The sequence below is a fragment of the Sesamum indicum genome, linkage group LG4 (assembly GCF_026168435.1).
Source record: "Sesamum indicum cultivar Baizhima isolate 11 linkage group LG4, ASM2616843v1, whole genome shotgun sequence".
In the NCBI taxonomy this organism is placed as follows: Eukaryota; Viridiplantae; Streptophyta; class Magnoliopsida; order Lamiales; family Pedaliaceae; genus Sesamum; species Sesamum indicum.
Window position 1 is genome coordinate 18221131 of NC_142660.1, and position 72089 is coordinate 18293219.

At 32.6% G+C, this 72089-nt stretch overlaps 6 protein-coding genes across 9 annotated transcripts in view; 4 read left to right on the top strand and 2 right to left on the bottom strand.

Moving 5' to 3' along the window:
- Positions 1 to 12406: 12406 nt before the first annotated feature.
- VTE5 (phytol kinase 1 VTE5) lies at positions 12407 to 15765 on the bottom strand. The gene is made up of 6 exons (XM_011096179.3): positions 15392 to 15765; positions 13441 to 13508; positions 13206 to 13337; positions 13006 to 13121; positions 12821 to 12935; positions 12407 to 12707 (listed from the first exon to the last, which is right to left on the bottom strand). The coding sequence occupies exons 1-6, from the start codon at positions 15698 to 15700 to the stop codon at positions 12521 to 12523; spliced, it is 927 nt and encodes a 308-aa protein (XP_011094481.1). The 5' UTR covers positions 15701 to 15765; the 3' UTR covers positions 12407 to 12520.
- A 12039-nt stretch (positions 15766 to 27804) lies between these two features.
- On the top strand, positions 27805 to 33575 carry PHF1 (phosphate transporter traffic facilitator1). 2 transcript variants are annotated; one of them, XM_088880168.1, is made up of 10 exons: positions 27808 to 28081; positions 28368 to 28465; positions 29599 to 29731; positions 29814 to 29905; positions 31189 to 31288; positions 31384 to 31456; positions 31557 to 31677; positions 32530 to 32649; positions 32907 to 32977; positions 33075 to 33575. In XM_088880168.1, exons 1-10 carry the CDS (start codon positions 27920 to 27922, stop codon positions 33263 to 33265), a joined length of 1161 nt encoding a protein of 386 aa, XP_088736294.1. In that variant the 5' UTR covers positions 27808 to 27919; the 3' UTR covers positions 33266 to 33575. The 2 variants fall into 2 exon arrangements, with proteins under 2 accessions (XP_088736293.1, XP_088736294.1); XM_088880167.1 differs by lacking the exon at positions 32530 to 32649 and having other exon boundaries at positions 27805 to 28081.
- A 6026-nt stretch (positions 33576 to 39601) lies between these two features.
- SEX4 (dual specificity protein phosphatase (DsPTP1) family protein) lies at positions 39602 to 45206 on the top strand. The gene is made up of 14 exons (XM_011096176.3): positions 39602 to 39768; positions 39890 to 39959; positions 40087 to 40137; positions 40687 to 40786; positions 41004 to 41080; positions 41170 to 41246; positions 41400 to 41480; positions 41575 to 41707; positions 42391 to 42450; positions 42837 to 42893; positions 43202 to 43297; positions 43870 to 43929; positions 44264 to 44371; positions 44932 to 45206. The coding sequence occupies exons 1-14, from the start codon at positions 39743 to 39745 to the stop codon at positions 45061 to 45063; spliced, it is 1128 nt and encodes a 375-aa protein (XP_011094478.1). The 5' UTR covers positions 39602 to 39742; the 3' UTR covers positions 45064 to 45206.
- Positions 45207 to 46414: 1208 nt separating this feature from the next.
- LOC105174167 (TLDc domain protein) lies at positions 46415 to 47818 on the bottom strand. The gene is made up of 2 exons (XM_011096175.3): positions 47469 to 47818; positions 46415 to 47267 (listed from the first exon to the last, which is right to left on the bottom strand). The coding sequence occupies exons 1-2, from the start codon at positions 47659 to 47661 to the stop codon at positions 46744 to 46746; spliced, it is 717 nt and encodes a 238-aa protein (XP_011094477.1). The 5' UTR covers positions 47662 to 47818; the 3' UTR covers positions 46415 to 46743.
- A 2534-nt stretch (positions 47819 to 50352) lies between these two features.
- On the top strand, positions 50353 to 55628 carry LOC105174166 (DNA binding protein). 3 transcript variants are annotated; one of them, XM_011096171.3, is made up of 5 exons: positions 50353 to 50464; positions 51662 to 51831; positions 52805 to 53978; positions 54966 to 55087; positions 55186 to 55628. In XM_011096171.3, exons 2-5 carry the CDS (start codon positions 51698 to 51700, stop codon positions 55292 to 55294), a joined length of 1539 nt encoding a protein of 512 aa, XP_011094473.1. In that variant the 5' UTR covers positions 50353 to 50464; positions 51662 to 51697; the 3' UTR covers positions 55295 to 55628. The 3 variants fall into 3 exon arrangements, with proteins under 3 accessions (XP_011094473.1, XP_020553646.1, XP_011094474.1); XM_020697987.2 differs by lacking the exon at positions 50353 to 50464 and adding an exon at positions 50499 to 50875; XM_011096172.3 differs by lacking the exon at positions 50353 to 50464 and adding an exon at positions 50898 to 51450.
- A 16221-nt stretch (positions 55629 to 71849) lies between these two features.
- Positions 71850 to 72089, top strand: part of LOC105174165 (uncharacterized) — a 306-nt gene continuing 66 nt past the window's right edge. Inside the window, exon 1 of the mRNA XM_011096170.3 lies at positions 71850 to 72089. This exon is cut by the window's right edge and continues 66 nt beyond it. Within this exon, the coding sequence (XP_011094472.1) occupies positions 71850 to 72089 (240 nt within the window).

Here is a 72089-nt window from a genome sequence, read left to right on the forward strand (position 1 = left end):
ATGATGATTTAATCATATATATATATACACACACACTATATTTATTAAGTGTGAGAAGTTTAGAGTAATTACCTTTGAGCCATAAATTATATATTAACCAAAATAGTCTCAAATATATTTATTTTTATACAAAAGGGCCATATTTTTGAATTTTTCTGTAAAAAGTTTCTGTTCACACACATTTAAAATTAACAGGAATTATTTAAGAAAATGCCAGTTATGATTAATTTTATTTTTTTGGGGTTTTATATATAATTAAATAAAAATATAAATATGCACCCATATCGGTATTTTTCGCTCACAAACGGTGGTTATGATCAATATACCAATTTTTTGGTTGTGAATACCATTAAGTTGGATTTCTTTCATTTATCATTTTTTTTATTTTTCTTGAAATGTGATGTGCTGGTATATATATTTTATGTTTTATTTATACCATATTTTAAAATATAAAAAATTATTTATTATATACTTGTAAGGACGACGTACACAACGACTAGTGTATATATATTTATTCTTATGATATTGTAAATAAGCAAATTATCTCCTATGAAAAAAATAATAATTTTTCTCTCTGTATTTTTTAAAAAATACAGCAATTTACCTCCTTATATTTTTTAAAATAAAACAATTTACTTCCTTATATTGTAAAGGAATAATTTGTTTATTTACAATATCATAGAGATAAAATTACATTCAAATCTATATATAAACCTATATGTATGTAGTAGGAAGATTGTGGTGAGGAAGTAGCATGCAATGCCCTAAAATGGCAAAACGAAGGAAATTTCCATTTACACCCCTATTTAATGTCTTCTTTGTCCGCATACCAAAACTCCAAACCTAATGACGCCGTCACATAGAGAGTGATGGGAGAGGGAGGAATTTGGATGAAACAGTTGTCCATTTTTGGAATTTCTCCCACACTCCTTCGCTTCTTATCGACAAAATAGTTTAAACGTCACTTGGGATGTGGGCTTACTCGTACAAGTATAAAATGCTCACGATTACTCTTTTAATTATTAATCGTTGTGGCACATCCTTTCTACTTAAATATAATAAATAATTTTTATATATATTTTAAAATATATTATAAATAAAAAAATATATGAATGAATACATTATATTAAAAAAAAAGAAAAAAAATTAATTTATCAATTAATGTATTATAATTTGTAAAGTTAAATGAGTTAATTATTTTATCGGTTGAAGGGTATTTTTGACTTTACAAAAGATTCATGTATTTTATTTGGATTATTTTGATTCGGCCACAACGAAATTTAAAAATTTGGGTATTTATGAAAACCATTCTATTTATTTAGATATGTAGTTTGTATAAATCCTACAAATAAAATTTATAAATACTAGTCATCCATGATTCAAGTACAATTTTTTTGCATCCAATCAAATCTTTGACCAGGGAACGGGAGAAATCCCAGTGTCGTTAGTCATGGTACCTCACTTTTTACGATCTTCCTTATCATTCTTGTATGATCCAATAACTTAGGCATTGGAGAGTTATAATCGATATTTATCTGGTACTAGTATAGTTGGAATAATTATTTTTTATTAATATAAAATAAATAAATTATATAAATATAATTTAAACAAAAAGTATAATATTAATATTACAAGTCGTGGTTCGACTAAAAAAATAATTTTCTTTTAAAAAATTGTCATGTCGTGGTTTGAAACCACGACTTGCTTTAATTTTTTTTAAATTTATTTAATTAATTTTTTTATAAATTAATTTTTAACAATATATTAAAGTCCAAAAAATCATAGTATTAAAATTATATTAATTTAAAAAATTACAATTAAGTATATAAATATAATAGTGTATATCTTTTTGTACAATAAAATTGTATATCGGGTACAAGAGTTTATTATTAGGGAAAATTCTAGCTCGAATAGGAAAAATCATCAATTTTATTTTTATACGGTGATGGGAATCCATCTATCTTTATTTTAATTTTTTTTATTAATGTTATTGACCTTTTTTCCGAAAAAGTAATATGATAATTGTTTGCTTATTAATTAATTTAATTAGTATTTGATATCTTAATGTACTTCAGTGGGTTATTTTACAATAAGCTCTAAATACAAAGCTAAATCATAGTTATATTTAGTGAAACGAAATGTTCCTCATCTTGTCAAAAATGGTGGACATGAAAGCTCTTTACACTAAGAAATGACTGTTAATTAGTGATATCACTCTACTAATTTTTAAATATAATAATTATTTTTCTAATTAGATAATTTTAAAAGTTAATTATAATTATATATATATATTTTTATAAAAAGGATTCTATGTCATTTTAATATTATTGCGTCGATAATATCTTAAATTAATTTTTTTAATAATTTATTTCTTTTTTAAAATGTGATTTATTAATTTATCATTTTATTTTTATTTATTATAAATTTTAAAATATAAAAATTATTTATTATATGCACACTCTTACTTCGAGAACTAGTATTAAATAAAGAAACCATTTTTTAAATATTAATATATATTCAATTGGTGGCCCTCTTCTTTTGCATCATCATAAATAAACCCTAAATGTATTTATCATATTATAATCATATTAGTTATTAATTAATAATATTTGAACCATATTTTTTTTCCTATTATTACTATTTTTTTTTTAATGGCGGTTATGCTAGTGGACAATTAATAATTTGTGGGTTTTTTTTTTTTTTTTTCAGAAGTCAATGTCAGCTTCAAGTGGGCTATGGTTAGTTAGTTCAGTGAGGTATTGTCACATGAATACAATTATATATATTGCTTTGACTTTCATTTATTTTACATAAATGAATAGGTATGTGATTTGAGTACAAAGTGACCTACTTGTTAACCTATTGCAATTGAGATTAATGTAAATCCTATATATGTGTATAAAGATGGTAAATTATAATGGTTTTTCTTGAAATTTGGCATAATTATAAATATTTTTTATTATTTAAAGAATTATCTATATCTTCTGATTTTAACGACTGATGAATGTGGAAACTATCCCACTCCCGACAACCTCTTTCTTGGTATCCCTCAACTTGGCATTTTCAGGCAGCAAACTATCCCACTCGATCCTCCAACTTTCTCCTCTGCCCATCCGTTGGCTCGTATCGATACCCGAGTCAGGAGTAAAACGTTGGCGCCAGGTCTTGATGAGGCAGCGGAGGAGGGGAGACGTGGCTGCAGACTGGGTTGACACTTATTAGGGGGCCCCGGGAGAAAGATGGCTAGAGGATCTTCCTTCATCCTCTTCGAGGACCTCCCTAAGACTGCAGATGCTGGGCGTTTTCCCTTAGAATCACTAGAAGTAGGAGTCCCTCTGGGAGATCGGGAGGAGGGGTAGCTGTTGATCGCTCACCTAAGTTTCCAAAAGCATGGTTTGTCAATAGCTTGTCGAATATTATTTTTTCTACAAAAAGAAACAAGAAAGTTCACAAAATAGACGGATGGGGAAGTGAAGACCCACCTTAAGTTAGGTGGTGAGATAACACAAGTAGTTCGGGGGCGGATATTCTGGCTGGCTATTAGGGAAGGAACACAAATAGTATAATTCGGAAGGATCCCATGCTCCTCGATTAAACGTTGGACATTAGGGACTTTGAGGGGAGAAGATACCCAATCCCCTACAGCAGGTCATTCGCCTTCTCTACCTCGCCACCAATTGCCTTAGGCTCCTCCCTCTCTTCCTCTCTTAGCGAGGAACCCTTTTCCTCATTCTTCCCAACATCTTCCTCCTCCTCCAGCTCCGAGGTTTCATCCAACAAATGATGCTGAGCAGCGGCAACCCTTCGCAAGCTCCACCTCTAAGCCCTTCCATTGGTAAACGAGCTAGGGGTCGGTCTCCCAAGAGGTGGCCTTAGAGAGATCGACATGGGCCACCCATTTGCCCACAAACCGTACGAATTTGCCTGAGAAAGCTATAAATAAAAGCTCTAGAATAAAGCTTGAAAAGAAGAAAAAAACCAAGAAAAAGATGAAGACACTAGGTGAGAAAAATAAAGAAAAACTTAAAAAAGTAAAGGGAGGCGTAGACGAAATGCGAAGCTTCCAAAATTGAAATTCTCTCTCCAAATCGTGGGGGAAACAAAAGAAGAAGGGAAAGATATGTTGCTGAGGAGGAAGGCGAAGGGATGAGGATGTAGTTACCCATGTTCATGCCAAGTGACCACCCCTCATTGTACAGTTATTATCTATAGAGTGGGTTACTTGCAAGGGCGGTTACCATTAACTGCCCATTAAGAGTGGAGAATAGTGGTCACAAGTCCATGCCCCAAGGCAGGCTAGGCTCTAGCCTTCAGACTACACCTGATAGGGAAGTTACCAAAATTTGAGAGGTTGTCTCCTTTAATGAAGGATACTCTTGCAAAAGACCTTTTTTAAGTAGGGGGAAAAGGTATCCTACCAGAAACCTCTATTCTAAAGTGAGTGGACCTCCTCCTCCTCAGAGTGGGCGGGGAGGTGGGGGGGGAAGACTGAATGATATGATAAAAAATGACTAGCCCAATTCACGGTCTATGCACAAGGACCTAACACAAACTAAAGAAGTCCAACAAAGCAGGAGATTGAAAAAGGATTCCAAAAGCTCCTGTTCAACTAAGGCCCAAGGAGGATGAGGTCCAAAAGTGGATTCTATCGACCTAAGGAGGTACGGGGCCAAATTCCACATTGTCTACTAGGAAGAGGATCACCCAAGTGGTGGCAAATTATTCGTACAAAAGATGATGTGGACACACACATGCAGTACAACATGGACAGGATGAAGCCTCCCGCGTTGCCACCCTCCCGTAGGAAATCGGGATATGACTTGTAGGGTTCCTATCCTACCTTGATCTCCCTTAGCCAGGTTGAACTCCCTTATATCTCTCCAACTAATACCGTATTTTGAGGAGGCCTATCCAGAGCAACCACCTCCCCAATTCCCTGGGGGACAAAACTCCTCACTCACTGGAGACTTCGGCTATAAAAACAGGTTTAAACCCTGAATCAAGGTAACGATTATTCTACTTATTCAAGCACTCATTCTAGTACAAACTTCTATTTCAATTATCTTCACATCATAGATTATTATTTCGTGGCTACGCTTTTCTTTTTTAATTTTATTATTCTAAAATTGTGTACTAATTTGAGGGCCAAGTGTTAATATTTCGTTTGCAAGTTTCCGTTTCAGGCTTGTGAAAGAATTTGGCTTAAGAGATCTTGAGTCCACGGATCTCACAGTCGCTCCCGCATAACTCGGTGACACAATGTTGCCTCCCAATTTGGCCATCACCATTGCATTGGGCGACAAAAGATCACACACTCCATTGGGTGATCGTCGTCGCTGAGATTCAGCTGATGGTTGCCCAAGCGGTCGTCGGCATGACGGTGAAGGGAAGGTGAGTCGGTGGGAAAAATGGAGAGAATTTTAATTTTAAAGAAATAATTAAAATGAAGTAATTTTTCAAAGTTTAAAAATAATAAAATATATTAAAACTTTATTTTAAATACGCATATTGGTCATTTTAATTTAAATATCATTTATAAAAAACAATATTATTTTAAAATATTGATATAATATTTTTTGGTATTTTTATATTCAATTAATATATTCTAGGAATAAATGTAATTTATTGAAATATATTTAACTTTATTATAATTTTATTTAGTTAATAATATATAACTGTATATTCTATTTGTATTTTTATTTATAAAACATTTAATTTTTAAAAATGAATTTTAGTATATTACTTTTTGTATTATGATTTTTCAAGTTTAATTTTTAATTTTTAAATGTTTTTATATTTAAATTAATTCATTCCATACATAATTATAATCTATTGAAATAAATTTGAACTGAATATTAATTTAAATTAATCAAATATATAACTTATTAAAATATAATTAAATTAAATAATAATTTAAAATTAATCACTTTAAAATATTTTTAAATGTCAAAGAAAAGCGAGCAAATGGACATTTGCACAAGTGTAACCCAAAAAAAGAAACAAAAAATCCCCACTCGCACGATATGCACATGTCAAATACTCTCCATTAGTTTACGATAAGAAGGGATTTTTTGCTGTATTTTATCAAATATAGGACGATTTGTACTTATAAAATTAATACAGAAAAATTTCACCCTATTTCACCGAAATACAAAAGGTGTGAGAAGTTAGACGGGGGGGGGGGGAGTTAATAAATAAATTAAGAAATTGAATTAAATAGACAAACGAAAAAACTTGAGACACCAATTCACCCTTTTTTAATTATATCTAATATAGATAAGTACACTCCCCGATGGAGGGTCAATGTAATTTACCTCAAGTGGTGTACTTTAAAATTTTACTTTTGAATTAGGGGGTGCAGTTGTAATTATAATTATAATATGTACTTGTAATTTTACAAAAAATAGAAAATGTTCATGTAATTAAACTCAACCTTAGAGGGTACCGTTGTAATTTACCCTAAAGTTACCATCACTAGACAAGTTTTCCTTTCACAATTATTCTATAAAGGGCAGAAAGTATTTCTGTAATTTACTATTGGTTATAGATTAAAAACTCGATAAATAACTATTATTAATAATGGTTAATCAAAAAACTTTGCTTATCCACTCTGAATTTTTTTTTTTTTTTTTGCCATAACAAATATTTCAGTATTACTGCAAATTACAACGGTCAATAACTGTTGTGTAACTATGATTAATAACTATTTACTACCTTTGGCGGTCAAGAGATACACAACGAACAGTTGCTATGATGATTCTTTCACTACGGGGTGAAAGGCCCAAGGTAGGCTGGTGTTCACTATTATTGGGCCGATTCAGAACCCCTAGACATGCTTTTGTGTTATGGCTGGCGATCCTTGGTATACTCTCTACTATGGATAAGCTTTGGTTGGCTCATCTTAATAGTTCTTTCATATTATATTTTGATGGTGCTGATGAGACCCATGATCATCATTTTTTTCGCTACACTTATTCGCGTGGCTGCTTGAGGGTGATTCGACGCACACTTTGGTTCGATTGGCCAAACCGAGCTTGGGCTACTGACGTCTTATGGGCTGCTCGCAGATGGAGAGGCAAACACTACGTTTCTCCGCCTACCACGCTCTTTTGTCCTCGTTTGTGTACTATATCTAGCATGTTGCGCTTAGGCGATTTGATGGAATACATGTAGATATATGCATTGTGGGTGCGCTGATAGTTCGTGATGTGCAACAGAGGATTCTTAGTGTAAAATTACCTATTGCTATTAGCACTTGTGTGCTTTACTGCTTATGGCGGATTCCTTGGCCTGTCGAGAAAACCGCTTAATGAAAATTACCTTTACTGAAAAAAATTATTCACTAAGGCTATTAATTTTCATTTAAGACAATTAATTATTATTAAATATTAAAATTTGGGATAATTACAGTTTTAGTTCCTATACATTGCCACTAATTCGTTTTCAGTCCCTAAACGTTTTGAAATTCTATTTTAGTTCCCTAAGTCTTAAAAATATTAACAGTTTCGGTCATTCGACCTAATTAGTGACCATTTTACCCTTTAAAACAAAATATATAGTTCAACAATCTATTCCATATGCTCATAATCAGGACTAAAATATTTTCGAAAATAAAAATAAGCCTTTATAAAATCATATCTTATATGACAGCCTTACTTCCAAATATTTTAAGTTCGATTTTACAAACTTTCTTCAATCACACTACAACAATACATAGTTGGCTGTCAATTGTAAAGATTAGAACTTCTCTTCAAAAGACGGAGAGGTGATGTCAATTTAGGCAGTTGATTGTCGGCGAAACCTTAGCATATTTCTAGGTACAGCCAATTATTAATGGATCTGTATCAAATTCAAAGGGGGCTGGACACACATTGGGCTACTTAAAAGACAGCTAATTTAGAAGGTTCAACATCGGCGATTCATATGGGCCTTCATTTTTCTTTCTTTTTTTTTTTTTATTCCCCTTTTAAACTGTGATTAAAAAGTTAGAAGTTTGTTTATAAATTCAGATGCGTAATTTGTTCCAAATTTATTGGAGCAAATTACGTATCATTTTAAAATTTAGCATTAGGATATTGAAACTTTGTAGCAAAGAAAGACGTGAAAATTTACGATTGCAACATTTCGTTGTGGCCGAGAGATTTGAATTGTTTTGGACTTGAGTTGTTGTGAATATGTGTGTACTTCGCATTTTGATGTATATTAATCGTTAGTCTTAAAGACTCATTTTTACAGGTATGAGTTAGGATTTTGGCTTGCAGCTCACTCTTTTCGACTTGAACATTATAGATTTTTTTTAGTGGACCAATGTCCTAAATGACCGTATAAAAAATACATTGACTGAATTAGTCAATTTAAAATAAAAAAAAATTATATTGTTTTGGATCCGTCCATCAAAATGAATAAGACCTAAATTTGGTATGAGTTTATTACGAATTTATCCATCTTGAAAATATATAAAGTTCAAATTTATTATGAAATTTATTTAAAAACCAACCATTAGTCAATTTATTTAAGCTTTCAATTGATAATTTATTCCAAATATTTCCAATGTCAACATGTGTTGTTGGTGATTTTTATTTCTCAAGTTACAATATAGTTTTTGGTCAATTTCAAGATTAATGTATCTCTAAGTTGACTGAACTGTGCCGATTTTCAGTTCTGTATCGACAGATTTTTTTTTAAAATTTAACATTCAGTTCGATTTTAATTGTGGTCACCAAATAACCGAATTAAATACCAAACTTTATATATATAAAAAAAATACCACTTTTTATTGTGAAATTTTGGTATGGACTTTAGTTTTAAAGTCCGATCATTAGCAAACTTTTTTTAAATTTTCGTTGGTAATTTATCTAAAAAAGAATTCGATGTCAACAACAACAAATATATGTATGTTCTTTCTCATATTTGTTCTCAAGTTACAATATATTTTTAATCAATTCTGACTTAATGTATCACTAAATTTATCGAACTTTGTTGAAATCAAATTTATAATAATTTTTTTTTTAAAAAAAAAATTAGTATTCGTTTCAATTTCTATCACCAAAAGCAATTTTTTTAATATATATATAATACCTAATACCTAATTTTTTTTTTTATGGATGGGTAGTCGTTTATTATTTTCAATTCATTGGGGGTGTGCGAATATGCTTGGCCAACAGTGTCTGGTGGCTCGAGTTGAGGGTGCACCTCAGTCAAGGGGTGCACCAGCAGAACTTTGGCTTGAGACATTGTGCCTCGACCGGGTGCACTGGGAGGCGGGAGGGGTCTGGTGCGCTGGGAGGCACTTGGGCTCGAGGCATTGCCTCAAGCTAGTGCAAGGCGCACGCACCCGAGCTGGGGGTGGCGCCCCCCTCCAGCCTCGAGCTGGGGGGGAGGCCCCCTCTTCAGTGCCTCGAGCTGGGGCCTAGTGTTGCGGCTCGAAGCGCCCCCTCGCACCCACCTCAAGCCTTTGGTTCGAGTTCTCAAGTGTTGGGAGGAGGTGTTTATTTTTGCGTCCTCTGGGTTTTGAACCCAAGTCAAAAGGATGGTAAGTAAGAACTCCTATCACTACACCATCAAATATTTCTTAACAATATTTGCTCTCATCCTCTATTAGTAGATGTTATTCATAATTTATTCATCTTTCGCGCCAAATTCTTTCATTCATTTTGAGAAATTCGATGTCATCTTCAAGAGATGAGATTCCCCGTAAACAATTCTTACACTTGGTAATGGAGCCCCCCAAGATTTTGGAGAGAGTGAAGCGGCGCAAAATTTTTTTTTTTAAGGACGTAGCCTCTTGGGGTAATTTTTTCACCATCCATTAGGTTGAAACTTTTGGTAGGTAACTCGATAGTACTACATATTCATAAATGTAGTCACTACACTTATGTTATTTTGTTCTCTTATAATTTGCATTCGTCAGATGTTGCATCAAGGGGTGTTTTTGCTCAACCCTCATAGTTAGATTTTTACCAACTTCGAAAGTGGGGGGCAAAATTTTTCAATTCCAATATTTTCCGTTGCCTCAAGAATTTGATAAGGGGATGTTGCCTCAAAGGATACTTCATGTGCCGGAGCCGGTCTTTTACCAACTTCAAAGGGATGTCAAGTTTTCGGGACGACATTATTGACGAGGATCTCGATGAAAGTTCCAATTAGGGGGTCCAGAGGCAATAACGACTTTTGCCTATATGACAATGACGATTTTTGCCTCTAAGGTCCTCATGAAACTTCAAGGTTCTCTATGTCTAAATTTGTTTTGTTTGTTGGGACGACGACAAGAAAACCAACTTCATTACTCAAAATTTGGAATACAAAGTTTTACGGAAAATCAAAAGGGGATAAGGATATGTCAAGCTACTACTCGAGTTTTCTCCTATTACAAGTGACTAGCCAAAAAAGAATTTTTTCCGCTACGTGAACTTTGAGTTCCTCCTTCATGGCTTGTTGATCTTTTTGAGGTCACGGGATGACTCCTGCGGTCGGATAGTTATCGTCACGAGGAGTTCGCACATTCGGCCCACGGTCAAATTGGCGTCCTTGTGCATAGTGGTTGACATATTACTTTAAGTATCCCGTTGGATCAATTTTTCTATCTCATTCTTCAGGTGATGGCATTCCTCCGTCGTGTGTCCCCTGTCTCGGTGAAAATGACAATATTTGTTAGATTTGAATCTCTTGGGGTTATCTTTCATCTTTGCCGGCCATTGACTGATTAGCCTTTATTGTTCTGCCACCATTAATATCTCTCCCTTGGGAGCATTCAAGGGGGTATAGTGAGCAAACCCCGCCGGAGGTACATGCTTGCGTTCCTCTTTCTTTTTCGGCACTTTTTCTTCTTCCCGACCCTTCCTTTTGCCGCTAAGGGAAGGATCCAAAGCATTAGACTCCTCAATCCGGATGTATTTCTAGGAGCGCACGAATAAGTCTTCCATGGTGCTAGGGGGCTTTCCGGCTATAGACTCTTTGAATCTTCCCGGTTGTAGATTCTGTTGGACAATACTGGCTAACAACTCTTGATTAACATGAGGAACCTCATGCACTGCATCTACGAACTTTTGCATGAAGTCTCTCAGAGTCTCGTCTTCCCTCTGACGAATAGTAAATAGATATGCCGCTGTTTTCGGGACCTTTTTGTTCATGGAGAAGTGGTGCAAAAAGCGTTGAACTAACTGCTCAAGGCTGAAAATAGTTCCAGCGGGCAGTTGGTTAAACCAAGCCAACGCTCGTTTTGAGATTGTAGTGCGGAAAACCTTACAGTAGGCGGCGTTACTCAGATCATACCAATCAATCTTGGCGTAAAATTTGTCTAAGTGTTCTTGTGGGTCTCCCGTTCCATCATACTCCGATAGATTCGACACCTTGAGACCAGTTGGGAGCGCCTCGGCCAGAATGTTGGAGACAAATGGGCTCCGTCTTGAAGGTGCCACAGCCAACGACGAGTAGGAATCCTCGGCTCTACGAGTTGGTGGGGGGGCGGAAGATTCTCGATTATGGAGATTCCGATCTTGAGTTTGTGCAACTTCGGGCCTGGAGATCCGACTGTTTACTTCCTCTCGCCTCTGCTCCTCCTCGGGAGCCGAGGATAGTTCTCGACTTTTGCGAGGGGAAGGAGGGGGCGGGTTCACTGGTTGTTGCGCCACAAATTGGGCCACGGCTTCAACCGCAGCTCGTGTAGACGCGTCTTGTATCAAGGCTAGCAAGGCCTCCTGTGTCAGCTGAATCATCGGTTCTTGGGGTGGAGCATCCGGGGGGAGTACTCCGATTGGGGGTATGGCCGGAGATTTTTGATGCGACGAGGGGACTCCCCCATTGAGGGATGTCTACTGGTGCGTTAGGGGGGTTACCTCATGAGAAACTGACTGTTCACCAGAGGGGTTCTGTTCCATTCCGTTTGCTTGGGCTTCTCGAATTGCGTCTAGATCGTGTACGTCAAGGGCTCGGGACCTGGTATGCATGCTCAACGTCGAGGTAAATGGTTCCCACAGACGGTGCCAATGATGTAGTCGAGGTTTTTTGCTAAAGGATAAAATTGAAATTTTACCACGATGGAATTGCACACCAGGTGAAATGCAATTTCCGCAAAATGTGTAATTTGCAAGAGAATGGGATCTTGTCAATGAATAGTAACTTGGATTAAAAAATTAGTATTTTGGTATTTATGGGGTGTTGAAAATTATATGGTGTGGTGAGGTATATATGTTTAAGGTGTGCCCCATACATGTTAAATTACTCTTTTACCCTCACAAGTTAATATATTTTACCAATGTACATCAACTACCTACAACATAAATGCATCCTAGAGACTCCCGAATGGCAAGTAAAGGATAGGAAAAACCCTTTTCAATCCTCTTTATTGTAAGCGCGTACGGACAGAAGAAATCTCAAGGAACCATCTTTTGTTTGATCTATTAGAATGTTTGAGAGCCAAAAAGATTTTCCATTGCAGGTGAAGAGAAAAAATAGCATAGTTGCATACCGACATTTGTGATATGAAATAAAAGGTATAACAAGTGGGCACTTCTGCAATCTGCTAGTAACCAAAAACCAATAACGAAGTTACCATGCTTGCCAATGGTACAGAGATGTTGTCATCGACTATTCCGGTAGTCGGGAGAGACTCTATGAGGGTTGCCACAAATGAAACCAAAGCAACTCGTTCTAAAGTCTGCATCCACTCCAGTTGAATGTATCCAAGCACCGCAAAATAATAGAGCATACTGTTGTCATTAGAAAAAAGTGACATTTAAAATGTCACATGAGTGATCAAGTTTTTTCTTTTTCCCAGAGTAAAGTTAGCAGGAACAAGAAGGGCTTTAAAATTTGTACGCACCCAATAGAGACCAAGAAACCGAAGAGAAACATTGATATGCTACCAGCCCAACTCTTCTGTGGATTATAAGGTATTTTCACAGAGCCAAATCTTCTCCCCATGATATCAGCAATGCCTACAATTCAGCAAGTTTAAGGATTTCAAGAAAGTACTGGAAAAATAAATCTGAAAGGCAGTACTCTTACCATCCCCACCACACATCATAGCCAATGAAATCATTCCAACAGGGGATTCACGCCAAAAGACGATTGCACATAAAATCAATACAAGCACGTAATAAAGAGGGCCTCTCAGCAATTCCCTGTGAAAGAACCCGCACTATGTATAAGATTCTTTTGTTGCTAAAAGATATATAAATAAGATCAACAAAGATGTTGAGAATTACTCAGGCTTTCCCTCTCTACTAACTGATTTTATGAGCCCTTCATCTGTAGTCAAGGAAAGACCATTCATCACAAGCCTTAAGCAATTCAAGGAAGGCACTACAGAAGCAAAGTAGCGAGCCCCTGTAGAAGCACTAATCTAAGATCAAAATCATCAGATGAAGTTTCTGAGGTGATAAAAATTTAAAAACAAGAGAAAAGGCAAACAGCAAAATCTTTCAACAACACAGCAGATACCTGAAGATTGGCCAGGATGCCAAAAAAAGCAACCCAGACAGTATGTGAACCAGCTTCCGGCTCAAAGTCTATTAGAAAAGTTGGAAAAAGTTAAGTGAGGAAGGCATCAAGCTTTCAGTGAGCTACCCAAGAAAGTACTTGCACAAAATACTTTTAAGATACAGAAAACTAAGAGAATTCTGGATTGGTATAAAGTTATTTCTTTGGGCGCTGCATTGCATTCGGTTCAGAACACCATGGTACGGGCATGAAATTTAATCTGTTCACTATTTTGAGAAATTTATCACCCTCTACCTCTATATTTACCTTAAAAAAGAACAAGATACTTCATTGGGATGAGCATGTATGTTTGTGCATCTAACTTGAAACAAAACTAATACTTACCGAAATCCAGAATAAGGGTTGATGCTCATGTTTCCATGACTAATGAAAAGAGATCTTAAAACAAGAGGTTTTGGAGGTGTTGCATGTGGAAGAACGTTCATATACAACTGACTTTTCAATGACACTTTAGGCAAGTTATTGCTTGCATTTACAATATGCCAATGAACAGCATTTCCAATCAAGGATATTTAGAAGGATCAGAACTTACAAACTTTATCATCCTCCCCAGTCATTCTGATAAGATTTTCCCCAAAAATAATGATTCTATAATATAGATGATGGAGTGTGGAAGTATCCCGATGTGCAAGAATCAAATATGAACTTATCTAAAAGAAACCAAAAACCATCTATTGAGAAATTTATCATTTACTCTAACATCTCTAGAGTCGATTATGGTTTTATTCTCTCATATGTAGATTAGGATTGGCCTAAAAAATCAATCAGAGTCAAAAGACACCACAAAACCGTTAATTAAGAAATTATCATTACTCAAACATGTCTAGAACCAATTATCGTTTAATTATCCCATATGTGGAATAGGATGGCCAACAGAAATCCATATTTCACTTGGCGTGGAACTTTTGCATAAAGCTATTACCTACTTATACAATAATCCAGCAAATATTCCATGATATGCAATTTCTAAAAGCTTAAGATGATGTACAAGGTAAAAGTGCAGTAATTACACATGTTTGTGGCCATACTTTCTTGGCAGATTCAAGTTTCAATACCTGTAAATAAGAGACTAATTCGTCCACTACCCCAACCCCCTCCTCATGACCCCAACTTAAATTCGATTAAGGAAAAGGGGGCAAGAAACAGAACAGCTTTTTGTTCTACTGGGAGATTGCACAAAGAAACAGAGCAAAGATATAGAAATGGGACTAAAGCAAATGAAGAAACCTGGACGGAAATTTATGACTATTATTGGAAAATTCCTTTCCATTGTGTTTGGATGGATGAATTTGAATTTGACGAGTGGATATGGAGAACGTATGTCATATCACTCCCTGTTGTCTGGGAGAATTTGAAATCCTTCAATTTTTCACAAAACATAGTTCTAAATGAGAATAAAAACATTTAAAAGACTATGTAATAGAGTCATCTAGAGGCCCATAAAGGATTTAATGGATTTGTTACTAACAATTTGAAATTCAAACTCCAAATCTATATGTCCAAAGTCTTGCCAGAAACAATAGTGCTATTTGAGGCATATTCTTTTAGGAATGCACAGGCTGCTCTACTATCCTTTCTTTTCAATCTATATTTCCATGGTCAGTATCTGATCGCACTAAGTACACAAGCATCAAAAGGAACTTCTTCTGTATTGTCACCTAGTCGAATGTAGTTTCCCAATATGTGATTTCATGAAAATACCAGATTCCTATAAAACTCTCTCTCTCTCTCTCTCACACACACACACACACAAACTCAGAGACGGACAGACTCTCTCTCACGCAGACACACGCGCGAGCACAAAAACAAAGAGTATTTGATACACCCGAGGAAGAACCGTGCATGTAGAGATACACATAGGTGCGAGTGTGTGTGTGTGAGAGAGAGAGACCTGTTCGATGATATTGCGGCGCGTGAGGTTATCGAAAGTGGAGACAAGAGCGTAAGCGCCGCCGACGACCAAGGCGGTGGCGGCGGCGTCCTGGAGCACAGCGCCACCAACCCCGGCGGCGGCGGAGAGCACGGCGCCTCTGGTGCGGCGTAATCCACTAGGCTTGATCAGAACGTGTTTGGGAAGAGTAGCTGTAAAGAGAGGCAGAGCGGAGGCGGGGGCGGCGACGTGGTGGCTGAGGAAGCGTGCGTGGGATAAGGTGGTCCCAGTGGCTGGTACACCCGGGCTCATGATAGCGCCGTAGCCCATCTCTCTCTCTCTCAGTTGTGTAAATGTCCTAAGGCATGTGTGTGAGCTGAGATTGGATGCTGAGGATTAAATTTTTTATTTTTAAAGCTACAGCCAAATGTAAAATTATTAAAGCATGCTCATGTCTTCCAAAAAAAAATTAAATATATATATATATATACAAAATTTTATGAATAGACTCAAAATATCCCAAAACTAAAAAATATATCTAACTAGTAAAAAAATTTTAGTCCCCATTGATCGAAGCTGGTAATTTGCGATACACTTTATGAATGTGTATAATTTTTTAAATTATCTAAAATAATATTGATGGGTGCAAAAAAACGCACGTATCAAAGAAGCAATGCGTGCCAAAAATATGGTGCTCAATCCACTTAAAGTGGAAATTGGTGCAACAAGCGATAGAGGATACAAATAAGTAAAGTGTTATTGCTTGATTTTGTGTACAATAGAGAGATTGATATAAAAATAATCTTTTAAATACGAAATTACAATGCTTCTTCAACCTAACATAGTAGCAAAAACGGTAAAAAGTATAGCAAGTGGGCTCAAAGAGTGAAACACATATGCATGTGTTAAGGTGTTCTTCTGACCACGTCCTTCTAGTGATGCCCTTCTGATCCTCCTTCCTCTCCTGTTGGGGGAGCTCTCTCTTTGTAGTTAACAAGATTGTTGGAGAATTCACAAATTTAGGGCGATCATGACTCAAAGCTGTTGTATAATATTGATCCCCCTCGAATTTGAGAGGTAGCTGGAGGATCCCCCTTAGATTCGGTGGATTGTTGGAGTCTGTTGTGTATCTGTTGAGGGATTAGACAATTTTGCCTTCTCGAATTTTTAGAGAGGTGGTTGAGGAGCATTTTTCAAGCCTGTTATGGTTTAGAGTACTCCTCTTTAGAGGTTGTTAGTCCTTATTCGATTCTGTGAGGGGGACCTTCAGAGGTTTTGTGTGGCCACCTCCTACTCCTCAGTGGGTTGCATGTGGAGGACCTTTGAGTTTGGCTGGGAGACTTCAAGTCCCTAAGCCTCTATGTGCGCTTGTGAGGCCTCTTGGATCATGGTCCTTTCAGACTTGGACCGGTTGGATTTCTATTGTTTGGGTAAAATTGTTCGAAAATCTGTCAAAAGACTAAAAGTAAGCAATTTCATAAGTTACTGGATCTAAACAAAAATGAACATAGTTATCGAACTAAAATTAAAATTAAGTATACTTACCGAACTAAAATAACACTTTTCCCCACCCCTAATTTTCTAACTAATTTTTCCAGCATAATTGATATTTTTCTGAAAGCAAAACCTCTCACAAACCAATTCCCTTGGGACCAACGTGTTGGTTTTCATTCATTTGTGACATGAAGACGTACAAGTCAAGACACTCCAACTAATAGCATAGACAACAAGTACATCATCACTACTAGTGCTATATCTCATGTGCTTGAAGAGGAAATTTCTGTTGAGAAACCCCATTTCTTTCCTTTTTCTTAGTTCCTTTTTGTTTTTTTCTTCAAAATAATTGCAAAGAAAAGGCAATTTTAGATGGGTTTTTGGTCTTTTGTCTTTTTTTTTTTAACAAAGAAAATGTAAAATGTACTTAGCATCATATTTATTTGGGAAAATTATTTTTTTCATCGTTTAATTTTACCCTCTATTAAATTTAGTTATGCGAGTATGCCCATTAACTAATTAGTTTTGTAAGTTTACAAAATGATGAAATTAAGTCCGGTTTAGGGTTCTTTTTGTGAATTTTTCCGCAACTTTTAAAATTTATGCCGAAAATTGCACGCGTGACGAATTTTTGTTGAATTATCCAGCCACTTATCCAACTATACCCTCCACGTATAATGAGTTCTGGAGGAAAAAAAAAAAGATTTCTTTCCTCCAAAACATATCTTAAATGGCTTTCGAGTCATATCCAATACCACATAATATCAAAATCGCCAAAAATATACACAATTCAGCTGCCCATGTTACCTTTTTCAGAAAAAATACGAATTTTGACCATCGAAGGACTATTTGTTATCATTTTGCAAACTTACAGGACTAACTAGTTAATGGGCATACTTATAGGTCTAGATTTAATAAAAGATAAACTAAAGGACAAAAAAATAACTTTTCCTATTTATTTTTCAAGAATAGATAATAAATATAAATAAATATGTATTTTGTTTAATTTGTGGATTACTTTCTAAAGAGGTAAAAATATTGTAAGGATCCGTTTGTTGGGTAGAAATGATAATTTTTATTTTTTGGGGAAATTTGTGATCTAATTACGATGTATTCTATTTATCTTTTTGATGATCTTACAGTAAAATTTTTATAAATTATTAATATCGTGACCACATAATTTTATTAATTTAAAGAGGTATTAATTAATAAATTAATAATTTATTAATTTAAAGAAATTTTTTTTTCTAATTCAACGAGCTTACATTATTCTTCATTAATAAAACATATACATTGTATTGACTAATTGAATAAAATCTACATTATTTTTCATGAGGAAAATATATACAATGTCTTTGCAACTAATTACGAAAAAGGAATCACTCATAAAGGCAACAACTCTTTGTAATTTTTTCGTGTAGCATGAGACCGTAACACCGAAACTTTTGGATGTAGAAAGAATAGAGATGAAATATAGTTAGATTTAAATTTTAAGAAGCAGCAAACGACAATAGGATCATATTTTACAAAGTTGTCCTAGCTAATTATATTTATAATTTTTCAGAATTATTAATTTAAAATATTGAAGGGATTGTAAATTTATGAGTAAATTACATTGACACCCCTGAGGTTGGGCCAAAATACACAAACAGTCTATTTTTTTGCAAAATTACAACTACACACCATATTCAAATGTAAAACCTACACAAACACTCTATGAAAAATATTAAACTAACGCCCCTTAAAGGATGTAGCTGTAATTTTGTAAAATACAAGGAATATTTGTATAATTTGATCTTCTGAAAAAAGTATTATCTTATTAGTTTGTCAAAATTATTAATTTAGACCTTGGACCCAAGTTGAGATCGAGAAAAATATTATTTTAGAGAAGTTATTAATTTATAGAAATGAAGTTATTAATTTATAGAAATTCTACTGTATCTTAAATTTGAGAAAGAAAAGAAAAACATATTTTTGAAAATTGAGAAGATTGGACAAAAAGTTTGAAAATCTGAATCTTAATATTTCAGGTAAAATGCAGACAGCCCGTCATCGTATGGGGTCATTTGCATTTTGCCTCCCAATTTTTTTTTTTACACTTCTCACCTAATGTTTTAATTTTATTGCACTTTGCATTTTTCGGAGAATCATGGTGGAATATTTCATCCGCGTGTGTGCACAAGCCTAAGCGCGATTTAATTATAAAAATTAAATGCAGATAGCCCCCAAAGTATGGGATCATTTGCACTTTGCCCACCAAACATTTTACAAAACAAAAATAAATAAATTAAAAAATTAGAAAAAATATGGAGAAAAGTACTGAAAAATGGAGAAAATTTTCAGAAAATATTTGCAGATAAACCACTTCACATTACAAGCCAAATATAATGTTGGCATGTATTAAAATACACACATATGCTTGATGGTGACGCCAATAGAAATACACGATTTTTTTCATTTATCTTTTTGGTTTGATTTTTCCTCTTTTTATACAATAGTGGTGTATTTGATTTTGTTGTGAAGTTACACTCTTTCGTGATTATTTTTATTTAGGTTATTGAAGTCCAATCTCTTCATTTGGGTCGGTGAGTTTTTCTTATTTTCTCATCTTTTTTTTTTTTTCAATCTTTGTAATGTTCTATTGATTTATATTTATGTTGAAGTTTTTGTTCGTGAATTGAAGTTTAAAGGTTTTTTATCCGATTTAGAGGTTTCACACACCTGATATTATAGAAAGTTCATGGTTTTTCTATTTGATTTTATCTTGTAATGTGAAGTTCAATATCTGAAAATTATATATTGACTTTTTCTCCATTTTTTAGATTTTTACCAATTTTCTTATTTTTATTTATTTTATTAATATTAAAAAGTTGGGGGTAAACTGCAAATAATTTCATATGTTGGGGGCTATTTGCATTTAAACTTTACAATTTTACCAAATTCAAAATCGTCCTTGGGAGCGTGTACACACGCAGATCGAATATTCCATCACTATTCTCCGAAAAATATAAAGTGCAACAAAATCAAAAAATTGGGTGAAAAATATATATAAAAACAGAAAAAAAAAAGATAGGAGGCAAAGTGCAAATGACCTCATACGTCGGGGGATGTCTGTATTTTACCCTAATTATTTCTGTGATATTCTTATTCTTTTTTCTTGAAAAAATGACAATAAAAACACGATTGCTTTTACTTTCTTTTTTTTTCTGAATTGAATCGATTATAATTATATTTTGAATACTAATTATCAATATTAATTTTGTAAAGTAATCAATAACTTTTATTACAATAGAACAACGACTATTAAAATAGATAAATACTCGAAAAAAAAGATGATGGACCTCAATTTCCAAAATTAAGTTAGATCTCATTCACTATTATTTTTGTTTCTTTAATTACAATTTTGTGTTTTTATTGCATTTTAAGTCTTTTTCTATTAATTTTATACAACATTGATAAGACCATTTTAACCCTCAACTTGAATGCCTTTATCCTCCAATGGGCTGAATTTCAATTTTCAGTGAAGTGGTCTGGCCCAATAGTTTGCCACCTTATCTCTATTTTGTTCTCAGTCAAGCCCAAGCCCAAGCCAGAATGTCAGTGGGTTGGGTTTTTTTATTTTTTATTTTTAAAATAATTTAATTTAATTAAATTTGGAAAAAATAGATAATATTTTTTATGGAATTTTATGGTGATAATATCATAAATATTTCACAAAAAAAAGAAAACATAAACTATAGGTAAGAAATAATTTTTAATTGCAATTATACAAATGCATGGAGCCATAGTCGAATTATAATTATATTTATTCAGATATTTTTACTTGGAAATTCAGATTATAAATATAATTGATCGTAATGAGAATTTATATAAATCACATTAAATTTAAAATGTGACTCATAGCCCTCGATGTTCTTCGCTTTTGATTTTATTAATTAAATCAAGCAAAATAAATTAATAATTACATAAAGGTGCTAATTAATAATAAGTGTTCCCACAATTTGGAATCTGTTAAAAATGGTTACAAGACTAGAATAATATGAATAAATAATTTTTCTTAAAAAATTATTTGTTATTTCAAGAATGATGGCAAATGTCTTGAATGGAGATATGTAATCTTCTCCAGATTAGTGGGAGCAAATTATGCATTATCTTAAAATACGGTATCAAGATTTTGATGATTTGATATCAAGAATGATGCCAAATATCTTAGTTTAATTAGTCAATTTAAAATTATATATATATATATATATATATATGTAATCTCTCCGTGAAAAAGTGAAGAGATATTTTTATATTTTTCTTCAACTTTTTCACAGACGTTTTCTGCGAAGAATTTTGGTAATCCTGAAATATTTTTTTTTTTCTCAGAATTAACTATCACCATCACTTCTCTCATAAATTTTTGAAAGAAAAACATCTTTGTAGCAGCAAAAATCATGGAATTTTCGACATTTTAGATTTTGCAGAAATGGAATTCAAGAATTTTCTTTTGCACAAAAGGGGAAGAGATTTGTTCTTCTATTTTTTTTTATGAAAAAAAAAATCATCTTTTAGGAAGAGAATTTATTTTTCTTTATTATTAATATTTTCTTGAAAATATGAAGGTATTTTGAACAATTTTGATATCTCTTTGCATTACAGAAAATGAGGTTTCTTTTCCCATTATCTTGGTTCTGATTCCCTCAAAACTAAAGTTTATTGGATAAAGTATTTGAAGGAAAGAATTTCCTATAATTATTGGAGTATTAAGGTCTTCGACAAGAACAAAACTAGTTTTGAAACAAATTCATCATTACGAACATGAGCTTCGGAAAGTTTGAAATTAATTTTACGACTTATTGAATTACCAGTTGGAAGTTTTTCTTTGATTTTTTCAAAATATTTGATAGGGATTAACCCTTCTTGGATGCAGTTCATGTCAGCACACGAATCCATTAATTCAACAGCAGTTAATTCGAAATCTTCAATAACTAGATTAATTTTTACGTACAATTTCCGGTAGGCAACTCTAGAGATAGAATTGACGAGGGATTCTTCTTCCTCGGAATTTTTAGATAGAGAGCAAGGACAGAGTCATTGATAGAATTAAACAAAATTCTGAAGCTTCTGATAAAGAACAAATTTCAAATTCAATTTACGCTATCCAACATTTACAATCTTAACCAACTCCCCCTGATCTAAAAAATGAAGAAGTCCAAAACTTCGGGTCCTTTAATGGAAGTTCAATGTATGAGTGGAAATAGATACTTTATCTGAATATCAAATTCTTAGCTTGTGTAAACAAATGGTTACGGTACCAATATTTATAAAGAAAGAGCAAGTCTAACAGACGGTTTGCTGACCTAGTAGAATTACAACTGTGTAATGATTTTACTTTAAAATCCCAATTAAAGAAACAAAATCTTACAACCAGAAAAGAGCTAGAAAACTGGTGTGAACAATTTGAAGTTTAAAAAACGCTCACCTTCTTGAAAAAGAAAACATCATAACGCACGTAGGTGCAAGTATTCAAAGAAAATTCCTTCCTTTAAACCCCCTTCTAGACCTAATTTTGAAGAAAATATTATTAATAATGATGAGAGAAGTCCTAATTCTAATGCAATATCTTTTTTAATATAAACTGTTTATTATTCATTTTATTGGAAATTCCCAAATATATCAAGAAAGAAATGATTTATTCAGTATTCGAGTTTCGTTATCAATGTCATATTGATACCTGTGTAAATTATAAATGAATCAATTAGTACACGAATTTTACCATTAATATAATTTTGGTACCCATTAAATATTTTTTATTTACTTTTGTATTATTTTTTTATATAATGATTATTTTACCCTTAAAAAATAAATAATAAATATACAAAAAGAACAAGGGTAAAATATACTTTGCCCCTGAACTATTCCTGATGTAACACTTATCCCCTTGATTTGACTAAAATGACCCTCATACTTTGAATAATTATATTATTTTTAATATATATCTTAATATTTTGCATATTAAATCATCATCATCAAATTATTTTTTAATATGGGAAGAATTTAAATACAAGTGGAGTATGATTAATATATAGTTGATAAACAACAAATATAATATAACCAACAATTCATATATGCTTTTTAAAAGAAATTGACAAATATATATGTTTCACAAAAGTTAAACATTTTTAAAAATAAATATCTATATTATCATATTTTTAAAGAAAATATATTCGAAAAATCATTTAACTATTCATTTCTATCTAAAAGAATAAATAATTAATAACTTGATTTTATTACAAATTTAATAAAATCTTTTTATGAAATTTCTTATGTATTTTTTGTTGTCATTCATTACTTAACTTTGAGTTTGTAAAATATAATAACATTCAAACTATTTAATTTACTAATTTTCTATTACTTCATTATAATTAAAAGATACTTTTTTCAATTGAAAAAAATTTAATTAAATTTAAAATACAAAATTATTATAAAAAGAAATTCTTTAAACTATATATAATACAAGGGCAAGATTCTCCAAAAATTTAACTATAGGGGTAAGTATTTACCCAAAAAATAATATTTTATTTTATTAAACATGATAATAATATTTTATTAATTTATTATTTTCTACTCACTTTATTTAAATATTTATAAAAGTAAAATTCAAAAGGCATTGCAACGATAGAGAAGTTGAATTTTCATTTTAAATTTTAAAAAATTATAATCCAAAATTGAAACTTTTGAATTTAAATTTAACTTTTGCAATCAAAATTTAATATCTCGATTAAATACAAAAAAAAATTAGCTTTGACGATAGAAAGTTCTATTTTTCAGGACTTGACTATTAACATAAGTTATTTAATAATGAGTTTTTCTACGTATATTGAAAGATAAAAATAGTAAAATGTCTCAAAATAACAAAAATACAATAATCTTCATAACCAAATATGAAAATGAAAGTAAATTTGATGTGGTCGAGGTTTTTACGAAGGGATAAAATTGAAAAATTTATCTACGACACAATTACACACCATGTGAAAACACAATTTCCGAGGGAGGTCCATTTTTCTATATATATTAGTGTATATATAAATATACACTAATATCTATATTATATATAATTGAAGAACAATTTACTCCCCTGTATTTTTAAAATGAAGCAATTTACCTCCTTAGATAGATAGGTGGTAAATTGCTACATTTTTAAAAAATATAGAGAGATAAATCACTATCTTTTTCATATTGGATAATTTGCTCATTTACAATATTATAAAAGGTAAATAGCATTAAACTCTTTTATTAAATTAGTAATAATAGTCCTTAGCAGGCCTTCTCCACAATAGGCCATCCAATTCCTCAAAGTCTTTGGGCTACTGGGCCATTTGGGCCTATACACCTATCAGGTTTGGTATAATTACGTAAATTCTACAATTTAAAAAATTAAATTTAATATTTCTAAGATTTGTTTTCGTCTAACAAATAGGTCCCTCCTTCCGTCAGTCAAAATTCATTGAATTTGTATATTAACAAAAACAGACTAAATAAAAATCGATATTATCCTCATTGACTAATTACAAACTTATTACATGTCAAATAAATCTTATGTAGCTAAACTATCCTTATAATGATGAAAATATACCTACTCACAATTATTAGCACTAAAAAATATATAAGAATAATTTGGTTATAAAAAGATTTTTTTAACTTACAATAAATTAGTAATAAATCCATTAGGAATAAATCTGAAATTTTTATCTGAATTTTTTTGTTAATATCATCAAATTTTATGAATTTTGACTAACACATGAAACTTATTTATTAAATAGAAGCAAACTTCATACATATATATATATATATATATATATATTTTCTGCTTTCTCGTTTCCTATGTAAGATAAGCATATAGACTGGGGCTCTTGTCGAGCTTGCCTACATACCTTCCTAGTTTGGACAGAATCAAGTCATTCGTAGAAGACACTAAAACAAGGATTAATACTACTAGCTACAATCCCCTTAGCAGCCAACCGCTCCTGCTTTCCTAATAGGAAATCAATCGCTGCCATTGTAATTCGGAGTTTCTGCTTTACAACTCAATAACTCAAAAGGGAACATCTAGCTCATAACTCATATGAACTTCTTTGAAAGCTATTGTTCTCCTGAATAGGACTATTGGCAGGGCATCCTTCTTTATGGAAGCAGGCTAGACTTCGCGAGCTAGGCTAGAAAGCTAAATAGATGCGTGTGAAGCCACGAAAACAGATCCACGTGGTGATCATCAGAGCGGGCCTAAAACGTTCATTTTTTTAAATATTATTTTTTAAATCATATAAAATCTATGTATAATATTTTCATATATGATTCTACAAAAAAATATATAATTAGTTAATAACATCAAATTCCCATTATTGATGTAGCATCATTATTTATATAATTTAAGGTTCCACAATGACTATTGACCGTTATTTGTGCAATGGTCACGTTTGTCATAATTAAGAGTAATGACAAATAATTTTGTTAGGATAGATTAGTTAAGTTTTTTTTCTCGATTTTATTTAATTATAATTAATAATAATTATTTATTATGACGTTTAATTCATAATCATTAAAATATAGGTAATAGTAAAAAAAGTTTCTTGTGTTGTTTTATCATTTCACCTAAAATTTTTCACATAGGACATTAATTACCGTCGTTATATTTTTATCTCACGTACGAATATATCTTAAGAATAATTTATATAATTTAAAAATATTTATATATATCTTTATCTCATAGAGGAGATATCTCCCAAAAGAAAAAAGACAAATAGTTATCGTCAAAAAGTTATTATTATAAATATGTTTTAATAATATATTAATAATAACTAAAATTAAAAATATTTTTTTTACTTAAAACTAAAAATTAAAAATAATAGTACAATATGCTCTTCTAAAATTTATCATAATTATAAATACTTTCTCATTGTTTGAAAAATTATAAATACCCTATCAAATACTCCCTTCTAGTAAGGGGTAGTTATTAGAGTATTTATAATTTCAAAGAATAATCGTAAAATTTTTAAATAATAATATATATTTATAATTATGATAAATTTTAAAAAAATTCGTTGTAATCTATACAAAATAAAAACATAAAGATATAGATTGGATATCGTCCCGAAACAAAATAACAAATAATTATTGTCCTAAAAGTTGATTTATCTATATATATATATTTATTTTTTGGATTATCTCTTGTCACGACGAGTATACCAATTTTTTATTTATTTATATATATATATTTTTAAAATTATTTTTATTATTTTTTTTTTTCCAAAGAATTGGAATAATAAGAGAATATTCTTTCCCAACATTGGGTTTAGTCAAAGTCGATAAACCTTTGACCTTTTCAAGTGGGTCCCACACACTCATTGTTCTTGCCGTACATGTTCCCACTTGCAAACATTGTCCACACGGGGAAATATCCTCTACAGCACCCACTTCCCGTTGGCAACTTGCAATCATCACTTTGTGCTGCACAAGGGTTGTACCTTACCTCCGGCTAATTAACATTCCCATACTTGTATTGTATTTTTGTTTTCTTTTAATTACCACTTGGAGATTTTTTGTCCATGGTTTCATTTTGATTAAAATGTCCACTTCTGGAATTAAAATGTTAGGGGCTTAGGCGTTTGTGCCTCTCACCCGAGGGTCACCTCTTGATTTGGCGTCGTGCGTTTGGGTCGGGGCCGACACCTTCCATTAGCAGTCCTAAGGCTCTTTTCGAGTTTTTTGCTAATCAACCTAGCTTTTCGGACTTCCCGCTTAAGCAAACATCCTATCTCTTTCAGTATTTTTATTGTTGTTTGAAGCTCTTTTTTGGAGGTGAATCGAAGCAGATTCTGACCATTTTCAGGAGGTCTTTGTGAAAAAATATTGTTCTTTTAGCTGTAATATGATTACTGTATATATATATTGTAAAAATTAATAACGAAATACTTACAATGTTTGATTTAGATTAAGCTTAACTTTAATAGTTCAAAGATAAAAATCGCAAATTTTAGATACTCAATTTGACTTATTTTCTATAAAAAGCCGAAACGTGTTTATTTTCTACTTTTTGCTGAAAAAAAAGTTAAAAATATATATTTTTTTAAAGAAAACTTTAAGTTATGCTTTTAAATTGCTTAATTTCAGTTGATCTAAATAAAAAATTATAAGCAATTATTACCAACTTCTATAACTTGTTGATAAAATGGTAACTATTAGGTATAATTGCACTGTCCTCTCTTGACATTTGATATAATTACACGTATACCCCATTTAATTTGTGAAATTACATCTACAACAAACAGATCATTCTATTAATCAAAATTAAATTGAATTTGCTAAATTATCAAAAAACTTAGATAAAATTCATATATACCCCTGATTAACTTATTACTCATTTATTGCAGGTCAAGTAAATTTTTTTGACCAAAATACCCTTATAAAGTGTAAAGAGATATATATATACCTCATCACATGGATTAGCATATAAAAATATATAAGGGTAATTTGATCAGAATTTAACTTGAAATAGATCAGTGATAAGTCATTTGGGGGTAAATATAGATTTTCATTCGATAAATTCAGTGAATTTTAACTAACGAAAAATTTATTTATTAAATAAAAATAAATATCACAAATATGAAATATAAATTTTCAAATCACAAAAAAGTTATATATAATTATCTCTTAATATTAATTTAATTTCTCAAATACTTCAATCTTATTTTTTTTTCTTTTCACTTTTTTTGTCTAACAGTTCAAACTTTCACAACGTTTCAACTTTTGCTACGCAAACACTTGAAAATATGAAACTTTGCAAATACTATTCAATGATGAAAGCGGGTTAAAAACTTTCAAATTGGGTACATCTCAGGAACATGGATGGGCTGCGCAGCTGATTATTACCCGAGCGCATATATATGAAAAGTTCCGCAGACGCCGTTTCCAGTTTCAACTTCCATTAACGAACGAATTTGCAATCTCTCGAAACTCTGTATATTGTTTGCCTCAAAATCCCAAACCCTGTTTGCGAATTGGGGGAGAGAAATGGACGGTGGCGATGCTCCGGGACAGGGGACAGTGACTTGTGCTACATGGATACGGCGCCCGGAGAACGAGCATTTGGTGGTGGTCGGAAAATCGAGGCCGTCTTCTCTCGAGATCTTCTCCTACGATCCTATCACCACTTGTCTCTCTGCCTCTCCCAAGGTTAGGTTAATTTGCCTGTTTATTTATTGTAGTAATTTCTCGTTACAAGTGGTGGAAATAGTACTTCTGTTCCCTTGATGGAGTGCTTGTGTTTTGAGCGTTGTAGTAATTTGGGTAGTGTTTCTGAAGGTTGTTCTGTGCTGTTTTTGTTGAATATTGGGTTTTGGAATTTTTGGGGAGTAGAATAATCTTCAGTTTTTTTTTAAACTAATAGTATATTTTGTAATGATGGAAGGAGGAGAGGTTACCAACGCCTTGCTCGTTGTTGTATGTATATTTATTGCAGGCGAAGTATGATTTTGAAGAAGGGGTTAATCCGGTAATCATTGCGGTGCATCCAAGTGGAGACGAATTTGTTTGTTCCACAAGTACTGGTGATTGCAAGTCAGTATTTTGGGTTTTTTCCTTTTAAATAGAAAATTGTTGATACAATCATAAAGCATCTAATCCCGTGATTATGAACCTTATTAGTGATTACTTGTCAACTTTTTTCTTGAAAGTACTGTTTGTTCCTGGGTTTGGGAGGAAAGTCCCTCACAATATCCTCGTTTCATTTTATCTCCTTTTAGAAAAAACAGACATGTCACGCCAAATGTGATTATCTCTTATCAAGCACCATTACATATATATTAATTGTAATTGTTATACCTTTATCTCATATTTAACATGTTCAGATTCAATGCTCAGATCTCTAGAAGAATTTTATCTCAAACACATAACAACTGAAAAGCTATATAAGAGCCGTCATTGTCTTAGTATCTAAATCAGTAGAGTTAAATGGTTTCTCTACTTTGTCTTTTGATAAAATAATTAAATCAATCACTTGGACCAAATTGTGAATAGCACTTGAGAGACCCTATATTGTCTTGGTGTAAGTGGTTTAAATTGAATAATGACTCTTTTGCAGTAGGCTAGAATTCCACTTTCTTGGAGAAAAAGAAATAAGTGAAACTTATGTTTGTTTGATGGAATAGAAATGTGAAAAACATGAATTCGTTTTCAAAACCCAACTTTGTACTGCTGAATCTGGAGTAAGAGTACACAAGCGTAGATTCTGATTTTGGCCTCTCATTCCTTTAGTTTTTGCTAGTCGGGAATTATACTTTAAACTAAGCATAAGTTGGGGCCTTGGAGAAAGTGGATTGGATTGAGGTAATGGTTGAAACTCCTATGTCCTAAGACTGTTGGTTTATCAGGTTTCTGAATGAATTTATAAGTTTAGTTTTTGGGCCTCATTATCTCATTTATAGGAGGGTTTCTGTTCTTTTTGGTTGATTCTTCCTTTTAAAAATAATAAACAAACATTAATATTAGCTGTAAAATTATAGATCATGTTACCCTATCATACATCTTAGTAGTACTCGATATCTTGTGTAGTTTGTTTTCTTTCTCCAGATGGGATGGTGGTATAAACGTAAAATTACAAGATGCAGTCCTGTTGACTTCAGTTCACTAACTGATACCTTTGTCCTAGCTTTATACAATTATTCGTGTATAATATTTCATACTGCTTGCAGATTGTTCGAGTTGTATGGTCGGGAAGACAGAATAAAACTTGTTGCAAAAGAACAACTTCTACTTCAGGGAATTGGCCTGCAAAAATGTTTAGCTTTTAGTGTTGATGGAACGAGATTTGCTACTGGTGGAGTTGTAAGCTTTCTTATAATATTTATTGCTTATGAATCTGCGCACTTGCAATTATTCAGAAATATCATCGTAATATTGTATTCAGGATGGATTTCTTAGAATATTTGAGTGGCCAAACATGCGTATCATTTTAGAGGAACCAAGAGTTCACAAGTCGTTTCGAGACATGGATTTCAGGTAAGAATGAGCTTCAATAAGATATTTCATTTGTTTTTCAGCATGTTTAAGTTGTTTAACCTATTTGTGACTGTTTGGATTTTGTGTGTGTATTATACACTGCACATGATCCTCTGCTTAACCCAAATGATTTAGCATCTGGGTTTGTTAGTTATGAAGTTGCTTTAGGGCCTGGATCGATTGTTTAACTTCCACTCCTGAAGCAAAAGAAATTGAACTCTTATGCTGCCTTCTGTTCTGATAGGTGCTTGGGTTTCCGCCTATAAAGAACTGCTTAGTTCACAAGCACTCTATAGAATTTATTGCTCGACATAGGTAGTGGCCCAATATGAAATAGGTTGAGACCCTTCAAGTTTTGGCGTAATGGGCTGAATGTCAAGCCTGCACATGCATATCCGTGCAAGTTTTATTTCACGACCAACTTCTAATCATCAAAGGCAGCTACACACTGTCGTGTATTGAGTGATATCGCTTTCAGTCATGGTCTCATAGTGCCTTCATGACATACTGACTGTGTGATGGCCGATTTGAAATCTGTTTAGGAGGATGAGCTTTTGCCGCTAAAATTATGCGATTTCCATTGCTGCAACACATTTCTCATATGCTTTTCCTTGAGTGCATAGAATTTCAAAGTACAGAAAGAATAATGGTCTTTGCAAAAAAAATATAAAAATCTGATAAGCTCTTGTGGGAGACAAGTAAACAGAAGAAGGAGAAGCTGTGTTGATGAGAGGGAACTATTTCTGAGAGCTACTGCTCTGCACTCCATGGGGAAATTGGCCTCATAATCAACCTACAAATTGTCTTTTCTCTACCATCCTCAATCCTTCCGAAAGCATATCTCTTTAGATTCTGGATGGATAGCGCTTTGACTTTTTTAATCTGCAATTTTATTTGATACTATGCTGCCATTACGTAATTTTGGATACTTTCTATTTGTCATAACATCGTCAGCTACTAGCCAACTAATCTATAATGCTAAAATCTATGATGACAAGGAGGAATGAATTGAGTCCTTAAATGATTCATACTTACCTTGATAAAAGTGGGAGGGGTTTTTTATGAATAATTTATGATATTTACTGTTACAACCATTACTTCTATGTGTGCTTGTCAAGTGCTGGACATCAATAAAAAGCAAGTAGCATCCTTTTTGGTTCTCTTTTTTTTTTCTTTTTACTCCTTTTTTTGTCCATTTTTACTGAAATATTGGATTATCATATACCAATTAAGAACTTCACACATGGAAATTAACAATTTGGGGCTTGATATTGCTCTTGCAGCTTAGACTCGGAATTTTTAGCTTCAACGTCGACTGATGGCTCAGCAAGAGTATGGAATACAAATGATGGTTCTCCAGTTGCAACCTTGACACGGAACTCCGTAAATATCTTTATCCTTCTGCTCTGCACTATCGTGTTTTCACTCATACTTGGGGTTTTAATTTAATCTGTGACTTCTTTGCTCTCATGTTGCAGGATGAGAAGATTGAACTTTGCCGATTTTCTAAAGATGGGACAAAACCATTTTTGTTTTGCTCAGTTCAAAGAGGTATGTTACATTTGCTTCATTGAGAATGTAGTCATCTATGTGATTCTCCTCAGTTGAAAGGTTGGACAGCTGGTCTTGAAGAGTGCTTGTGTCTGCACAGGAAATAAACCACTTACAGTCGTCTGGGATATAAGCACATGGAAAAAAATTGGGCACAAGAGGTTACTTAGAAAGCCAGCTTCAATGATGTCTATTAGTTTGGATGGAAAATATCTTGCTTTGTAAGCCACTTTCTACATCTCCTTTTTTTTTCCCCTCTTTCTGGCCCAGTATTTTACTCTGGAAGACATACCTCTAATTTACCTTTTCTTAAAATTGTTTATCTAGAAGTGCCTTCCTTTAACAACAAAGAGAACTATTTCAAAAGGTTAATTATGTGTACAGGCGGACTTCATAAATTCTGGTGAAAATTTCTAGTGTAAAAGCCTTGATTTGGTGTACAATTTCTGAAAATCATTTCTATCTTAGCCTATCTTGAAGTTTTAAGTTCCTTTGATCGCTGTCACTTGTTTTTTTCTCTAGATGATCTGCTGCCTATAGTTGGCAGGGGAATCATATCTTTTGAATTATTATTTATTTTTCCAAGTTAATGAAATAACTGCCTGGTAGGGGAAAAAAGGGTTATGGTTAATTGCTTGATATGCTGTATTAATCCATGATAAGAGGTAGGAAAGAAACAGACATTAGCTTGTTTTGAAGTAAGGTTCCACCGAGGTTATCTGCAAAACTTCCTTTTCTCTTTTCATGTTCTCTTCAAATAGCATGCTGTTTGACCAGATTATGAGTAAAAGAATAGCAATATCAGCAGTTGGCTGGAGTTAGTTTGACCATGACCGGTAAACAAGAACAGGTCGTTCTTTCTCATCATGCAAAGACTTTCTTACATGCTTTAAGGAAAAAAAGCTCTATCTTTGTGAGAGGGCACCAGGTGATATAAATAATAACTAATAATACCGTTAGCATATAAGTGGGGACAATGAGTGGAGACTTTTGGGGGATTGTTTCTAAATTGGCATGTTTTAGTAATCCTTTTCTTCACTCAAATTTTTAATAAAAATTTGTCATTATCTTAGGGGGAGCAAGGATGGAGATATATGTGTTGTAGAAGTGAAAAAGATGGAGGTCCGCCACTGGAGTAAGAGGCTACACTTGGGTTCTGATATTACATCCTTGGAATTTTGTCCTAGTGATAGGTAAATTGAAAAATTTTCATGAAAGTTTAGCAGAGGAGGAGCATTGTTATTTAGAAAAGAGAGTTTCTATCCTGTATGCTATATTACAACGGCCATGTTTTCCGGTTTCAACTTATGATCGTAAGCATGATAGTAACTATGCATGGTAATTAGTATATTCATGAAGTACTCTCCTCTGCGGACTTACCAGAAACAGAACTTTCGCGTTGGAGGCTCGTTCTACATTTAATCTCTCTGGTCCTTTTTTGACTTTGTAGGGTAGTACTTACTACTTCTAAGGAATGGGGAATAATGGTGACGAAGCTCACTGTTCCTGCTGATTGGAAAGGTCTCTTTATCCATCTCTCAACCCTCCCCCCCCGCCCTTTTCTGTTTATTGAATCTCAACTAACATTTGATCTACTCTCTTTTGCTTACGCTTGCAGAATGGCAAATCTATTTGCTACTCTTGGGGCTGTTTTTGGCATCAATCGTTGCGTTTTACATATTCTTTGAGAATTCCGATTCATTCTGGAACTTTCCAGTTGCAAAAGATCCATCCTTAACACCTGACATTGAAACTATTCTGGGGGATTTAAAATCTGACCAAAATGTGTGGGAGCCTGTGGACCTCTAATTTTCTGGTCAATCCAACTTCATTCTCTACAAGTGCAGGAAGGAACAAGAAGAGAGTGATTCCGATGCACTGAACCTTATTTTAGCTCTGTTCTCTGGCAGAAAATAAGGTTTATGTATTTTCCAAGTGAAATTTTTGTACTGATACTAGAATTTCTTCTTCCCCTCATATTTATTTAGTGGTCAGATTTGTTGTTCAACTTTCTTTGTTCTTTGTATTGTCTTGCTGTCATGAAGGATTCTGACAAGCAACCATGAAATTAGATTGTGTTGAACTTATGCAAAGTTGTAGTGAATTTGGAGGCGCCAAACTCAGTTTATTTCATGTTTTTTTATAAAAGCGATAATTACATGATTACATAAGAGCAACTGAACAATATATTAGTTCAATCAGTACATTAATATGACTAAGAACTATGAAATAAATTATGATAAATTTACATAAAGTGAGACAAACATTTACATGTCCAATATTGTTTGAACTCATAATTTTAAATTTATTAACGAGATATCAATTTTAAGCACTAAACTAAAAAATCATTTATAAACTCCAAACTCATTAATATTTCGGAATGTGAACACCATAGATTACCTAAAACACTATAGTTGTGTTGCATGTTATGATTAATATAAGCTCAAGACTCACCGCATGGGACATTTACTGCAACATTGCCACTTGGGCTAATGTTGTAACAAAGGCTTTATTCTTGAGCTAAAATGAACTCATGGCGTTTAAGCTATAATAAATGGTCACGGACACCATGATACAAAAAATAAAAACAATTAGAATACGATACTACACTAATATGGTTACATATCAAATATATTTTCATTATATATATTCTTAATTTTTCATAAATTAAAATATACAATACGAATAATATTAAGATAAAATATAAAATAAGTATATATTACATCTATATTTTTAATCAAATATGGCTTAAAAAATACACATAATTAGTTTACCTTAAAAGTAGGCAATGAAAGTTTTTTAATATTCAAATTTGATGCTTTCAAAAAATCCAATGGATATGGATTATCATTCGAAGCTTGGGCCGAAGTGAAGCGAATCCTGAAGGGGGAATCTGCAAAAAAGGCGTTAGCACTTCGACGCCCAAGTCAGAATTGGAATGAAATTGAATAAAGCCAAATAGTAAATAAGTATGATTGAAAATTGAGATATGGTGAATAAAGTCGGTGAAAAGTGTAAAAATACTTGATAATGTGTTTGTAGAGTGCTTAGAGAATGTTTAAAGAATGAGAGCGATGGTTTAGAGAGTAAGAGAGGTGTGAGGGTCGTTCAGAGTGTGAGAAATGTGTCAGGAAGGTGTCCCCCGTATGGAGGAGTAAACTTGTATTTATAGGGGGGTGTCCCTTTGCAATGGGTTTCTACATGTTTCCTTCATTCTCAGGGAGAAACCGATAAAGGTTGTTTGGATAAGCCATAATTTGTCTTTTTCTTCTGTTAGGTGTGGTTTTGAATGCTTAACTCCAAGTTGAGGAAGATCCTTCATTAACAAGGATTCTTAACCCCTAGAGAGCTCTAGCCGCCAAGGAGTCTAAGGCTTTAGGGGGACTCCCTCTTTTGCAAGGAATCATAGCCGTCAGGGACGTCCTTCTTGCTAGGGCTGATGTGGTTTCAGGGTACGTGTTGACCTTTGAGCTAATGAGGTGCCACATGGGAGAGTGGGCTGCCACATGTGTGGGCCTTTTAAGCCGAATGTTTTGGCGAGCTTTGGTTATGATCAAAGTTGGGCCATGTCCTAGGCCTCCCCCCTTTGCCAATTGTTTTTTAGGGACACTCGTCAGGGCCGCCTATCAGGTCCTTTTGGCCTCTCGTTTCTTTCTCCTTTTTGGATCGCTTGGGCTTCTTTGAGCCAACTTATTTTTATGCACATCAATAGTTCCCCACTCTAATAAGTGGAGATTTCGACACTTATTAGAGTAGATGTCTTTAGAGGCGAGGTTTGAAAAATGAGCTTTTTTTTTTCGAATTCCTGCAAAGAACGTTAGTAGCATAAGCATGCATAGAAAAAGAAGAGCTTACTTCGTCCTTATACGGAGCAGGACTTTTTATGAAGGTGCTTTCAAGGAGGAGGGCTTAATGGGTGCCTTTATGTCATGGGAACTTGAAAGGCTTCCATAAATTTCGTTGGACTACATCATCAATATCACACCAAATCAATGTTTGGCTTTTTCATTCATATACATATTGTCCGCATAAATGAATATATGTGCTACACTACATAAGCATGACAATCCTCCACTTTCTCCTTCTCAACAAAACCCTCTCCAAATAGCCAACTATGACAAGATCAAATCCAAATCTGTCAGTAATACACAACGGAACTATGATCCTAAACCACCGAGATGTAATTTATTTTAGTTTTTTAATAATGAACGATATGTAATTTTTATTTTATTTTTCTATGTTAACAATACTAATAGGTTTTTAAAAATTTTGAAACTCTAAAACTTTTATATTTTCAGTACATTAATTCATTAATACTCTTTATTTATGTTAAGTTTTTTATTATCTAAGTTTATTATTATAAGCTTGTTAGTCAAATTATTATTTAAGTTATGTAGCTTTAACTACTCTTTTTTCTATTTATAAATTTTTGTTTGATTTAATTTATTAATTAATTTATTTAAAAAAATCATAAATTTAAATAATTTTTCAAAATATATCTGAATTTCATAAAAATAAAAAAGGCCCAACCGTTCTGGATTGGTCCTAAACTTGGCCTCAATTAAGTTGGTCCATGTGTCGGGCAACTGAGCTTATTAAAGATCAAAAGTCGATCATAAATAGTATTGAGTTGGTCTTAGACCGGGCCTTTTCAGACTAATTCATGTGCTCCTGAACAATAAAGGTGTTTGGCCCAAAATTAATATTAGACTTACAATGTAGTACATAAAGATTTGAGTTGTATAATTATTATAAATTATATAACTTTTAACACAAAGACAAACACTTGGGCCAATAACTCTTTTATCCATCCAATGAATATTATCAAGCAAATAAAGAAAAAAAGTGAAGAAAGTTTCAAATAAAAAACAACTGTTTGTGGGTTGAGAATGCATTCACGTATTGTTTATTATAAAGGAGAATTTGCTGAGTTGTTGAAATTGATTGTGGCTGTTTTAATTAAACTTAAATTAACTACTTTTTAATTTATAGCTTAAATTAAGTTAAATAAAAGTATTTAAAAATACAACTTTTACTTATGCTTATACTAACTTAAGCTTAAATAAGCTAAAAGCTATAAGTTGGTGAGAATGTATTATTTACGACTTACGCTATTTTTCTTTAAGTAATGTGAATTTTTTATGGGCTTTTTGTCCTAACTATTTCTATATATTTCAAAATTTTTCATCCCAATAACACTATTTTTAGAATTGGATCGGACCGATCAGTCTGACCGGTTTAATCGGGAACAGGCCATATGTCGGGTCGATTCATACCTCCAAAACCAATATGGTCAAAACCAGTGAGAACCAACCAAAATCAGTAAAAGTTGATAACCTGGTAATCGATTAAAAACAGATTATGACCAATTTTTGGAATAAAAAAACATTGTCTAGTTAAATATAATTTATTAGGGCTTAAGCTTTTCAATATTTATAGCCAAAATGATTTAAGTTTGACTTATACTTTTTCGATATGGGATAATAATCTTTGCTTAAATTTTCCTATATTTATAATCTAAAGTGTTTAAGTTTTGGCTTTTACTTTTTCAATGAGGAACTATTGACTCAAGCTTTTTTATATTTATAGTCTTAAATATTTAAATTTTGCTTAATATTTTTTCAATGTGGTATGATAAATTTAACTTAAGCTTTTTAATATTATAGTCTAAAGAGTTTAAGTTTTTATTTATGCTTTTTCAATACGGGATAATAACTTGCGCTTAAACTTTTCATATATATATAGTCTAAAGTGTTTAAATTTCGACTTATGCTTTTTCAATATAAGATAATAAGTCTGACTTAAACTTTTCATATTTATAGTCTAAAGTATTTAAATTTGGCTTAAGCTTTTTTAATGTGAGATAATAAGCTACATCTAACAACCAATGCGTTTAATAAATTAATCTATAATGTATTGATATGTGACAAATATATATACATATATATAATATATTTCAAATTAATCAGTTTTTAAATTCGGTCTGACCGATCAGACCAGTGGTCCAGTAACCCGATAGCTTATCCAATTCAATTACCAAACACTTATCTCCATCTTTTTTCTCCTTATAATTATTAATTTAGGGCACTCCCAACTTTTACATTTCAATCATTTACCCACTTTTTTAAAAAAATTAAGTATTAAAACTCTCCCTCTCAAAGCAAAGGTGTGTTTGTGTGATAAGTATTCTCCACTTTAATCCATGCAATATATTATTTAATTATGTAAAGAGGAATTTGCTTAGTTGTTGAATTTATTTAATATATTTGCTTATTGCAAACAAATATTCTCCTTTCAAGATAATGGTTTTAAAATATCAGTCTAAGTATTTCTTTTACACTTTAATTGATTCATACATTATTTTTCACTGTAATGAGGAATTTGTAGTACCAAACATGGTCTTACAAGAATAAAGGTTTTCGTTCAATTTAGGTCAGAACAAACCCGATCTATAGAGTAACTATCTTGATTAATAAAATATGTATGAACTTAAATGCTTTGGGATACATTTATTTTTTCACAAAATGACCATTATTTAACCAATTGGATTTCTCAATAAGTTTTTATTTAATCACATTTTAAAATTAATAATTATTTTTTTATCAACTTTGATCAGTTATTTATTTTATTAAATAAATATACTAAAAATTATAGTAAATTATATTCACATCCTCTGAGGTTAGATCAAAATAAATTACAGTCACACCCCTTAATATTATAGTTGTATTTATAACTGCACACCTCATTTACGGGCAAAACTTACATAAGCACTTCCTGAAAAATGTTACGGTAACACTTCTCAGGGGGTGTAGCTATAATTCTATAAAATATGTTGAGTATTTGTAAATTTTAATCTAATATCAAGACGTGTCGATGTAAATGTGTATGTTTTGACCCCTACTTTTACGTTATTGTTCGTTAAAATAATGGGTCAAAATTAGTGTTGTTGCTAATAAGGCGTTGCCGTAATAGTAAAGTTGAAGTTGCGAAATGCTTTACTCCGCTAGTTTTGCATGTAATGTTAAAATATTAATCATAGTTAAATATTACAACAAATATATTGATCACAGCTAAAAATATAGTAAATATTTATTAATTGTGGTTGAATTTTGACGTTTACATTAATTTTGTATGACGATAGTAAATAATATTATTTGTTATTATTTTGAAGATCGTGGGATCTTTTTTTGGTATCGTAAGAAATAAAATTTTATTTTAAAACATTCAAAAATAATAATAACACTATTTAGAATAAAGGGAGATTACGATTATTTAAAATAATAATTTTAACATTATACCTCAACTGCTATTTAAAAGTAATATATAAAATTGAAAACTTTATTTCTTTACTTTATACTATTTGTTGCAATATTTTTCATCAATTCCATACATTCTGGAATTCAAGAAACTTTAGGCTTAGATTTTGTGATTGGATGTAAAATAAAGTGCAATAATAATACTAATAATTAATATAATATGTAAAATAACTTAAATAATAAATATATATTTAGAGTTGATATGATATATTTTTTCTTATTAGGTAATGAATATGTTTTTAAACAATTTTTGTTGACAATCATGTATTCAATTTGACGTAATCATTCAATTAAGGAGTTTGAATGACTTATAAGTTTCAAGTCTTTCTTTTTTTAACGAGATGTTTTTATTAGGATAAAATCGTGAGGCATACACGAAGTTAGAGAGAGGCAGTACCTTGCATAATGAGATACGGATCAAGTCGCGAACCGCATTTATTTGATATGGTATGTGGGAATGAGGTCTTGTGTCCGTCTCAAGCCTCTCATTTAGAGGCTAATGATGTAAGTATGCGTTTCATATCGATTACAGACGAGAAGTTTGAGCGACTTATAAATCTCTAGTATTTTTCTTTTGAGTTATACGTTTTGTTAAAACAAATTTGTAAAATTTATATAAAATTAAAATAAATAATACCTCACGTAAAAGAACACCGATCGAATGTCGCTTGCATCAAAATCAGAAAAATATTTCACGGATGAGATGAGATAAGAAAAATCATATAAACAAACATTTTTTTCTTCCTTTTTTCCTGCGATGATAAAACGAGAACGCTCTTTATAAAATGATCTCCAATCCATAATAAGAATAAAAATTTCGAACTAAATCATGTTGATTTCAGCAACACGTGACAGGCAATATAAATAAGATCAAAAATATCTCGTACCATCACAAACTGAACTCACGAGTGAGATATCAGCAAATCTTGGATTTTTTGCTCCACTGAGCGCCCTGCACCCTCTGTTCCAGATGAATTGCCTTCAGAATCTTCCGAGGTTTTTTGTTTTTTCTTTTTTTATTCATAATTATTTCGTAAACATTACTGGGTGCTATCTATTTCTTCTCTGAGTAGATTGTATATTATTATCTTTTGGTGGGTTTTCATTTTCTTGCCAGATCCTCGGCTTTGCCTCTGCAGAGCTTGAAAAGCCAGTCTGGAAAGCTTCCATGCGCTGTAACTTTATTGGTAAAAAAGGGGGAATTCTTTTCTGTTGTTGTAACGGTCAATGCCGATCTTGTTGAAAAAAAAAAACAGTTAATGCTGATGCGTGTGATTTACCTGTAATGTTTCTTTTCTGATCGTTTTGATTCAGGGAATGGTAAAAGGCAATGATTTACCTCAAACCCGCATCGTTGTTGCTAAGGTAAGATCTGTGGCATTTTGCGGAAATGGAACTTTTTGTGAGTGATTTTACTTTGTGGGATTTGCTCCTTTGTGGAAATGATATGGTTGGATTCTGTGTTCATTGATTTTCGTTTTTCTGTTCTTTGGTGAGGTGTGTTTGGTTTGAGTAAGTTCCAGGAGTATTGGAAAATGATGTGTTTGATTGAATCTTTTTTGCCTCTTTTTTTTTTCCTGTTTGTAAGCACATCTGAAATCTGCTTTGTTCCGTACTCAATTAGTTTGAAAGTGTTTCACTTTTTTAGCTGAATAGTTCTGTTTTGACTTGAAATGATAGCATCCTTTCCTTTCCTTTTTTGTTTTTCTCTTGCTTTTTCCCTTGCTTTTATCGACTTCGATTGAGTTTTGGTCGGCTTAGAAGATTACTGGATTACGATATATCTATTTCTAGTTCTTAGTTTGCATCTTAGAAGATCTTTTGTTATAGTGAGATGCTGCTGTGCTTTTTCCGTCCTGGAAATGTTTACCTGGCTGAATGTTTTTCTTTTTTTCTTGGCGAATAAATTTTTAGGCAGTACCGGGCTCTGCTCCCAGTACGGAAAATGAGACTTCCAAAGCGGAAGAGAAATCTGAAACATACAGTCAAGACATGACGGTAGCTATGGGAGCGGGTACGTGCATCATTTATCTACCAATAGGTTTTTTAACAGGATGTATTTCGTGAGATATTGGTGCTTCGAAGGTGGCGTAGTATCTATAATTGTATCATGCACTTTAGCCTACTTATCAATTGTTGTGTTAACAAATGTTCTCGAGACTTTTTGCTTATTGTTCTTTTTACAATCATGATTTGGCTGACTGTACCTCTTTAATTGTACTTGGACGTAGTCTTAACATATCGGCATGAACTTGGAATGAACTACAACTTCATTCTTCCGGACTTGATTGTCGGTTCATGCCTACAGGTGATAAGCATTCGCAATCCTAAATTCCTAATGTAGGAAAAGTTGTATATTCTTACTGTCTACTAAATTTTTACTTGGACTTGCGACAGACTCCGGCTGATGTCGACAAGCTTCGTGATATTGGAGTGAAAACTATATTTTGCTTGCAACAAGATTCAGATCTTGAGTATCCAAATACTTTGGTTTTAATAACTTGTTTTCATTTAAATCTGCTTGAATCCATTGATTTTTCAGCCAGCTATTCTGCTATGTACCTGGTAGGCTCATGGGGTGGAGAATGCAATGAACTTTGTTTTGGTCCTTAAACACAGTTCTTTAGATATTTTGGGGTTGATATTGCTGCCATTCGACAATATGCCAACAGCTCTGGCGACATTCAACACCTCCGAGCCGAAATTAGGTTGGTGACAGAGATTTTTCAGCTACTGCTTTTCTGCAAATTCTTCATCCATATCCTTCCTACCAAATGTAGCATTAATGTATTTCTGAAGCAGGGATTTTGATGCATTTGATCTGAGAATGCGGCTTCCGGCAGTGGTAAGTAAACTGTACAAGGCCATTAACCGGAATGGAGGTGTGACCTATATACATTGCACCGCCGGTCTTGGAAGAGCTCCAGCAACTGCAGTATGCATTTCAAACCTTTAGATTTTCTTGTTCTCTTTTCCTTATTTATTGAATTTTCTTTCATGTGATCTTTTTTCTCTATTTGGTATAGAACACATTCTGCCGTAAAGGCCATTGCACACTGGATTGATAATTTCTGTTCATGCATGAACTGTGCTGGAGTTACATTTAAATCAAAAGGCTTCTCCTATGTGCATAAATTATTTAAAAGAAGTAAAGAATTTAACATCAAACTATGTATTCATGTTGCCGAGTATAAATACATACAACTTAAGTATGATTTGATACATATATTATAAATTTCAACATAAATACATTTTATCTAATTTTTCATGGCAAAAATTGATTATGTACTATTATATTTTACTTATCTATTTACTAAACCTCAACAACAGTATATCCATATATATATATATATATGTACATATGTGCATATACAATGATAACCAATCCAAAATGCAACTTGTTGATGATCGATATGGAGTAATTTGAACTTTTAATCCATGAGAATGATAATGTTGAGTTGTTTTTATGACCAAATCTTGACAGGATAACGGCATGTAAGAGCCTTAAGAGATCGTAATCATGTAGAGAATACTTTGGTGTTTAAGTGTATTGCTTAATATATGTTGCGGTACAACTTTTACAGCAAGAATGTAACTAAGTGGTGTTCCAAATTGTAGCTTGCATACATGTTTTGGGTTCAAGGCTATAAGCTCAGCGAAGCACATAAACTGCTCATGGTAATTCTTTCTTATGCTGTTTCCGTCTACTTTAGTTGATGTTACATTTTCTGTTTTCTAGCAAAGCATTTTGTTCACTTCTACCTCCTAAATTTTTGGTTTTTGCATAGTTAAGTTCTCTAACTTCATTAACTGCGCTTACAATTCCTTATTCTTACAAGCGATAAGTTTCTTGTTATGTCCAACGGATTTTTTCAAGATCAATAACTATCTCAGGCGTCTTTGTTTCCAATTTGTTACTATCCGAAAGACAATAAATGAATGTTTGCCAATGTCTATTGACAGTTCAATGTATCTTTATTTATCTTACACAAGTAAAAAATACAAAACCAAACATATAAAACACTCTAAAAACACAAACTTATCTTTATTCTGTCTGTTTGCAGAGCAAGCGGTCATGCTTTCCAAAGTTAGATGCTATAAAAAGCGCAACTGCTGATATTGTGAGTACTCGTTTCTCTCGTCCACTAATGGTATTCTACTACTGTTCAAAGAAGAAACAAGTGGTTTTGTTTTAACAACGGCAAGTGAAATTTAGCATGATAGCTCTTGTAGCTTCTCCTTGCCTGCTCTATTTCCTTCTTCTCCTAATGCAACTAGGCACTGTTTGTTCATGATTTACCTGTGATATCACACTCGGGACTACCGTGCTAACCTTAAGCATCTGTTTGGTGTTTTAACATTTGCAAAAGCATCTGGAAAGTACTAAACCTCTTTGTAATTCTTTGATGAAGTTTCCTTCTTTTTAAAGCTTACAGGCCTTAAGAAGAAACCTGTGACATTCAAATGGCGAGGTGTTGATTGTTCTACAGTAGAAATTTCTGGACTGGACGTCGGATGGGGTCAGGTAATAATCTTCTCTCGAATCTGGATAGTCGAGAAACCTGGTTTTCCAATGTTGATCCTGGAAACTCTGAGAGTTGATATTTCCTGATTTTTACCCTACTTGATAGATATATCAATTTTTTGCTGTTGGGAAATGATAAGTTGGCTGATCTTTTCACTTGGGACAATGTGCATTTTGTAATGACTGAAGATTTAGAGCTATGTCTAGGATGAAGCCCCTAGATTTTGTGTTTGAGATACGTAAAAAAAGAAAAGAAACCCTTATGCTACATTTGGATGAAAGGATCTGGAAAAAAGATTTCAAATGACTGCATACTGTAGGGATTGAAATTCATTACAATGCCTTAAAATATAGTTCAAAATACGAGTTCAAGGATTTAAAATGCTTTGCAACATGTAGCTACCCAAACAAGGTTAAAGGATTTGACATCCTTAGTTTTAAATCCTTCAATGCAGACAACAACTTTATGTATGCTTGGAATGCTTTAACTTCGTAATTTCCACGTTAGTTATTTTCAGGCGCCTTTTGAGTATTGTATTTGCTAAATCATGTGCCCTGTAAATTCTTAACAGAGAATACCTTTGTCATATGACAAAGATCAAGGATTTTGGTTTCTTCACCGAGAATTGCCGGTAAGTGTATTTATCCTCGTTTCAGGTTTGGAGAACCACATCATGCAACATAGTTTACTTCCGAAAAGCCCACAAACAAGTTGAAATCATTTTATGATCACAATGTCTTTTTTCTGTTTGTTTGATATTGTTTATTACATAACGATTTTATCTGCTAATACCCTCAAATGACTTCAAATATGTAATTTTGTCTTATTTGAATTGATCGGACTCGTATGCATCTCTGAGAAGGGTTGTTTGGTGGCCTAACTTTCGAGTTAGATTCTTCAAGACTATGTTTCTTCTACCAACGTGAACTGGAGATTTATAATTGCTACCTCTTGTTCTTGTACAGGAAGGACAGTATGAGTACAAGTACATTGTGGACGGCAAATGGGTCTGCAATGAATACGAACTCATCACGGGTCCGAACAAAGATGGCCATGTCAACAACTACGTAAAGGTACATCTTCCCTTAATATTTTCTCGTTCCTATTTGTATTAAGAAGAATTACCGTGACATTCCCTGTATTTTAGGCATATTATGAAAAAGCCTCTTTACTTTGAAAAATTACACTAGACCCCCTGCAATTTTCTTTTATCTCAAGGATTTGACCAATGGAAACATGCGCGGAGGTATTGATTGTGTAATTTTTCAAGTTGAGGTGTTCTTTTGTAATATGTCCAAACTTCAGGGATGGTTGTGGAATTATCCTTTCACGCGAGGTGCATTTACTATGTTGCGCCTTCTCTTGGAAGACGATATTTTTAAAGGCAAAATGAAAATATACAGTGTCTTTCAAAGAATGTGATGACTCTTTTCTATTATTTGACAACGAATATATTTGTTCTTTCTTCAAACAATTCTATCATTGGCTTCTCAAGCTTTTAGGTTCGTAATCACCGGTCCGGTAGCTCTACTGCACAACCCTATCATAACCAGAGCGTCCTTAAATTGGTAACGACAATGGAAGATTTACCCCAGTTTTTCACAGCTAGCTTTGGTTGTCCATTTCCATGCAGGTTATCGACGATGACCCTAGCAGCATCAGTGCTGCAATTTGGACAAGATTAATAGGCGACGACCCTGATCTTTCGACCAACGAACGCCTCATAATTACACAGTTTCTGGAGGCATGTCCGGACGAGGATTAGTTGTGTGGGAATGAGTTTTTCTTGTCATTATAGATATAAAGTTGTATAGGCATGTTTAGGCCAGAATACAGGCACCTGTATTATAAGCAATAAAGAACACATGCTTCTTATTAATTAATAAAGGTGATTATATAGATCGAAAATTTTTTACCTTCTTTTTAAATTATTGTATCATGGAGCTATATTTTATGGAATATTGACCCGGAATATTTATTATCATCTTAAGTACGTTAAAGATAATGAATTTAAAAAAGTTTTTTTCTTCGAAACTAAATAAATTAACCAAACAAAACTAAAATGTTGTTCAATCTTTCGACGGTGATGTGTAGAATAGATGATGTGGACGATGATTAGGTGTTGTGATGAATAGTGTGGGAGTAAGCTCATGTATTTCAAGTTTTTCAAAAATAGAATATGGTATCAAATTAATGTTAACACCTAGATCACATAGAACTTTATGAAAATCAATATTTCCTACGGTACAAGGAATAGAAAAATTCTCTGGATCCTTGAGCTTGAGTGGTAGCTTGTTTTGGAGAATCACCGAACATTTTTCATCAAGCTTCGTTGTTTCACCTCCTTCCCACTTTCTATTGTTTGAAATCACCACCTTCAAGAATTGTGTGTAGCATAATATCTGCAAAAGTGCATCAATTAGAGGAATATTGACATGAAGTTTTTTAGGGTAAATGTTATACTTAGCCCCTTAAGTTTTCATTTAGAATCAATTTAGTCCCTCAAGTTCATTTTTTGACTTTAGCATTCTTAAAATTTAATTTTTGTTTCAGATTGGTCCCTCAAACCATTTTTCTGTGAAAAATGGCCTGGAAATAGATTTTATGGAGGGCAAAATGGTTAATTTAAATTTTATTTTCTCACTTTAGTCTCTTAGGTTTATAAATAGTTCAAATTAGTCCTTTCTTAGTGTCCACGTGTTGAAATTATCATCACATAATAAAATTTTCCATGTTCTTCACTCAACGCGTTGATTTATTGAACTTTTATGAAAAGCTTGGACGTTTTCTTATTTGTTGGCACTAGCATGAACTCCGTGCTATGCACGAAAATTTATAAATCCAATAATCTTTTTGTAAATTCTAAATTACATAATGCTATATATATCATATTTTAATGACAGTCTTGCTATATACAATATTTCAAACCTATTTATATGAAATACGTTTTCACACGCTAATGTATGCCAGAAGGTATATCTTCATCTTTTATAATAAGTCGGTAATAAATCAATCGGGAGGAAACATGGATTTTCATTCAATTTCTTTTATTAATATCAACAAGTTCAGTGAATCTTGACTAACGAAGTGATCCATTTGTTAAACATAAACAAATGTCAAGGGTACAAAAATATAATTTTCCAAACCATAAAAGGTATACAGTTACACTAAACCTCAAAAAAGCTCAGGTTATCGCTTATACGATATTGTTCACAATGTTGAGCTAAAAACCAGACCATGTCAGCTAGTAGCTACAGCTCATACCGAACATTTAACAGCAATAGAAAACTTCCTCAATCACATCAAATAGCATTCCTTTGCCTATTGTCTTCCACCTGAAACTTGCACTAAGAACTGACCTTTCTTCTCATTCACATATGAAGCCTGCTTACAAGGCCAAAACTTAGACACCCATTCTAAAAATAGCACAAGTTTTCATCATAACTCAATACAAGCTTGCAATTTGAGGACTACAAAAGACCACAACTTCATCAAGAGTGGCCTTTGACTCATCCCCAAACACAGACTCCTTCCCATCAGGCCTTTTAGCATAAGACAGCCCCAGCCTAGACTTAGCTTGCCTCAAGTCACCAACCCCTGAATTTGTATCTGGCCCTGCAAATCCCCCCATCACCGGCGCCAACGGCGGCCCAATCAGCAACCCATCGGCCCCAAACTGCGGCCCCCCACGTGCATAGTCGAAGAGTGCTGCACCACTCCCCCCTACTTTCGGCAAGACTATAGGGCCGTTTTCGTTGTCATCGTCTGGCCAGTAGAAGAGGAACGCATCAAACGTGTCGTAGTAGTCGTCCGTGCTTCTGTAGCCCTCCGGGTTGAACGCACCAAATTTGAGGGACTTGTTTGTGTAGCCAATTATGACACATGGTCCCTTGAAGTCACATTTGTTGTGGAAATCTGTGGCTGAGAATCCATCTGTACTCGCCTTATAGCAACACTTGAGTTCCCTGCCTGATCAAGATCATCAAGAAATAAGGATCATCATGCATTTTTTAGCTCCTACTCGTACTCCAAACAGGACCCAAGATCCGCCCGGCCGCCTCTAATTTTGCAACGGGCGGCAGGTGTCACCGTATTCAGACCTAATCTCAGAGGGTGTCAACGTAGTTCAATGGAAACTGCAAACCAATGAAAATGAAGAGAATGTTGTACCTTGCAAGAAGGTTTTGCCAACAAGAGAAGGAGGAAATGGGAGATCGATATCGTCGTAATACTGATTATTAGAAGTATCTGGCTGTGTGCTTCTGCTTCTTCCAAAATCCCAATTGAATAAGCTCTGTGGAGATGAATTCTTCTTCTTCCAACCACATGAAAGTGCAGAATTTGAGAGAGATAAGCACTTCATGTTCTCAGTTTATTTTAAGCCAGAAGCCAAGAGCTGTCCCTTCACTTTTTTCTTCTACACATTCATCTTTCATGACTCTCTGTGTGTGATGGGAGTTTGTTGGGTGGATGGTATTTGTCTAACTTCTTTTCCTCATGGGTGGTGAGAAATGAGGTGCAAGAACGAACTGATATAGGGTTCTTTCGATAAATTACAAGGAGGTTTTCCGCAGTTTGTTTTAATTATAAATACTTTTTCGATACTTGAAAAATTATAAATACATTTTTCTTAAATTATAAATACTCTAATAAATACTCTCGTACGATGAGCTGTCATGAGGGGTATTTGTTAGGGCATTTATAATTCAAAAAAGTATTTGTAATTTTTCAAACAATAAAAGGTATTTGTAATAATGACAAACATCGGATGAGCCTGTTGTAATTTACCCTTAAATTAAATTGAATAAATCAAAATTTTGCAACACGAAATTTTGATACACTAGGTATTTTGCACATTGGGCAAAAATACCCCTCATTCCTTGACAATTATAGTATTTTGCATATTAAATTATTTTCTAGTTAAATTTTTTAATAAATGAAGAATTTATATTAGAAGTGGAATATGAATTAATATATATAGTAGATACACAACAACTCATATATGCTTTTCAAAAGAAATTAAAAAATATATATGCTTAATAAAAAATTTAATAAATTTAAAAAAATAAATATATATTTCATCATATTTTTTAAAGAAAATATATAAAAAATCAATATGTAATTGCTTATTTTTATCTAAAAGAATAAATAGTTAATAACTTAATTTTATAACTAAATTTATAAAAACATTTTATGATTTTTTGTGTAGTTATTATACTCATTCATTACTTAACTTTGAACCTGTAGAATATAATACAATTCGACTATTTAATTCACTGATTATATTTTAATTAAACACGAAATGTGAAATTATTTGAAAAAAGAAATTTTTTGAACTAAATATACAAATATATAAGATAAGGGCAATATTGTCCACAAATTTAATTTTAGGGGTTCAGTGTTATATTTGTTAGTTTAGGGGGTAAATTGAAAATAATTAGGGGGACAAAGTGTATTTTATCCTAAACTAAATAAAAGAATTGAAAAGCTATTTAATGGGCAAAATATGTTATTAGAAATTAAATTCTAACACAACCAAGATTGAGTTCTATTTGAGCAAAAACTAATTAACAAATATACAGAAATTAAATACCAAGATTATATGCATTTAAAATTAATATATTTCATTACTTTTCTCCAATTTTTATTTCCTTTTCTTTTTATTTAATTAAATAAATACAATTTAAATTACGCATACACATCAAGTGTGCTTTGTTTGCTAGTACTATTAATTAGTGGGATCACTTAGAGAAATTAACTTGATATGGATTATGTAAATGTATGAAATACTCTTATTTTTCTCTACATAAATATATTTCATAAACCTATAAGTATATTTTCATTTAAAAGATATTAACCATCCATTAGTTTCTATTATTATTTTTTAAATATTTGTTTATAAATTTATTTTTTTACAAATATATAATATATATATTTTTAATTTAACGCACGCATCAAGTATGCCCAACTGGCCACTCTTCCCTACTCACTCAGTAATAAAGAAAGGGATAATTATACTTCTCTCTTCTCAGATTTGGTGTAATTACACGTAAACTCTCTATGATTTCAACAATTCCATGTAGCATCTATGAGATTTACTTCCATCTAACAAATAAATTCTCCTGTAAGACAAAATTTATCGAATTTTCTAATATTAAAAAAAAATTCCATATTTACCCTGATAAATTTATTACTGATCTTGCAGGTCAAATAAATCTTTTTAAAATCAAATTACCCTCATACGTCTTCACACGTTAATGCATGTGAGGAGGTATATTTCACCATTACAAAGGTAGTTTAGTCCAAAAAAAATATTTGACCTACAATAAATCAGCAAGAAGTCAATCGAGAGTAAATATCAATTTCCATTCAGTTTTTTCTATTAATATCAGTAAATTTAGTGAATTTTGATTAACAGAGAGACTTATTTGTTAGACGGAAGCAAATTTTAAGGGTGCTAAATATAATTTTTAAAATACAGGGGAACTACGTGCAATTATACTAATCCTTAGGGGTGAGGAGTGTAATTATCCCATAAAGAAAAGATGCATCAATCATATTAAGGGATGATTACACCGTCCTTTTTCAAGATTTAGTGTAATTAAATGTAAAAATTTTATGATTTGTGAAATTATATTTAGCAGTTTTATTGTTTGTTTTCGTCTAATAAATAGATTCATCTGTTAGTAAAATACACAGAATTTGCTGACATCAAACAAAAAAGTTGAATGAAAATCCATATTTACGACTTACAGATTTATTGTAATAAAATCCACCTTATGCGTGTAAGAAGGTCAATCTTATCCTGTTGTTTGGTTAGAAAAAAATTATTTAATCTATAATAAGTCTGTTAGTAAATCAAAAGTAAATATAAATTTCATTCAATCTTTTTGCTGATATCAACAAATTTTTATCTATTTATAATTTAATTTATTTATTAATAAAAATAAATATCGATATAATTGAGATAATTTCATAAATTATGAAAAATTACATGTAATTACAGCAATAAATTGTGTAATTATCCTTAGATTAAATAATAGTTTGAAAATAACTGATAAAGGCCACTTTTCTCTCACACACTCAGTAGGGTTTATATATTATTTATACTCAAAACTCCACATGTTCATTGTCCCAAATTCTCCCGCATAATCCATTCAACCCAGGTAACTTTTATCAAACTTTTCAATTCTCAGTTTTTTTAAATTCCGGCTTCTTTTTCTTTTCGTATATTTTGAAGTTGTGGCTTGGAATTTTGAGCATCGGTTTGACGCATTTCTTGTTCTTTGTATGAGTGATTTTTTTCACGGGTTTGGAGATGCGGCGTGGAATTTGAGCTGGGGTTTAACGCATTTCTTGCTCTTAGTTGTTGTGTTGTTTTTTTAAGAATGGTTGTTTCTTGATTGGTTTCTTCTTTTCGGCTAGTAATGGCAGTAGCTTTTCTTGTTGATTTTAATTTTCATTTTCTGTATGGTTAGTTTAGTAAGAGGGAAGAAAGGTGGCAATGAACGTTGCGGAGAAGAAAAGGAGCAAAAAACATTGAAATTCTTGTTAACTTGATTTGGTCATAAGTTTCTGTTAGTCTATTCTTTTTCTTACTTTCAGTGTTTGTTTGAATTTTTGCTCTTTGTGTATGACTCTTCAGATGTTTTATCAAGTTAGCTAATTGTTGTTTCATTTTCGGATAGTTCTACCTCCATGAATTGTTATTTTCTTGAAAATTTTGTTTATGGGGTTTGAGGTAGGTGCGTATTTTGTCATTGCAGTCTCCACTGATGTGCTTCTGCCACTAAAATTTAGGGTAACTTGTAGTACTTCAAATGTTAATGTGCTTCAAATATAATTTTTTTTCCCAAGACAATGCAGTGCAATTCTCTGTTTATCTGCTCTTATAATTCCGAGTTTGAAAAGTTACTAACGTTTGATTTTCTTTATTCATCGACAAGAATTATTTGGTGATCTTACAAGTCTGCAAAGTGAGTGTTCATTGGATGTATGGAGAAGTTTTGGTCTAATGTAGCAGATCTTTATGGTGGTTGTGGTCTGAATTTTTTGCAAAACTTGAACATTGTGTGACAAAAATATCTGCTATCTGATTGTTGCAATATTTCTCGCAAGGCATCCACAGGAAAAGATTTGGGTTCTTTATCTGGTCAGTAAATACGTAATCTCTTTTTTTCTTTTACATTGCTGCATTTATTAAAATGGCCATTCTGCGATGCTATGACATTTGAGAAAATATTCTGTTTTTTATGTGTGAGAATATGTTTATGTGCATATAAAACGTGCCTGTTTGTGAAGACCCAGAGGCCCCTCACCGGTTAGCTTATGTTGATCTCATATTCTCTTTTTATTTCTTCTAGATTTCCATCATTGGCGCTGCTTTCTATACATAAGTCATGCATGCGATTAAGGGTGGCTATGTTGGACAAGCATTTGCCCTTGCCACCAGCAATGACTCTGGGGGAAGGAAATCGAGGATTAGACGTTCAAAAGAAGAGAGGAAAGCGATGGTTGAATCTTTCATAAAGAAGTAATTTTACAGTTTTACTATACTTTCTCTTCCTTTTTCTTCCCTTACAACTTGTGAGCACTCTGACTATGTAGTCATCATAAGAGCAGAAAATCGAGGAGCAGTTACTATCCAATTATTCCTTTTGCTCCTTTTCTCTTGCCAATTCTCATGTGTTCAGATAAGCAATAAATTAATGTTCCTACTGATTTGAATGCTTTTTGATCCAGTGCCTGTGACACTTTGCTTTCAATGATTTTTCGTAACCAAACTCTTTCAGATAAAAACTGTTTGTCCGGGGATCTGTATGACTCTGTTGGTTCCTGTATTTATAAAATACTTGGTCTTCAAAAAGAATGAGCGATTGCACACCAGAGCTCTGTTTAACCCCTTTCCAGGGAATACTTTAAAATTTAAAGTATGTGGAACTTATTTGATATTTCGTGTTGAATGTTTTGTTCATATATTACATTTAGCCAGTAAGGATCTCATATTAGTGATCAAATATACTATTGTCTTTCCTATTATTTCTAGTATGAACTGGTCGAGATTACAGTAATTTCTGGAAGCAAGCTTCTATTACTTCCAGTAACCTTTTGGAGCAAGTTTCTAATAATTAGTACATTTTGCTTAACTGGGTTATCAATTCTGACGTGCTTCTTCTCTCTATCTCACCTTTTGGATGCCATTATGAAACTAAATGCTATACCTGTGTAGGATAATATATAAATTAAATTAATTGGAAAACGTCAAATACTAGTTCACAGTCTGCTCAAGAAGCTGTGCTTGACCGATGGTTAGATCACCTGTAGCCTGAACTTTTGAAACACGAGTTTATTTACAGAAGAGTTTTTAGCTATACTGCATCTGGTGAGACTTGGGAGACTTGTTCCATTTTTATTGAAACGAGAATCAGGATGATTCCCTTATTCTTTCTCCTATATGCCAATACATTTGCATCTTAATTAGAGATCTTAACTTTGATTGCTTTCAGATATCAGAAATCGAACAATGGGAATTTTCCATCCCTCAACCTTACACATAAAGAAGTTGGTGGTTCTTTCTATACAGTGCGGGAGATTGTTCGAGAGATTATTCAAGAAAATAGAGTATTAGCTCCACCTAAAGTGTCTTTAGAAAAACATGACCATTCTTCATTTCTGGAGCAACATCCACTAGGATCTCTTTCTCTGGAACCTCAAATTGATTTGTCGGATTCAGAGAGAAATCATATGGTGACAAATATTTTACCCAATAAATATCAAATAATGAGTGAAGTGGACATTTCTAGTTCTAGTGTGCAGTTCACTGGATCTTACCCCTCGGAGTTGGATGATAAACAAATAATTGAAGGAGGAAGCAAGGTGGCTGAGAAAGATGGAGGTTCTGATAGAACAACCAAAAATCATAATGAACCTATTAACTATCAAGATACAAGCATGGAAGAGGTTTCAAACTTCAGGGAGCAATTACCTCAACCTAAGATTGACGAGTTTGAGAATGAGAAGATTGTTAATGGCATTGAGATGTCTGAAGAAAACCCGCACTCTGATGAACCACTCATAAAGTATGTTGACTGCCAACACAATAACGACAGTGCTCTCCTATCTGGCCAAGAAGTTAATGGACAGGGGAGTCAGAGGATTGGCAGCGAGCAACATCATATTGAGCATGAGCAAACTGTTGATAAAACCAAAGAATTTGGGCAAAGAATTTATGAGGAGTCTGCAGTCATGGAGTTTCTGGATGGAGAGAAATATGGAGCCCAAGATGTGGAAGCATCACATGCAGTAAAATCTCAAATGAACTCTGATGTTGTTGTCGAGACATTTCCATTAAGACCTGTTCCAAGGACAATACATGACATAAATGGAGAACCTGATAACCTGCACAAGTCAACTGGGAAAATAGCAGATACGGTGATCCAAGATGAAAGAATCTCATATGTCCAGAGCTTTTCTGATCCTATCAATGAGAACGATGAAGAAAAGCTTTCAGATCCAATCGTGGAATTGAATGGCAAATTCAAGGATGAGAAAGTGGTGCTAAATCTTCAAGACTCATCCCTGGAGTGTTCAAAACATTCTACAGCCTCTGAGCCAAGTGTGCTTGATGTAGGTGATGTCACTGACCTTCAATCTAAGGACTCCTTGCCGGATGGAACTAAGGTAAGTTTGTGGGCTAAGGAACTAAAAGTGAAATAGAAGACTATTTCATGTCTAAGACTGCTATTTTATTTTTAATGTTTTTGAAATTTTAACTTTTCCTCTTATATTCTTAATGTTTTTGATTTATTGTGACCTTTCCTCCAGGGGTAAGAGCAGTATCTTTTATTGCAATTCTTCAAGAACAATGCATTAATTTTCAGATTCACTAATTTTTTTCTTCTGATTCACTCTTGGTTATGCAAAAGCATGTCGAACTCTCGGCAGTCTTTGTATGAAATGACTTTCATATAACTCTGAGCAACAAGTCAGATATACTAAGCTGGTTCTATTTGGAAAATATGAAAAACATGACAAAACTTTTCTTTGTAGATGATGATGGAAATAAAGAGCTTGATGTATCTTTTGAGGAATCAACCTGTGTTGTTCTCTCTTTTTTCCCCCCTCTCTCCCCTCAAACAATCCATATCTTTTTGAACTTGGAGACTGATACCCAAAATTGGTTTAAGGGCCTCCTGTTGTTTATATGATAGTAATGAAACCCGAAACGGAAGTAATATAATCAAGTGCATTCTCATTCCTAAGCATTTACAATATTAATATTTGATAGTCAAGGACTCTTCAAGTTTTTCCCCAATACACTTTGTTGTTTATTTAATTTTCATGGGAAAATGAATTCATATATGTTGCTAATAGTTGTTTACAGAAAACTACATGTGAGTAATTTGTTAAAGAGGAGCCTAAGTCTACTTTGTTTCTCTTTTCTAGTATTGTGATCACATTGAAAACTCAATCCAATTAATTCTTTGTTTGGTGCAAATTGTATCATTGAATATATATATATATTACTGGTGAAAGGATTTTTATACCATGAAGTAACTGGAATGGGCAGTCTGTTGTTCTTTGTTTTATTTTAGCATGCATCATGTGGTTGTTGCCTCTTGCTTAAGATAGTCTCTCTTTATAATTTGTATGTCATGTATCCTACAGGCCAGCAGTTCTACTCAACCATTGATATCTGAGGGGCTCAGTGCAGTAGGAAGGAAATCCAGTGATCAAGAAAAGAGCAGTTCACCCAAAGGACCCAATTCCACACTAGACAGAATCAATCTGTAAGCATTCCTCATGGTTCATCTTGGCCACTCTATTGTTCCTAAAGCAAAGCTTTGTCCATCCCTGACAAAACCCCATTTCATGCTTTTGTGGGCAGTGAAACTTGGGAAAGGGCATCAAAGAAATCCACTCAACCTGAAAGCAATCCACTTCTGGCATTAGTGAAGGCGATTATCTCTTCCTTTGTGAAGTTTTGGACCGAGTAAGGTTCTTGCTTTTCTCCTTTTACGTTTTTGCTCATCCCTGTATTTTTGATGAACTTGTTCTGCACGAGTTATAGTTTGCGACCCCATTTTGGTTGGGTTTATATTCTGCAAACGTAAAATTAGAAGATTGACTTTCAATGCGCCAACTGAGAAATAGGACTTGATACGGTATGATTAGAAGTAGAACCTTCTGTATAATGCAATGTAGTATTGCTGAGATGATTGAAGCAGAACCAAGTATTTCGTCTGCGTGATGTTGCAGGTGAACTGTGTTTCATCCATTTCAGAGGATGAATTTGTCGTTGAATTTATGAGTAGAAGGTGTTTTGGTTAAGTTTTATAAGCTCAAAATAAGTTGAATGAGTTTCTTTAATTCTTCAAAATAAGTTGAGATTTTCTTTTTTCCTAGAGAGCTTATATTCACACATAAAAAAAAAAAAAAGAAAATTGAGAGAGAGAGAGAGAGAAGCCCTTGAAAAATACTTTAGATAATGTGTAATTTCTTTTATAACTTTTAATTCAAGGGGAAAAGTATAATTTTCGTATTGTAATTTAGGGGTGATAGTTTTGATTCTGAACGAATTGATTTTCACTATATAGTCTGGTAATTTTGAAATTTTGGCAATTTTCGTGGTTTAGTCTTGTGGCTTTGGAAATTGGGCAATTTTGGTCGAAATTTTGAAATTTAGTCCTGTACCAAACTTACCAAAATTGCCATCTTTCTTAAGTTAGAGGACGAAAATTGCAATTTTCCCCAATTCAAGCAAACAAACACACCCTATTTTGATGTTTTTAGAATATTTATTTTCCAAACCATGCAATTAAACCAGATCTTTAATATTAATGTTATTTTCTTGATAATTCAATCCTTCAACTATCAATTTCTTTCAATTTAATATGTTGAAAGCTCATAGTAGCCAAGGCAATTTTTTGTTCTTGATATATCATAAAGAAGGTCGTTGGATAGTGGAAAAACATTATTGTACTAACAAAGCTTTTCTTGATTTTATAAATGTATGTTACTTTCAATAAAATTAAGGGTAAATTACAGTGATCTCTCTTAAAATTTGGTATAATTATCAATATCTTCTTATTTGGAAAATTACTAATATTCCCCAGATTTTAGCGATCGTCTAACAATTAGTTAATTTGTTAGGTTTTTATTTATTTTTATGGTGAATTGATCAAAATGCCTTTGTGGATTAAAAGTTATAATTTTATTAATTTTTTTATGGACTAAGTGGATAATTTTTTTTATAATTTTTAAATTTTTTCCTTCCATTCCTTTCGATTTTTTGTAAGTTTTAATTTTTTTAAAAAATAAAAAAATATAATAAGGGCAAAGTTGACAATTCCATACTTCAATCCAATGATTACATAATTTCATCAAATATCAGGAGAGTATTTATAATTTTTCAAATAATAAGGAGTATTTGTAATTATACCAAATCTCATGGTAGGTCGTTGTAATTTATCCTAAAATTAAATAAAACTGGTCATAGATGAAGTATTGACATAATCTTTTTTCTTTTAATTGCGGTGTTGAAGAGTTTGGGTGAATTGTTCCGATCACTACCACATGTCAGGGCCTATATGCATGGCAATGGGGTCGGGTGAACTAGGCTATCCGGTTAAATAGGTCTTGAGGCGAGTTTGACTTAAATATTTGTAAACCTCTTTGGGTCGGGGTCTGATCTCGAGTTTTGTTGCAGACCCACCCGTACCTGAACTAGGACTTGGACTTGGACTTGGAACCGAATATAATCATTTGAGAGGGGTGGATTGTAATTTGGGATGGGTCTAGTTTTGGGTTTTTTTCAAAACAAAGTAGGATGGATCTTGAGTCTACCTCAAATCTGCTCTATTGCCGACCCTAAAGGCACCATAAATTGTTCATAAAAATATTTACAAATTATTTATCAATGCAATTTTCGACAAAGAAAATTAATAGATCTATTCTTACCAATTGAGTCGACAAGAACAGCCATGTCGACATACCGGACAAAGGTCATTATGATGTAATTATCCCTTTTTAAGCTTCACCTCAAGTTCTTGAAGTTTGTCTGAAGTTCACGTCATATTTGTAATGAAATGTGTTGATAAATGGTCAAATCTGCTGATTTTGATTGGTTGGTGAAAAGATATGTTCTTTTTCAACATTCAAATAATCCGAAAAGACACACAGTTGTAATTGTCGACCGAAAAGATTAAGACATTTTACCCGTTTGCATTTTGGACTATATTTCACACATCATATTTACTTTATTTCTTCGATTACAACATTTGGTGGCGGGTGATGTCAACCCAACCAAATACTGATGGCATATTATTTATTTATTTTGTCGTCAGCATTGTGATTTAATAATTAAATTATTATTTCTTTATATTTAACTAAGAAAAAAAAATCATTTATATATGTATATATATTATGAGTTGGCAATAGCTTGCTCATACGTTTAATTCAATAGGATCTATTCAAAATCTTATCGTAATCAAATTGGATAATATATCAACGAGTTGTGGTTGAATCAAATATTTTCACGAGAATTAGCCATCCAACCTAACTTCTAATTCCCACAAGTACATGTTGGCTCAATTATGAAGGGCTGTCGGAAGTAGTGTTTAATTTTAGTATGAGGACTGTTTAGTAAGTTCCAAGCCTTAGACTAACTATTTCGGCAGACAAAATGTGAATTTTTTATAGAGATAATTACACTCTCCTCTCTTTCTATGAGGTTTGGTAATTATACATGGATTAAACGTGGTTTGAAAAATTACATCTAACACTCTTGAAATTTGCTTTTATTTGACGAATAAGTTTCCTGTCAGTCAAAATTCATCAAATTCGTTGATATTAATAAAAAAAAAAGTTGAATAAAAATTGATATTTACCTTCGATTGACTTATTACTGATTTATTGTGGGTTAAATAATTTTTTTTTCAACTATATTATCCTATACCGGTGAAAATATACTCCCTCAAATGCATTAACGCGTGAGACGTATGAGGATAATTTGGTCGAGAAAATATTTATTGGACCTGCAATAAATACATAAAAAGTCAATTGGATGTAAATATAATTTTTTTTAATATCAGCAAATTCGGTGAATTTTGACGAACAAAGGAACTTATTTATCAGACGGAAACAAATATCAGTAGTGCTAGATGTAATTTTTCAGATTATGGAGAGTTTACGTGTAATTACACCAAACCTTAGGGGAGGAAAATATCATTATCCCTTTTCTAAAATACCCTTATTTCATTGATCTTTTTTAACATAAAGTAAAGTAGTTAGTTCTATTAGTAATGCTTTGTTCATACATATTTAAAATCAATTTATTTCACTATGTTGATTAATTATTTAACTAAATAAAAATTTAAATCATGCACATGCGTGGAATATGCTTTCCTAACCAGTGACTTATAACCTGGAGGCACAAGCACGACTTGTGTTGAAATTAATTAAAAAATCATTCAAATTTTCCGACACACGTCTTAAAAAAAAAAATATATATATATGACAGTACGGTAAAAGTGCATTAAATACTTGTCCAAATATGCCAAAGCTGAGGAGTACCTCTTTGGTTGCTCCTTCTCCCTTTTATTGTCTTCCTCCAAATGTGTGTTCCTCTCCTCATCATTAGCTAATATCCACTTGACTCTATTCCAAATTGCAAAAGATCCAAATATACATAGGTATACGTGAAATTTAAAAAATTACGTGATCTGTAAGGTAAGAAATCGTAAGAACTACACAGAATCGCTTCTGATTATGGCTTTTCATACTTAAATTAGTATAGTCGTAAAAGGCGGAGGTATGACGGTTGTAAGAGAATATAAAGTAAAAAAAAGTTGCATTGGAAGCACAAAGGACTAGTATTTACAGATTTTTCGATTTGTACGATTTTTTACTGAACCATTAACCCAGAAATGATCTTATGACTCCATATATATTCAGGTTTAAATTGTATCTGGGTCGGATCGTTACGACCTGAAAATAAAACATGAGAATCTTGGCCCTTTTTGAAATTAATAAAAGAGTTGGAAGAGTTGTGTAAACTTTTAATACCTTGAGGTAACCCCACATCAGTATACATTAGGACATAAGAGAAGATTTATTAGTATAGTTCCAAGACTATTTGTGTATATATTATTCAATTGTTGCAATATTTGAAAAAGCATATGATATATATATATAGATGGGTTAATTACATGTAAACCTTTTTTAAAAATATAAAATTAGAGAAATTCCAAAATTATATTTACCCCGAAAATTTATTGTTTCCACTTGAAATCTTTTTGTTAGATACAAAAAATACCAACGTTAGCAAAAAAATAAAGTATTAATTTCACCTCTCATTTAATAATTTTATACTTATAAAAGAAAAGTTGTAATGATATTAACATCACTCTATATATATATATTACATTTATCTCCTTATAAGTACACAAATATATATGAAAATATTAAATGAGCGGCCAAATCAAAATTTTATATAATTGGTTTTGTTAGCGTTTGCATTTTCTATCCAAACCCTAACGAAAGGGTGTCAGGTGTAAATAAAAAAATTTCGAAAGGATGTAAGTATAATTTTTAAAATTATTTTTTTAAGAAAAATATAATTTTACTTTTTAGAGGGGTCAAAATATAATTAATCTTATATATATATATATTTGAAAGTTGGCAAGATTTAATGTTGATAATGGGAAGATGGTGTCCAATTTCAAATCCACGAGAGTAGATAATGATGTCCATCACCCTCCTACCATAATGATATTAGACAAAACGTGCTTTCAAACTCAATATAATTATTTCTTAATATATTTTGAAATATACAAATTAAAATTGCTAATGATAGTATTTAATTTTCTTTTCTCTCTTTACATTTTTCGATAAAAAAAATTTAAGTTTCTTCCATAATTTAAATTAATAATTTCATAAATTTATCATATAATGTGTTTATTTGTCTACTATATAACATAAATAGTCACATAAGTCAAAAAAATATTATTGTAAAATAACCAGCCGTATCAAAATCGGATTAAATGCAATTTACCTTTCCGTGACACGTAAAATAAGCAAAAAAAAATCTGCAAAAAAAGAATCAGTAAATTACTCCTCAGTGTTCTGAAACATAAATCGAATTACCCCCAATCAATGCTTTAGATTTTTTTTTTTGTTTATTTTTCATATCAGAGGAGGGCAAATTGTATTTTTTCCTATCAAAATCGCATCATATCCTTAAATTTTAGCGAATATGCGGGTTATTGTGTTCTAGTATGTTCGTATCCCTGTATCCGTATCTAGTCATTATATATCGCATGCAATAAGTTGGCATCGGTTAATGATTAATAGTTATAATAAAATTATGATTAATTGATATCTGTCCAAATATATATATATATATATAGCCATAATTATTAATAATAATAAAAAATATTTATTTTTGAATGAAATTTAAACACTGGTGACCTTCTTATGAAAGTGTTTTAAGACAGCCTACCAACCAAGCTCATTATCCATGTTGACTAATGCCTATTTTGTTGGCCAATATTGCTAACCACAGGCATCCACCATCCTACCCGATTTTTTATTTCAAATCATATTGTAATTTTTTTTATTTTATTTAATATATATATATATATTACGTGTATAGAGATAACAATATATATTTTGGGGCCTTCGCTAGTTTACAATAAAAATTGAATGAAAATCTAATAGATACAGCTCTTTGCTAGACGGACATAACAATGAGAGAGGTATTTGTAATTTTTCAAATAAAATTTTAGGAGATTTGATTGTAATTTGTCCTATATTTTATTTTAAAGAAAATTATACACAAGAGACGTACATATAAATAAAATAAAGGGTAAATCACAACGACCTCCCCCGAAATTTCGCATAATTATAAATATCCCCTCATTATTTGAAAAATTACTAATACCCCTAATTTTAACGTATGTCTAACAGTTAGCTCAATTTGGTAGGTCTCCATCCATTTTTATGGTGAATTGATCAAAATGCCCTTGTAAATTAAAAGTCATAATTTTATTTATTTTTTAAATTTTTTTTGGACTAAGGAGATAATTTTTTTCGATTTTTTTTATAAATTTTTAATTTTAAAAAAAAAAATACAGTAAGAACAAAGTTGACAATTCATACTTCCATCGAAAGATCACATAATTCCCACAAACATCAAAAAGATACTTATAAATTTTCAAACAACGAGGGAGAATTCGTAATCATGACAATCGAAAATATAATCCGACCAACGAGCTCGACATCGTATCTGTCTTTAGGATTAGGGGCAGAATTAGAATATGATAAAGAGAGTTGTGGTAAAAATGCAAATATTCTTCAACAATCGTTTATTTCTTTTCAGTGACAGACGGTGATTCCTTATAAACCACGTTGAGGAGGAATAAAGGTAAAAAAATGGACAGTACAGGTACGAAGTTGTCAGGTAATAAAATCCAGTTACAAGTTACAGTTACCGAGGGTGGGACGGAGAACAAAACATTCGCACAGCAGAGACAATCATTGCACATCATTTGCATCCCTGTAAAAAAGTAAATTCTGCATCAATTTCACCATTATATTGCTTCATCGTTTTCCATTATAATATAATATAAATATAAGGGTAATTACGGGATTTTGTGCAATTACACGTAATATATTTTATAATTTAAAAAATTATATATAATACTCTTGAGATTTGTTTCGGTTGATAAATAAGGTCATTTGTTGGTCGAAATTGATTGAATTTATTGATATTAACAAAAAAAATATTAATGAGAATTGATATTTACACTCGATTGACTTATTGCAGATCAAGCTATTTTTTTTTCTAACTACACTACTTTTGTAACGGTGAAGATATACCTTCGTACATGCATTAACGTGCAAAATGTATAAGAATAATTTGGTCGTGAAAAGGTATATTTGACCTACAATAAATTCGTAATGAGTCAATCGATGATGAATATGAATTTTTATCCTTTATTTCTGTTAATATCAGCTAATTCGGTGAATTTTAACTGACAGAGTGACTTACTTGTTAGATGAAAATAGACTTCAGGGGTACTAAATGTAATTTTTCAAAACACAACGGAGAAAGTGTAGTTACACTAAACCTCAGGGAAAGGGAATGTAATCATCCCTAAGATAATTACACCATTCTTCTTTAAAATTTGTTGTAGTTTCATATAACTTTTTTATGATTTGAAAAATTACATCTAGTAAATTGATACACTTATTAATCAAATTTGACAAATTTTATTGATATTAGTAAAAAAAAAAAAATTAAAAATATATTTACCGTAATTGATTTATTATTGACTTATTACAAGGCAAATAAATATTTTTCTAACCAAATTATCTTTATATATCTTCATATGCCAATGCATGTGAGGAGGTATAACTTCACTCTTATAAGGTTTGTTTGGTTATAAGAAGATTTATTCGATCTATAATACGGATACGACAAACTTTTACTAACTGATGGATCTATTTGTTAGATGAAAACAAATAACAGGGGTACCTAAAAGTAATTTTTTAAATCACATAGGATCTACATATAATTACACCAAACCTCAAGAGGGTGCGGTATAGTATCCCACAATTTTTGCCCACTACATTATGCAATTGTACCACTATCACTAGAAGAATTATAACATTTACCATGGTTAATAACAAATAGCTTTAGCAAATAATTATTGACCACGGCTACGCAATGATTCTTGACCATAGTTTTTGCAGGATGGCTAAAAGATATGACAAATATTTTTTTCATAATGAAAAAAGCTAGTTTTTTGTGTTGATTTTATTTAACCGTAATTAATAATAATAATTTACTATGATTTTTCCTCATAATCACTAATATTGCAGCTAATAGTAACTTTTTTCCTCGTGTATCGAGCAATGTAGGTAGAAATAATAACAGGACGAGTTTGAAATTGATTCTGTTGGATTCCTCACGGGTTCAACTTAAGTGTAGTCAGATTCGGGACTTAACGGTCAAATTTGTTTTTAGACACATCCGGTCTAAAATTTTCCCTTGTCCCAACGTGGACTTAGTGGATTTTGTTACCGGCAAAACTCGAAAATACAATTTATTCCAAAATAAATGTCTCAAATTAAATAATAAATAAATTAATTAAATACGTTTATGCAGGAATATTAGGTCGGGTCCACAACAACTAAAATTAAAATCCATTTTCAAATCCGGATATGATAATTTTGACCTGGTCTAGTCCGTAGTAGTCCGCTGGGTTTAGGGCAGGTCTCGCTCTACTCGTCCCATCTGTCATCCATAAACACAAAATTTTCACATTATGTTAAAAATATTATTTTTTATATTTTTCTCGAAATATTGAAAATAAATTATAAAATAATTATATGACATTACTAAACCTTAATTTATATATAAAAAGGAAATAATTTTATAATTTTATTTTATTTTTGCACCATAATTTAAGTTTGAGATTATAAATTTAGGATAATGTAAAAAAATTGGAAAAAGAAAATGAGATTAGGAGGGGACAGATTCACGTGAAAAGATTCATTTGGTATCTCTTAAGTTCTATCATACGCTTATCTTGGTATCCTATGCACCTCCTTGTCTCCCTGCTATACTTTACGGTCCCATTTACTTTGAGTATTTAATTAAATATGTAAATAGAATTAGTTTTAATTAAATAAATAATAAAAAATTTGGAATAAATTATAAATCGTCTACTTAATTAATTAAGATAAATTTTAATTAGTGTGACAAGTTATTGTGGCAAAATAGTAATTTTAGTCGGGCGTGACCTCTTGTACCGGGCCCCATTCTACACAGTGAACATAGCTACTAGACTATACCATTTCGGTTATTCAATCTTATCGACCAAGTAAATTTTATTTTGGTATTTAAATTTTGACATTAATATCACTTTGGTATTTGAGTAATTATAAATTACTCAATTAGTACACGAATTTGGCAATTAATATCACTTTGGTACCTTTAGTAATTACAAAGAATTTCGTTAGTACCGAAATTTTATTATTAATATCAATCTGATACCCAATTCGTATTTTTATTTAATATTTCTGTTATCTTTTTATGTAATGATAATTTTACCATTAGATATTAAAAATTAAAAAAAAAATAAGGAATATATCATAGAAAAAATTTGCATAAATTTCTACAATATATTTTTGTCTCTATTTGAACCAATTGATTTCTATTTCATATTTGGTTGTCAGATTATTATATTTTTAGGATTAATTTTGATACTCTCTACTATCTTTATTTTTCTTTATAATATAGAAAAATTCATTATTAAAATAATTTATATATTATACTGTGGTAAACGAGATTAATTTATTATGATTTTTAAACTATAGATATTTACAATGTAGGGGGAATTTTTTTTTTTTTTTGGTAATAATTAAGAATAGTTGCTTATTATTTTTTATTAAAATTATGGAAAGAATATTTTTGGACATGGTTTTGAACTATTTAAATTAAATTAATTTAAATCAAAAGTTATAAGCAATCCAACCAATTTATGCAAAATATTGCTAAAAATAAATGGTGACATACTATTATATATGAACAATTATTCTTAACAAAAAATTTCAACTTATATATATATATTTATATATATAATACTTTAATGTAAATGGATAAGATGTGATTGGATGGCATCTCATGTATATAATATTGAACTATTCCTCATCAATATGTAGGAAAGGAATCCAATGTTTTTTTTAATATATTTTAGCCAGTAATATTATATATATATATATATATCCTTATCCTCTAGTTATTTTAATATCACATTTATAATTCTTGCAATATTTTCTTTAAGGGGTATATAATTATTGTGTTTAAATGACATTTTAGTCCCTATTATCCCAAAAAAATTGCATATTTCCACATCTTTTTTTGAGTGAAAGGAATAGTCTACAACCTCTATTGTTTTGATATATAATGTGTGTGTGTGTGGATGATGAATCTTGTGAATTATTTTCAAATATTGACAAAAATGCCAAATTTCATCCCACTCACTAATTTCTTTTTAGGTTTTCAAATCAAATGTCATCCAAACACCGACCAAACAATTTGGATTGTTATTATTTTTTCTTTTTTATTATTTATTTATTTAATAGAATGGATGAGTTGGAAGATCTTACTTACAATCATATTTTAGGATGGTGTTTAACCAATAAGTCATTGGTCCAGTGGTAAGTGTGCTGCATCTTAAGGCGGATGAATTCTTGTCAATGATCAAGATTCCAAACTTTAGAGTCACACTTGTTTAAAGGGGTTTAACTCTCGAAATCTTAAAATCATACTTATTGTAAGGGATTTAACTGTCGAAATATCAAAGTCACACTTGTTGGGAGGGGTTTAACTCTTTCGCACCTGACTGGAACACGATTAAGTTCATCTAATGTGGGATGAGTACACTGATGAATATTTTATATTTGATAAAATTGAAATGAGGGGAGATTGTTAAAAATTCAAAAATAAACTGAAAACATCCGTATTTGATATGAAGAACCTTAAAAAAGCTCTCAACGCTTTGTTTTAGATTTTTTTTTTTCGAGAGCTGAATTATATATCATCACAGCCAAATAGGAAAAAATAGTTCATACAGTTGAAAGAGTAAGCCTAAACCGTACTAGACTCAACGCAAGTCGAACTTAGCAGCCTAACCACCTGAGAAATGAGGGACTGAGCGTCTACCCCTTTACCTTAGTAGAGGCATTTATTTCACTTAGTCCACAACGACCAACACAACGTGAGGATCGATCTAGCTCCTTTGACGCTCGTTGCATCTAATCCTCCATGTTAAGTTCCTTCCGAGACATCCACAACCATGAGAGATGGGACAAGGACCACACCAACCGAGAGAACAAATAATGAACAACAATATATGCTCAAGGCCTCATTTGATGCTTCCACACATAGCACACACTCCACCCACCTCAACCCGTTTGCACGGAAGGTTGTCTTATGTTGAAAGAGCTGACTGACAGTACCTTCATGCAAATAGAAGCACCTTCGGTAGTACCTTAGCCCTGTTGTGCCATGAATAAGTCTTGGGAACTAGAATCGGAGGTGGTCGAAGATGTAACGCCAAGTGATAAGCACTTTGAATGAAGAAATGACCCTTCACGTCGATTGAATGAAGAAATGACCCTTCACGTCGAAGTGCCAGCACCAATGGTCCACTGCCCCTTCGTGAATTTTTGTGAGCAAAATCCACTCGACATCAATATCCCTAAACTCCCCTCAAACACATGAAACGTCCTAGGAAGAGGCACTTGGGAAGAGCAACATGTCAACGGTGGCATCTAGTGGAAAAGTATGCACATGGAGAACCATTCTAAATGTAGATGGCCTTGGAAGCCAAAGATCCAAGGCAATGCAAATAGCCCTGCCGTCTTTGATGCTCCAAAGTGTGCTTGCCTATAGAAGTGGCTTGTTCGAGAGGGTTGATTGCCAAGCAAAGGAGATTTGGCCCTACCCTCTGTAGTAAAGACCCGTTCTTCATGAAAACATCGTTGTTTAAACAAGTGGTGCAAGAAGCAGTTTGGATTTGCCAAGATTCGCCAAATTTGTTTTCACAACAGCGCCGTATTGAACTCCTTCAAGTTGCGAATGCCTAAGCCCCCATCCCATTTTCCTTGGCACACTTTCTTCCAAGAGAGCTAATGAATTTTCTTATCCCCTTCTTGGTGCCAAAGGAGTGCAACCAACATACTCTCAGTCTTGGCATCATGACATCGGGAATCTTGTAGCAACTCATGGCGTAGGTTAGGATGGCGTGGAGCACCGCTTTGATAATCACAACCTAACCAACTTGTGGAAGCCGCTTAGATGACCAACTTTGTATTTTTTTCCAAATTCTCTCCTTTAGGCCATTAAAAACTGCCCGCTTAGATATTTTAACCACCAACGGTAGACCAAGATATTTCTCATGCTTTGCCAGGGTTGGGACCCCAAGGATGCCAGGCAGTTGGAGCGTGTTTTCACTAAAAACCAAGGCTGATCTCCCCACATTGATCACAAGACTTGAAGCCCCCTCAAGGCGGCACAAGATAGACCAAACACACTCTAAAGCCTCCTTCGTTGCTTGGCAAGAAATAAGCGTGTCATGGGCGAACAGTAAGTGCCAAATGTGAGGGTCATTCTGAAAAACAACCACGCCTTGGAGAGCACCACCCCACTCCTTCTCATTCACCAAATTGTAAAATGTTTCTGCACAAAACAAGAACAAATATGGGGAAAGAGGATCCTTTGATGGAGACCCATTTTTGGCTTCAAAAAACCAAAACGCGAGCCATTTAGAATAAAGGAGTATGACACACAATGGAACACATAACATAAACAAAGCCACAAATTTTGCGCAAAAACCTAGTCTGAGGAGCACACATTCAAGGAAACACCATTCCATTCGATTGTAAGCTTTACTAATAGCTAGCTTTAGCAAAAACATGTCCATTGGCACCCCAATACTTATGAGTAGGATAGTGATTTAATTCGTGGGCGATAAGGACATTATTAGTGATAAGTTGGCCAGGAACGAAAGCCGACTGAGACTCAGAAATGAGACTAGCTAGAAAAGGCTTGACACAATTAGCTGTGGCCTTGGATGCCAATTATAAACTACATTATATACGCTAATCGGTCCAAAGTCTATGGCTGTCTCTGCGTTCGCAAATTTTGGTATAAGAATAATCTGAGTAGCATTAAAGTTAGGGTTCAAGCACTTCCTCATTAAGAATTTGAAGCACACATTTGGTACTTTCATTACTGACAACATGCCAAGAACGTTGGAAGAAGATAAGAAACATATGCCATCATGACTTGGAGATTTTAGTGGATGCATTTCATTGGGAGTGATCCGAGTCGAAATCCACGCGACCTCTTTGATCAAGCGAACTGGCCCTACAAGCGGTTCAAGATCGCTATATCTCCCAAACTAGTGATTGGACCCTAAAAAAGGAAGCAGATCGTTAGGCTTGCTGGGGTGGTCCCCAACTAAGACCTTCCGATGCTTAAGTCAATGTTTGATTTTGAGGTCGTAAAAACAGGTTGCTTGCGAGCTGAAGTTTCGAAGCGACTAGAAAGTAAAGAGTGGTAAAATGAACGTACTATTAATGCACTGACTATGGAGTATTTATAGTGAAAAGCTGAGGGTATGGTTTGTCCAATGGCCATCTTTCACGTGTCTCGGGTTGCAAGGGTGGGGTCATGACCCGATCCGATAAAAAATGTGCAGATCCTGCTGGTAAAATTGTAATTTTGTGCCTTATCAGGGGCAAAATGACCTTTCTCAGATTTTACCCCATCGGGGAACTTGCTTGACCTCCTCTAGGCGAATGAGCTCCTCGTTCATCGCCTCGGACACCAACAACTAGATTGAAGAAAGTCAGTCATCAATTGCACGAGTACATACTAGGATTACAAATTCAAAAAATCTGCCAGAATAGGCCTGAATAAGCAACAGAATCTCAGCCTCTTTAGTAAAAATTCGCCATGTTCGTCCTTCAGAGTTTTGCTTTTGAATTTTATAAGCTTGTTTTCTATAAATACCTAACATTTTATAAAATTTTATAAACTTTTAAATATCTAATAAAATATTCTGAATAATGTATAATTTATAAACTCACCCAAACCTTAAAATCCCAATCGCGCTCTTTTTCTTTTTACTTTTTTTTTAAAGAAGGCATTAAAATGCGATTTCCTCTAATTTCACTGTATTAATAGGATGTAAAGAAAATACCCTAGAATAATATTCTTTTAAAAAAATACCGACATGAATCCATATAAATATTTTAAACTCATAATCATTAATTCTTATTTTTTCTTCCAAAAATCCCAAATTAAAAAAAAAATATATATATATATATAAAGAGCAATCACATTCACATGGTGCATAAATAGAGTCATGTGGTGATGGTGGGGGGTCCGTTTGGTAGCCGCTTTTAGCTTTTCTATGCTGCCGCTTAACTTCAGTTGTAAAACTTACATTGGTTACAGTTCCCAAAAAGCGAATCACCATCAATTTCAGCTCCTATGACCTATGGAATTGGATGTCACCCCCCCCCCCCCCCCCAAATTTCAACCTCACTCCTCACCAATTAAACATGGATTTTTATTTATTTATTACATCTATCAAAATTTTAATTAACAATTCCAATATTTTAATTTAAATAAAAATTTTTATTTTTTATTTTATAATTTGATACTGATGATTAAAAAAAATACTCTGTCCATATGCGTAACTAACTTTTTATTAAATTTTTTAACTGAATAAAAAGAAAGTTGAAATAAGTAAATTTATTAGAACTAATAAAATGAGTTTACTTTAAATGTGTATGAATAAAAAAATCATTAATTAAATAAAAAATAGGATTTATCGTGGAAGAAACAAATAAGTATTATCAGGGGCAGTTTAGATAATTCACATTTTATCGGTTATGGTTACATGGATCTCCCCTTTAATAAACAGTATATATAGATAAAAAAATCACATCATTTATGTACTTAAAAGAATACATCATATACATGATTTTGCATTATATATTAAGTGAAATATTAGAGAAAAAATATGTTGTAAGAAAATACTCGAACTAATTGATTACGATTTCGTAATTACCTAATTCAGCTTAAGAATCTATTTGTGTTTGTTTGGTCGGGCTGGTTAAGTTATGAACATACATAGAAAAATACGAAAATAAGATAATTGTGAGACACAAGATTTACGTGGTTCGAGAAATTCTCATGCGCTCAAAATTTATTTTTTACTTGGATAGCTTCTTTTCGTGAATTATAATAAAAGTTCACCTATGGATTATTATACCAAAATCCCTATAAAATATTGTAAAATTATAATTTTATCCGTCCTGAAAATACGAAAAACAAAAATATTGGAAAATCTTATTGAATTAATGCTCTAATGAAGCAAGAAAGCAAATTTGCAATATTTCTTATAGCTAAATGTTTAGAGGCAGTAATTGAGATTTGGTAGCAAATATTCAAGTGTACAATCTTGTGAATTTATTGCTCAAAATCAAACTATGCTGCAATAAATACATTTTAGCCATATATTTCATGTGATAGTAACAAAGAATTCTTATATCAGTTCAGATCACATCCAACCAATTAATTAATTATATATATATATGATAGTCGTTCTTATATTTATTGGTCCCATAAATTAGGTTAATATCACTTTTGTTTTATTCATTACGGGTTTTTAGGTCCATAACTTACAAAAATTGATATTTTTGGTCCTCATGCACCTTTTCGTCTATAATTTAACGATGTAAGTCACCTACCTAGTACGTTGCCGTTAAGTATTTTTGGTTGGAGAAAAAAGTGGCCCTTTTTGCAATAGTAGCATATGAGTGCTTCACTTTGGCCTACTTGATTCACTTGTGTAGGCATGATTTTTTGTTTTGCTTCTATGTGACTTCAACTTATAGAAATATGGAAAGTATATGATTCAATTTTTATGAGAGAATAGAGAAATCGCTATATTTTTTGCCCTAATTTCTCCAAAAATGGCCCCAAGCTGAAAAACGAACCAATTTTCCCTCCAACCAAAAATACTTAACATACGATCACATGCTAGGTACGTGCTCTACACATTAAATTATAGACAAAAAGTACTAATTTTTGTAAATTATGGGACTAAAAGTGCTAAGCTCTTAATGAATGGGACCAGAAATATTATTTTCCCTATTTGTTGTATGATTAATTTTTTTCTAAAAAACAAATACACTAACGATATAATAATACATTTAAATTTGTAAAATTTACCCAAGAAACAGAATAAGGAATGCAATATTTTTGTACTTTTAAGTGTCCGTTTTTCCCTACGATTGAGTATGTCAAAAAACTTGCGTTTTGCAATTTCTTGTTCTTTTGTACTCTGTTTTTTAATGATCACTTTCAAAATAAATTTCAATAAAATTACGTTACATATAAAAAAATCTACAAATTGTAATTTTTAGTCCGATTACAATTATTTTTATTTAATTATCCATCACGCCCGTTATATATATAATTTTTTTTAATTCCTTCGTTAACTTTAGAAATGCCGTTAATTTTGAAATTAAATAGAATTATATATATATATATATATATATATATGAAATTATAAAATTGTGAATCCAATACCATATTTATTTTTTTAATAAAAATAACTTATTTATTTTTCTAATTAATTATGCAATATTAATGTTTGAGAAAAACTGAAGCATAAAGTTGAGGAGAAAAAGAAAGAAAAGCCCTGAAATAGATGCAAACATTTCATGATGTGGACATGTTAGAAAAGTTGATCAGTTGTGTAAGAATAAAGAAATTCCCACACCCTCCTTTTCCTCACTCAATTACCTTCCATTGCACGCCTCTCTACCTCTGTAACACCCCCACCCCCACCCCCACCCCACCTATACATATATTGACGTAGAAACTCATACCCTCTTCTCCATTTCCTGCAAACATCTGATCTCCCACCCCCACCCCCACCCCCCCAACCCCACATCACCATGTCCACAGATCTTGAGATCAGAGTGCCAGTGATCAAGATAAATGCTGATATCAGCACAGATGAGCGGTGCACAAGTCGAGAAGTAGAAGAGTGCCACACCCCAAGATCCCCGCAGCACATGATTCCCACAACCCTCAGCTGCCCGCCCGCACCGAGGAAGCGACGGCGCTCCGCCGCATGCAAGAGGAAACTGTGGGAGCTGGAGTTCTTCGAGACGGTGGCGAGGGAGGAAGTTGAA

Excerpts from the sequence above, each read along its gene's own strand:
- SEX4 (XM_011096176.3), top strand. The coding sequence starts at position 39,743 with ATGAATTGCCTTCAGAATCTTCCGAG. Across the intron at positions 39,769-39,889 it reads TGCCTTCAGAATCTTCCGAG|ATCCTCGGCTTTGCCTCTGC; the intron begins GTTTTTTGTTTT and ends TTTTCTTGCCAG. Across the intron at positions 40,787-41,003 it reads GACGGTAGCTATGGGAGCGG|TCTTAACATATCGGCATGAA; the intron begins GTACGTGCATCA and ends ACTTGGACGTAG.
- VTE5 (XM_011096179.3), bottom strand. The coding sequence starts at position 15,700 with ATGGGCTACGGCGCTATCATGAGCCCGGGTGTACCAGCCACTGGGACC. Across the intron at positions 13,509-15,391 it reads GCCGCAATATCATCGAACAG|ACTTTGAGCCGGAAGCTGGT; the intron begins GTCTCTCTCTCT and ends CTTTTCTAATAG. Across the intron at positions 13,338-13,440 it reads GCATCCTGGCCAATCTTCAG|TGCTTCTACAGGGGCTCGCT; the intron begins GTATCTGCTGTG and ends ATCTTAGATTAG.
- PHF1 (XM_088880168.1), top strand. The coding sequence starts at position 27,920 with ATGGACGGTGGCGATGCTCCGGGACAGGGGACAGTGACTTGTGCTACA. Across the intron at positions 28,466-29,598 it reads ACAAGTACTGGTGATTGCAA|ATTGTTCGAGTTGTATGGTC; the intron begins GTCAGTATTTTG and ends TACTGCTTGCAG. Across the intron at positions 31,457-31,556 it reads GTTTTGCTCAGTTCAAAGAG|GAAATAAACCACTTACAGTC; the intron begins GTATGTTACATT and ends GTGTCTGCACAG.
- LOC105174166 (XM_011096171.3), top strand. The coding sequence starts at position 51,698 with ATGCATGCGATTAAGGGTGGCTATGTTGGACAAGCATTTGCCCTTGCC. Across the intron at positions 51,832-52,804 it reads GTTGAATCTTTCATAAAGAA|ATATCAGAAATCGAACAATG; the intron begins GTAATTTTACAG and ends GATTGCTTTCAG. Across the intron at positions 55,088-55,185 it reads ACACTAGACAGAATCAATCT|TGAAACTTGGGAAAGGGCAT; the intron begins GTAAGCATTCCT and ends TTTTGTGGGCAG.
- LOC105174167 (XM_011096175.3), bottom strand. The coding sequence starts at position 47,661 with ATGAAGTGCTTATCTCTCTCAAATTCTGCACTTTCATGTGGTTGGAAG. Across the intron at positions 47,268-47,468 it reads TGGCAAAACCTTCTTGCAAG|GCAGGGAACTCAAGTGTTGC; the intron begins GTACAACATTCT and ends GATCTTGATCAG.